The following is a 72,089-nucleotide window of genomic DNA, read 5'->3' on the forward strand; positions in this document are numbered from 1 at the left end:
TGGCTTCATGACTTCATGACTTCATGGCTTCATGACTTCATGACTTCATGGCTTCATGACTTCATGGCTTCATGACTTCATGACTTCATGGCTTCATGGCTTCATGACTTCATGGCTTCATGACTTCATGGCTTCATGACTTCATGACTTCATGGCTTCATGGCTTCATGGCTTCATGGCTTCATGGCTTCATGACTTCATGGCTTCATGGCTTCATGACTTCATGGCTTCATGGCAAACCGCCCAGATGAACTTCTAGTCAGACCAAGGTCAGTAGAGTTGGTGGTGTGTTTCAGAGTTGTTTCTCCCTGGGTGAAATCGTCTCTCTCGTTGCCAGGGTGACTGATTGTAGGCCACGGTTCTGTGATGAGTTTATTAACTCTATTTGCGTTTCAGCTGAATACAATCACTGTAGGACAGGCTGACTGTACAGGACTGAACACTGTAGGACAGGCTGACTGTACAGGACTGAACACTGTAGGACAGGCTGACTGTATAGGACTGAACACTGTAGGACAGGCTGACTGTACAGGACTGAACACTGTAGGACAGGCTGACTGTATAGGACTGAACACTGTAGGACAGGCTGATTGTATAGGACTGAACACTGTAGGACTGAACACTGTAGGACAGGCTGACTGTATAGGACTGAACACTGTAGGACAGGCTGATTGTATAGGACTGAACACTGTAGGACTGAACACTGTAGGACAGGCTGATTGTATAGGACTGAACACTGTAGGACTGAACACTGTAGGACAGGCTGACTGTATAGGACTGAACACTGTAGGACAGGCTGATTGTATAGGACTGAACACTGTAGGACTGAACACTGTAGGACAGGCTGACTGTATAGGACAGGCTGACTGTAGGACAGGCTGACTGTATAGGACTGAACACTGTAGGACATGCCGACTGTACAGGACTGAACACTGTAGGACAGGCTGACTGTACAGGACTGAACACTGTAGGACAGGCTGACTGTATAGGACTGAACACTGTAGGACAGGCTGACTGTATAGGACTGAACACTGTAGGACTGAACACTGTAGGACAGGCTGACTGTATAGGACAGGCTGACTGTAGGACAGGCTGACTGTATAGGACTGAACACTGTAGGACATGCCGACTGTACAGGACTGAACACTGTAGGACAGGCTGACTGTATAGGACTGAACACTGTAGGACAGGCTGACTGTATAGGACTGAACACTAGGACAGGCTGACTGTATAGGACTGAACACTGTAGGACAGGCTGACTGTATAGGACTGAACACTGTAGGACAGGCTGACTGTATAGGTCTGAACACTGTAGGACAGGCTGACTGTATAGGACTGAACACTGTAGGACAGGCTGACTGTACAGGACTGAACACTGTAGGACAGGCTGACTGTATAGGACTGAACACTGTAGGACAGGCTGACTATATAGGACTGAACACTGTAGGACAGGCTGACTGTATAGGACTGAACACTGTAGGACAGGCTGACTATATAGGACTGAACACTGTAGGACAGGCTGACTGTATATGACTGAACACTGTAGGACAGGCTGACTGTATAGGACTGAAGATTGTAGGACAGGCTGACTGTATAGGACTGAACACTGTAGGACAGGCTGACTGTATAGGACTGAACACTGTAGGACAGGCTGACTGTATAGGACTGAACACTGTAGGACAGGCTGACTGTACAGGACTGAACACTGGACTTCAGCACCAGAGACGCTCCCTGTCTGTCCTGTGGACTTCAGTACCAGAGAGTATATACAAGGCAAGCGACATGACGTAACAGGACCTACAGTAGAGGAATAATGTATCTGGCCTCTCAGAAATAGGTTAACTAGCTCAGGCTTTTCATACACTCTGCACTCTCCCTCTGTCCTGTTCTGCCTCGGTAGATCTGAATACACGTCGGCTGTATAGATGTTGCAGTATCTCCACAGGGGCCGTGCCAAAGATGATGTCATGGAACTATATTCAACTGTCACTCTTAGCGTTAGCGCTGTGCAGCTTAAGGTCAGGGGTTAAATGATCATAACAACCAGGTAGTCAGTCAGTGTAAATCTGATTAAACATTGAGGGGGGGTTCCCCAGTCACAGATGAAGCATTTTTAATGGAGAATGTAAATTGGAGTAGGTTTAATCTGTGTCCTGAAAACAGGTCTCTCAGTACACGGGGATGGGTAGTAGGGTTTCCAGAGGGATTTCTCTCTGTCCTGGTTCCATGTAGAACAGTGGGCCAGACACACTGTGGATGTCACTGTCTCGTAGGGTCGTGCTGTAGGGAGAGTGGCTAGACTGTTACGACTGGTACTGTGTGTTGTCTCGTTGTGGTCAGATGTGAGCCAGTCCTATGAATCATGACTCTCTGGTAGCGGTCCGTACATTTGTACCTGTATCTGTCTGTTGTTGCATCATCACTGAGCGCCTGTGGTCTCTCTACACTCGCCCGGTCATTCCTAGAAGGTTTTTATATACACCTGATAGGTGCAGAGAAATGTGTTGTTTTACAGGGTCAACCGTAGTAGTACGGTACTCCTGGAGGAAATTTGGGGTGAAGTGCCTTGCTCAAGGGCACGTCGGCAGATTTTTCACCTCGTCTGGCTGCTGGGGTATTGGAACCAGTGATCTTTCAGTTACTGGCCAAACGCTCTAACAGCTAGGATATCTGCCATGTTAGAGAGGTAAGGGGGTGGAGGGAGAGAGGTAAGGGGGTGAGAGAGGTAAGGGGGTGAGAGGTAAGGGGGTGAGAGGTAGGGGGGTGAGAGGTAGGGGGGTAGGGGGAGAGAGGTAGGGGAGAGGGGTAGGGGGAGAGAGGTAGGGGGAGAGGGGTAGGGGGAGAGAGGTAGGGAGGGAGAGAGGTAGGGGGGAAGAGGGAGAGAGGTAGGGGGGGCTACCTGCTGCCCCTAGAAGCAACACCCAGGTTACGTCCTCGTGTTATAACGACACCCAGGTTACGTCCTCGTGTTATAACGACACCCAGGCTACGTCCTCGTGTTATAACGACACCCAGGTTACGTCCTCGTGTTATAACGACACCCAGGTTACGTCCTCGTGTTATAACGACACCCAGGCTATGTCCTCTTGTTATAACGACACCCAGGCTATGTCCTCGTGTTATAACGACACCCAGGTTACGTCCTCGTGTTATAACGACACCCAGGTTACGTCGTCGTGTTATAACGACACCCAGGTTACGTCCTCGTGTTATAACGACACCCAGGCTATGTCGTCGTGTTATAACGACACCCAGGTTACGTCCTCGTGTTATAACGACACCCAGGCTACGTCGTCGTGTTATAACGACACCCAGGTTACGTCCTCGTGTTATAACGACACCCAGGTTACGTCCTCGTGTTATAACGACACCCAGGCTATGTCGTCGTGTTATAACGACACCCAGGCTATGTCGTCGTGTTATAACGACACCCAGGTTACGTGCTCGTGTTATACAGATAGAGGACACCGGTGTACAAGACAGATTCATTCATGAATGTCTTTCTGCTTTTGTGTGTCATTCATTCTCCATTCTCGCTAAACACTGGACTCTCTGACTGAGTGAGAACCGAGCCAACGTGTGTGTGTGTGTGTGTGTGTGTGTGTGTGTGTGTGTGTGTGTGTGTGTGTGTGTCAGCCCTCTGCTCAGTGACAGAATGAAGTGGAGACCCCTGATGAATAATGATCAGTTCAGTTTTATAACGGAGAGAGTAAAGACCTGGAGACTGGCTTCTCTGTTAACATGGAGAGAGTAAAGACCTGGAGACTGGCTTCTCTGTTAACATGGAGAGAGTAAAGACCTGGAGACTGGCTTCTCTGTTAACATGGAGAGAGTAAAGACCTGGAGACTGGCTTCTCTGTTAACATGGAGAGAGTAAAGACCTGGAGACTGACTTCTCTGTTAACATAGAGGTGAGAGAGTAAAGACCTGGAGACTGGCTTCTCTGTTAACATGGAGAGAGGAACGATCTGGAGACTGGCTTCTCTGTTAACATGGAGAGAGTAAAGACCTGGAGACTGGCTTCTCTGTTAACATGGAGAGAGGAACGATCTGGAGACTGGCCTCTCTGTTAACATGGAGAGAGGAACGATCTGGAGACTGGCTTCTCTGTTAACATGGAGAGAGGAACGATCTGGAGACTGGCTTCTCTGTTAACATGGAGAGAGTAAAGACCTGGAGACTGGCTTCTCTGTTAACATGGAGAGAGTAAAGACCTGGAGACTGGCTTCTCTGTTAACATGGAGAGAGAGGAACGATCTGGAGACTGGCTTCTCTGTTAACATGGAGAGAGTAAAGACCCGGAGACTGGCTTCTCTGTTAACATGGAGAGAGGAACGATCTGGAGACTGGCTTCTCTGTTAACATGGAGAGAGTAAAGACCTGGAGACTGGCTTCTCTGTTAACATGGAGAGAGTAAAGACCTGGAGACTGGCTTCTCTGTTAACATGGAGAGAGGAAAGACCTGGAGACTGGCTTCTCTGTTAACATGGAGAGAGTAAAGACCTGGAGACTGGCTTCTCTGTTAACATAGAGGTGAGAGAGTAAAGATCTGGAGACTGGCTTCTCTGTTAACATGGAGAGAGTAAAGACCTGGAGACTGGCTTCTCTGTTAACATGGAGAGGTGAGAGAGTAAAGACCTGGAGACTGGCTTCTCTGTTAACATGGAGAGAGTAAAGACCTGGAGACTGGCTTCTCTGTTAACATGGAGAGGTGAGAGAGTAAAGATCTGGAGACTGGCTTCTCTGTTAGTCTCTCTCTGCCTCTCTCCATCCCTCATTATAGACGTAGATTTATACAGTTTATACCACCTGATAGGATTTATACAGTTTATATAACCTGGGGATTTATACAGTTTATACAACCTGGGGATTTATACAGTTAATACCACCTGGGGATTTATACAGTTTATACCACCTGGGGATTTATATAGTTAATACCACCTGGGGATTTATACCACCTGGGGATTTATACCACCTGGGGATTTATACAGTTTATACCACCTGGGGATTTATACAGTTTATACCACCTGGGGATTTATACAGTTTATACCACCTGGGGATTTATACAGTTAATACCACCTGGGGATTTATACCACCTGGGGATTTATACCACCTGGGGATTTATACCACCTGGGGATTTATACAGTTTATACCACCTGGGGATTTATACAGTTTATACCACCTGGGGATTTATACAGTTTATACCACCTGGGGATTTATATAGTTAATACCACCTGGGGATTTATACAGTTAATACCACCTGGGGATTTATACCACCTGGGGATTTATACAGTTTATACCACCTGGGGATTTATACAGTTAATACCACATGGGGATTTATACAGTTAATACCACCTGGGGATTTATACAGTTAATACCACCTGGGGATTTATACAGTTTATACCACCTGGGGATTTATACAGTTTATATAACCTGGGGATTTATACAGTTGATACAACCTGGGGATTTATACAGTTGATACAACCTGGGGATTTATACAGTTAATACCACCTGGGGATTTATACAGTTAATACCACCTGGGGATTTATACCACCTGGGGATTTATACAGTTTATACCACCTGGGGATTTATACAGTTAATACCACATGGGGATTTATACAGTTAATACCACCTGGGATTTATACAGTTAATACCACCTGGGGATTTATACAGTTTATACCACCTGGGGATTTATACAGTTATATAACCTGGGGATTTATACAGTTGATACAACCTGGGGATTTATACAGTTGATACAACCTGGGGATTTATACAGTTGATACAACCTGGGGATTTATACAGTTGATACAACCTGGGGATTTATACAGTTGATACAACCTGGGGATTTATACAGTTGATACAACCTGGGGATTTATACAGTTGATACAACCTGGGGATTTATACAGTTGATACAACCTGGGGATTTATACAGTTGATACAACCTGGGGATTTATACAGTTGATACAACCTGGGGATTTATACAGTTGATATAACCTGGGGATTTATACAGTTGATACAACCTGGGGATTTATACAGTTGATACAACCTGGGGATTTATACAGTTTATACCACCTGGGGATTTATACCACCTGGGGATTTATACAGTTTATACCACCTGGGGATTTATACCACCTGGGGATTTATACAGTTGATACAACCTGGGGATTTATACCACCTGGGGATTTATACAGTTTATACCACCTGGGGATTTATACCACCTGGGGATTTATACAGTTGATATAACCTGGGGATTTATACCATCTGGGGATTTATACAGTTGATATAACCTGGGGATTTATACAGTTGATATAACCTGGGGATTTATACCACCTGGGGATTTATACAGTTGATATAACCTGGGGATTTATACAGTTGATATAACCTGGGGATTTATACAGTTGATATAACCTGGGGATTTATACAACCTGGGGATTTATACAGTTGATCAAAACCTGATAGGATTTTGGGAATGTTTCCAGAATGTTAAAACTATGGTATTAATGAAGCCAGTCAGTTTTCCTCAGATGCCTTTTAGTTATCATAACCCCACCCATAATGCCTCCCCACACACACACACACACACACACACACACACACACACACACACACACACACACACACACACACACACACACACACACACACACACACACACACACACACACACACACACACACACACCTCACTGTCTGTCTCTGTGCTGCTAACCTCTACACTGTCTGACAGACTTGTTGTGGTGCTGTTGGATGGATTCTCAGTTAAAACCACTGTTCTGAGAACTGTACCTATGCCTTAGTCCTCTCTCTCTGTGTGTGTGTGTCCTCTCTCTCTCTCTCTCTCTCTCTGTGTGTGTGTCCTCTCTCTCTCTGTGTGTGTGTGTCCTCTCTCTCTCTCTCTCTGTGTGTCCTCTCTCTCTCTCTCTGTCTCTCTCTCTGTGTGTGTGTGTGTGTGTGTCCTCTCTCTCTCTCTCTCTCTGTGTGTCCTCTCTCTCTCTCTCTCTCTCTCTCTCTCTCTGTGTCTCCTCTCTCTCTCTCTCTGTGTGTGTGTGTGTCCTCTGATTGTATATGGCATTTCTTCCTCCTTCTTCAGGTGGCGTGAAGGCAGGTGTTGAGGACTGTCTTTCTCTCTCTGCCTCATTCTGTTGTTCTGAGTCATGGCGACCTCTCTGCTCAGCAGGCAGCTGGTCCTCTCCCTCCAGCAGAACCTCAGGCTCACTGCACCAGGTACACACACCGCTCACACACTCCGCTCACACACTCCCCTCACACACACCGCTCACACACACCGCTCACACACTCCGCTCACACACTCCGCTCACACACTCCGCTCACACACTCCCCTCACACACTCCGCTCACACACTCCGCTCACACACACCGCTCACACACACCGCTCACACACACCGCTCACACACACCGCTCACACACACCCCTCACACACACCGCTCACCACACTCCGCTCACACACACCGCTCACACACACCGCTCACACACTCCGCTCACACACTCCCCTCACACACACACTCCGCTCACACACACCGCTCACACACACCGCTCACACACTCCGCTCACACACACCGGTCACACACACCGCTCACACACTCCGCTCACACACTCCGCTCACACACACACTCCGCTCACACACACACTCCGCTCACACACACTCCGCTCACACACTCCCCTCACACACACCGCTCACACACTCCCCTCACACACTCCGCTCACAAACACCGCTCACACACACATAAGAGGTAGTAGGAACAGTAGTGTGTACAGGTTATGGTTATGTCTGTTAGAGGTAATGTTTATATGCAATCAGCTAATGCTCTATTCCAGTTATGTCACTGTTTGGTATACACACACACACACACATATACACTGGTAGAAACGTCACACTACTGACCTTGCTGCTGTTCCCTGTAGCCAACAGTCTCTTAATGAGTCAGCTTCCTCAATCATAAAACAGAGGTCAGCTACATGGTTAAGACAGACTAATGGTATCACCCTGTGGCCAGACAGACTAATGATATCACCCTACATATCCTGTGGCCAGACAGACTAATGATATCACCCTGTGGCCAGACAGACTAATGATATCACCCTGCATACCCTGTGGCCAGACAGACTAATGATATCACCCTACATACCCTGTGGCCAGACAGACTAATGATATCACCCTACCTACCCTGTGGCCAGACAGATAATGATATAACCCTACATACCCTATGGCCAGACAGACTAATGATATAACCCTGTGGCCAGACAGACTAATGATATCACCCTACGTACCCTGTGGCCAGACAGATAATGATATAACCCTACATACCCTATGGCCAGACAGACTAATGATATAACCCTGTGGCCAGACAGACTAATGATATCACCCTACATACCCTGTGGCCAGACAGACTAATGATATCACCCTACATACCCTGTGGCCAGACAGACTAATGATATCACCCTACATACCCCGTGGCCAGACAGACTAATGATATAACCCTGTGGCCAGATAGACTAATGATATCACCCTACATACCCTGTGGCCAGCCAGACTAATGATATCACCCTGTGGCCAGACAGACTAATGATATCACCCTACATACCCTGTGGCCAGACAGACTAATGATATAACCCTGTGGCCAGACAGACTAATGATATCACCCTACATACCCTGTGGCCAGACAGACTAATGATATAACCCTGTGGCCAGACAGACTAATGATATCACCCTACATACCCCGTGGCCAGACAGACTAATGATATAACCCTGTGGCCAGACAGACTAATGATATCACCCTACATACCCTGTGGCCAGACAGACTAATGATATCACCCTGTGGCCAGACAGACTAATGACATCACCCTGTGGCCAGACAGACTAATGATATCACCCTGCATACCCTGTGGCCAGACAGACTAATGATATAACCCTGTGGCCAGACAGACTAATGATATCACCCTACATACCCTGTGGCCAGACAGGCTAATGATATCACCCTACATACCCTGTGGCCAGACAGACTAATGATATCACCCTGTGGCCAGACAGACTAATGATATCACCCTACATACCCTGTGGCCAGACAGATTAATGATATCACCCTGTGGCCAGACAGACTAATGATATCACCCTGTGGCCAGACAGACTAATGATATAACCCTGTGGCCAGACAGACTAATGATATCACCCTACATACCCTGTGGCCAGACAGACTAATGATATCACCCTGTGGCCAGACAGACTAATGATATCACCCTACATACCCTGTGGCCAGACAGACTAATGATATCACCCTACATACCCTGTGGCCAGACAGACTAATGATATAACCCTGTGGCCAGACAGACTAATGATATCACCCTACATACCCTGTGGCCAGACAGACTAATGATATCACCCTGTGGCCAGACAGACTAATGATATCACCCTACATACCCTGTGGCCAGACAGACTAATGATATCACCCTGTGGCCAGACAGACTAATGATATCACCCTGTGGCCAGATAGACTAATGATATCACCCTACATACCCTGTGGCCAGCCAGACTAATGATATCACCCTGTGGCCAGACAGACTAATGATATCACCCTACATACCCTGTGGCCAGACAGACTAATGATATAACCCTGTGGCCAGACAGACTAATGATATCACCCTACATACCCTGTGGCCAGACAGAGAGGAACTAAGGCTGATACGGCATAACATAATGAATGGAGGGTTTGTCCTTGTCTAAGGTTAAGATGAAGGATCTTCTGCAGGACAAGTCAGCAACACAGCATTGCCTTAACACTCTCTGTGTGTGTGTGTGTGTGTGTGTGTGTGTGTGTGTGTGTGTGTGTGTGTGTGTGTGTGTGTGTGTGTGTGTGTGTGTGTGTGTGTGTGTGTGTGTGTGTGTGTGTGTGTGTGTGTGTGTGTGTGTGTGTGTGTGTGTGTGTGTGTGTGTGTGTGTGTGGGGACAGGCTGCAGGTATGTGAGTAAGGCAGCAGCTAAGACTCAGATGGAGTTTGAATACGATGGGCCGTCCATGAAGACCGAGGTCCCAGGACCCCGTTCCAAGGTACTGAACCACACAGAGTCCCTGTACGTCACTAACAGCACCATGGACCAGTAGGAACTATAGCTGTCTGGCTCCTTCTGGTTGACATGGGTCATGTTCAATGGTGACCTCTGTGTGACCCTGCGATGGGAACAGTGGACTGTACACACCCATCCTGAACACTGTGTTGCACACAGGCTTCGTCCCAAACAGAACCCTAAGGAGGGAATAGACTGTATTAGACCAGGGCACTATGGAGGGAATAGACTGCACTATGGAGGGAATAGACTGCATTAGACCAGGGCACTATGGAGGGAATAGACTGTATTAGACCAGGGCACTATGGAGGGAATAGACTGCATTAGACCAGGGCACTATGGAGGGAATAGACTGTATTAGACCAGGGCACTATGGAGGGAATAGACTGTATTAGACCAGGGCACTATGGAGGGAATAGACTGTATTAGACCAGGGTACTATGGAGGGAGTAGACTGCATTAGACCAGGGCACTATGGAGGGAATAGACTGTATTAGACCAGGGCACTATGGAGGGAATAGACTGCACTATGGAGGGAATAGACTGTATTAGACCAGGGCACTATGGAGGGAATAGACTGTATTAGACCAGGGTACTATGGAGGGAATAGACTGCATTAGACCAGGGCACTATGGAGGGAATAGACTGCACTATGGAGGGAATAGACTGCATTAGACCAGGGCACTATGGAGGGAATAGACTGTATTAGACCAGGGCACTATGGAGGGAATAGACTGTATTAGACCAGGGCACTATGGAGGGAATAGACTGTATTAGACCAGGGTACTATGGAGGGAATAGACTGCATTAGACCAGGGCACTATGGAGGGAATAGACTGCACTATGGAGGGAATAGACTGCATTAGACCAGGGCACTATGGAGGGAATAGACTGCACTATGGAGGGAATAGACTGCATTAGACCAGGGCACTATGGAGGGAATAGACTGCACTATGGAGGGAATAGACTGCATTAGACCAGGGCACTATGGAGGGAATAGACTGTATTAGACCAGGGTACTATGAAGGGAATAGACTGTATTAGACCAGGGTACTATGGAGGGAATAGACTGCACTATGGAGGGAATAGACTGTATTAGACCAGGGTACTATGGAGGGAATAGACTGCACTATGGAGGGAATAGACTGTATTAGACCAGGGCACTATGGAGGGAATAGACTGCATTAGACCAGGGTACTATGGAGGGAATAGACTGCACTATGGAGGGAATAGACTGTATTAGACCAGGGCACTATGGAGGGAATAGACTGCATTAGACCAGGGTACTATGGAGGGAATAGACTGCACTATGGAGGGAATAGACTGTATTAGACCAGGGCACTATGGAGGGAATAGACTGCATTAGACCAGGGTACTATGGAGGGAATAGACTGCACTATGGAGGGAATAGACTGCATTAGACCAGGGTACTATGGAGGGAATAGACTGCATTAGACCAGGGCACTATGGAGGGAATAGACTGCATTAGACCAGGGCACTATGGAGGGAATAGACTGTATTAGACCAGGGTACTATGGAGGGAATAGACTGCATTAGACCAGGGCACTATGGAGGGAATAGACTGCACTATAGAGGGAATAGACTGCATTAGACCAGGGCCCTATGGAGGGAATAGACTGTATTAGACCAGGGCACTATGTAGGGAATAGACCAGGGCACTATGGAGGGAATAGACTGTATTAGACCAGGGTACTATGGAGGGAATAGACTGTATTAGACCAGGGCACTATGGAGGGAATAGACTGCATTAGACCAGGGTACTATGGAGGGAATAGACTGCCATTTTGAGATACATTAACCTACTGTTGAGGAACCACCCTGACCTGACATCTCTCTCTTCCTCTCCTCCCCTCCCTCTTCCCTCCTTTCTCCTCCCTCCTCTCTCCTCCCCTCCCTCTTCCCTCCTCCTCTCTCCTCCCTCCTCTCTCCTCCCCTCCCTCTTCCCTCCTCTCTCCTCCTCTCCCCTCCCTCCTCCTCTCTCCTCCCTCCTCCTCTCTCCTCCCTCCTCCTCTCTCCTCCCCTCCCTCCTCCCTCTCTCCTTCTCCTCCCCGACCAGGAGCTGACCAAACAGTTGGGAGAGATTCAGGTACGCCAAGAGAGAGTGTGTGTGTGTATGAGGCTGTTTTGATGATAGAATAAAACAATGCATTATTGCGTCACACACTTGCATGCGTGCACACACAACGCAGACACACACAACGCAGACACACAGTCTCTCTCTGTGTCTAGTTAACTGGATGAATACCTTATCTCTCTCTCGCTCTCTCGCTCTCTCTCTCTCTCTCTCTCCCCCCCAGAATGTGGGAGCAATCAATTTCTTCTGTAACTATGAGGAGAGCAGAGGAAACTACCTGGTGGACGTGGACGGAAACCGCATGCTGGACGTCTACACACAGATCTCCTCTATTCCTATTGGTTAGTGTACACAGATCTCCTCTATTCCTATTGGTTAGTACACACAGATCTCCTCTATTCCTATTGGTTAGTACACACAGATCTCCTCTATTCCTATTGGTTAGTACACACAGATCTCCTCTATTCCTATTGGTTAGTACACACAGATCTCCTCTATTCCTATTGGTTAGTACACACAGATCTCCTCTATTCCTATTGGTTAGTACACACAGATCTCCTCTATTCCTATTGGTTAGTACACACAGATCTCATCTATTCCTATTGGTTAGTACACACAGATCTCATCTATTCCTATTGGTTAGTACACACATCTCCTCCATTCCTATTGGTTAGTACACACACATCTCCTCCATTCCTATTGGTTAGTACACACAGATCTCCTCTATTCCTATTGGTTAGTACACACAGATCTCCTCTATTCCTATTGGTTAGTACACACATCTGCTCCATCCTTATTGGTCAGTAAAAGCATTTTGCTGCACTCGCAATAACATCTGCTAACCATGTGTATGTTACCAACAAAATGTTATTTGATTTACACAGATCTCTATCCTTATTGGTTAGTACCCAGATCTCCTCTATTCCTATTGATGAGTACACTGATCTCCTCTCTTCCTATTGGTTAGCCCACATATCTCCTCTATTCCTATTGGTTAGCACACACATCTCCTCTATTCCTATTGGTTAGCACACACATCTCATCTATTCCTATTGGTTAGCACACACATCTCATCTATTCCTATTGGTTAGCACACACATCTCCTCTATTCCTATTGGTTAGCCCACACATCTCCTCTATTCCTATTGGTTAGCACACACATCTCATCTATTCCTATTGGTTAGCACACACATCTCCTCTATTCCTATTGGTTAGCCCACACATCTCCTCTATTCCTATTGGTTAGCCCACACATCTCCTCTATTCCTATTGGTTAGCCCACACATCTCCTCTATTCCTATTGGTTAGCCCACACATCTCCTCTATTCCTATTGGTTAGCCCACACATCTCCTCTATTCCTATTGGTTAGCCCACACATCTCCTCTATTCCTATTGGTTAGCACACAAGCCTCCTCCATCCTTATCGGTTGGTGTCTAGAAGATCTTGATATTATTATGTTACTATGTTATATTACTATATTATAGAACGCTGCAAACCAAAAGCTACGTACCTGAGAGGACCTTGTGTTTTTTAGCCTGACATTGCAACACAGAGAGCAGCTGGGGACGAGAGACGTAGTTTACATTACAGTGGTTTAGGGCCACATACAGCAGTTGGCACGCCCTGACCTGAGATGGCTCTGTTTTCTATATATGTTGGTTAGCTCAGGGTGCGACGAGGGTGGATACGCTAGGTTAGTATTGTCTAGGGTGGATACGCTAGTTTAGTATGTCTAGGGTGGATACGCTAGTTTAGTATGTCTAGGGTGGATACGCTAGTTTAGTATGGTCTAGGGTGGATACGCTAGTTTAGTATGTCTAGGGTGGATACGCTAGTTTAGTATGTCTAGGGTGGATACGCTAGTTTAGTATGGTCTAGGGTGGATACGCTAGTTTAGTATTGTCTAGGGTGGATACGCTAGTTTAGTATGTCTAGGGTGGATACGCTAGTTTAGTATGTCTAGGGGGTTGTATTGTCTAGGGTGGATACGCTAGGTTTAGTATTGTCTAGGGGGTTGTATTGACTAGGGTGGATACGCTAGGTTTAGTATTGTCTAGGGGTTGTATTGTCTAGGGGGTTGTATTGTCTAGGGTGGATACGCTAGGTTTAGTATTGTCTAGGGGGTTGTATTGTCTAGGGTGGATACGCTAGTTTTAGTATTGTCTGGGGGTTGTATTGACTAGGGTGGATACGCTAGGTTTAGTATTGTCTAGGGGTTGTATTGACTAGGGTGGATACGCTAGTTTAGTATTGTCTAGGGGGTTGTATTGACTAGGGTGGATACGCTAGTTTAGTATTGTCTAGGGGGTTGTATTGACTAGGGTGGATACGCTAGTTTAGTATTGTCTAGGGGGTTGTATTGTCTAGGGTGGATACGCTAGGTTTAGTATTGTCTAGGGGGTTGTATTGTCTAGGGTGGATACGCTAGTTTAGTATTGTCTAGGGGGTTGTATTGTCTAGGGGGTTGTATTGTCTAGGGGTTTTGTAGGTCTAGGGGGTTGTATTGTCTAGGGGGTTGTATTGTCTAGGGGTTTTTGAATTGTCTAGGGGTTTTGTATTGTCTAGGGGGTTGTATGGTCTAGGGGGTTGTATGGTCTAGGGGGTTGTATGGTCTAGGGGGTTGTATGGTCTAGGGGGTTGTATTGTCTAGGGGGTTGTATTGTCTAGGGGGTTGTATTGTCTAGGGGTTTTGAATTGTCTAGGGGCTTGATGGTCTAGGGGTTTATGTCTAGGGGGGTTGTATTGTCTAGGGGTTGTATTGTCTAGGGGGTTGTATGGTCTAGGGGGTTGTATTGTCTAGGGGGTTGTATTGTCTAGGGGGTTGTATGGTCTAGGGGGTTGTATTGTCTAGGGGGTTGTATTGTCTAGGGGGTTGTATTGTCTAGGGGGTTGTAGGTCTAGGGGGTTGTATTGTCTAGGGGGTTGTATGGTCTAGGGGGTTGTATTGTCTAGGGGGTTGTATGGTCTAGGGGGTTGTATTGTCTAGGGGGTTGTATTGTCTAGGGGGTTGTATGGTCTAGGGGGTGTATTGTCTAGGGGGTTGTATGGTCTAGGGGGTTGTATTGTCTAGGGGGTTGTATTGTCTAGGGGGTTGTATTGTCTAGGGGGTTGTATTGTCTAGGGGGTTGTATTGTCTAGGGGGTTGTATTGTCTAGGGGGTTGTATTGTCTAGGGGGTTGTATTGTCTAGGGGGTTGTATTGTCTAGGGGGTTGTATTGTCTAGGGGGTTGTATGGTCTAGGGTTTTTGTAGGTCTAGGGGTTTTGTATTGTCTAGGGGTTTTGTATTGTCTAGGGGGTTGTATTGTCTAGGGGGTTGTATTGTCTAGGGGGTTGTATTGTCTAGGGGGTTGTATTGTCTAGGGGGTTGTATTGTCTAGGGGGTTGTATTGTCTAGGGGGTTGTATTGTCTAGGGGGTTGTATGGTCTAGGGTTTTTGTAGGTCTAGGGGTTTTGTATTGTCTAGGGGTTTTGTATTGTCTAGGGGTTTTGTATTGTCTAGGGGTTTTGAATGGTCTAGGGGTTTTGTATGGTCTAGGGGTTTTGTAGGTCTAGGGGTTTTGTAGGTCTAGGGGTTTTGTATGGTCTAGGGGTTTTGTATTGTCTAGGGGTTTTGTATGGTCTAGGGGTTTTGTATTGTCTAGGGGTTTTGTATGGTCTAGGGGTTTTGTAGGTCTAGGGGTTTTGTAGGTCTAGGGGTTTTGTATGGTCTAGGGGTTTTGTATGGTCTAGGGGTTTTGTATTGACTAGGGGTTTTGTATTGTCTAGGGGTTTGAATTGTCTAGGGGTTTTGTATGGTCTAGGGGTTTTGTAGGTCTAGGGGTTTTGTAGGTCTAGGGGTTTTGTAGGTCTAGGGGTTTTGTAGGTCTAGGGGTTTTGTAGGTGTAGGTATTTGTATGTTTATGGTGGCCTGATATGGCTCCCAATCAGAGGCAGCTGTTTATCGTTGTCTCTGATTGGGGACCATATTTAGGCAGCCATATTCCTTTGGTGTTTGTGGGATCTTGTTCTATGTTTAGTCTAGGTTTAGTCTAGGTTTAGTCTAGGTTTAGTCTAGGTTTAGTCTAGGTTTAGTCTAGGTTTAGTCTAGGTTTAGTCTAGGTTTAGTCTAGGTTTAGTCTAGGTTTAGTCTAGGTTTAGTCTATGTTTAGTATTTTGTTAGTTTGTTCAGTGTTTCATTCTTTAAATAGAGCAGAATGTACACATAGCATGCTATACCTTGGTCTCATTCGTATGATGAATGTGACAGGAGTTAATGATGACCTTGTCCTCGTGTGTTTAGTCATGATGAGGTCTAGGATAGATAAGGCAGTTATTGATGACCTTGTCCTCATGTGTTTAGTTATGATGAGGTCTAGGACACAGAGAGCAGTTATTGATGACCTTGTCCTCATGTGTTTAGTTATGATGAGGTCTAGGATAGATAAGGCAGTTATTGATGACCTTGTCCTCATGTGTTTAGTTATGATGAGGTCCTCATGTGTTTAGTCATGATGAGGTCTAGGACACAGAGAGCAGTTATTGATGACCTTGTCCTCATGTGTTTAGTCATGATGAGGTCCTCATGTGTTTAGTCATGATGAGGTCCTCATGTGTTTAGTTATGATGAGGTCCTCATGTGTTTAGTCATGATGAGGTCCTCATGTGTTTAGTCATGATGAGGTCCTCATGTGTTTAGTCATGATGAGGTCCTCATGTGTTTAGTCATGATGAGGTCCTCATGTGTTTAGTTATGATGAGGTCCTCATGTGTTTAGTTATGATGAGGTCCTCATGTGTTTAGTTATGATGAGGTCTAGGACACAGAGAGCAGTTAATGATGACCTTGTCCTCATGTGTTTAGTCATGATGAGGTCTAGGACAGATAAGGCAGTTATTGATGACCTTGTCCTCATGTGTTTAGTTATGATGAGGTCCTCATGTGTTTAGTCATGATGAGGTCCTCATGTGTTTAGTTATGATGAGGTCTAGGACACAGAGAGCAGTTAATGATGACCTTGTCCTCATGTGTTTAGTCATGATGAGGTCTAGGACAGATAAGGCAGTTATTGATGACCTTGTCCTCATGTGTTTAGTCATGATGAGGTCCTCATGTGTTTAGTTATGATGAGGTCCTCATGTGTTTAGTCATGATGAGGTCCTCATGTGTTTAGTCATGATGAGGTCCTCATGTGTTTAGTCATGATGAGGTCTAGCTATGAGGAGTTAAAGTCTGTGTGTGTAAGAGTTTTTCTGGTCTGATTTGTGATGTTTTATTTGTGCTTCCCATGACTGGGTTTTAGTATTTAAAGGTTCTATATGTTTGGGTCTAATGTGTAGAGTGACTGTATTGTATATTCAGGGCACATTTGGAGAAAAAGACAAAAGAACTAGGTCTCAATATGTTTCCCCTGTTAATAAAATAACGTTTTGTTTTTTTTAAGTGTGTGTACATACAGTGCATTCGGAAAGTATTCAGACCCCTTGACTTTTTCCACATTTTGTTACGTTACAGCCTTATTCTATGTATTAAATAAATGAAAAATCCTCAGCAATCAACACACAATACCCCATAATGACATCACAATACCCCATAATGACATCACAATACCCCATAATGACATCACAATACCCCATAATGACATCACAATACCCCATAATGACATCACAATACCCCATAATGACAAAGTGATTCGTTGACAAATTTACAAAAGTTTTAGAACAGATATACCTTATTTACAGAAGTATTCAGACCCTTTGCTATAAGACTAGAAATTGAGCTCAGGTGCATCCTGTTTCCATTGATCATCCTTGAGATGTTTCTTCAACTTGATTGGAGTCCACCTGTGGTAAATTCAATTGATTGGTCATGATTTGGAAAGGCACACACCTGTCTATATAAGGTCCCACAGCTGACAGTGCATGTCAGAGGAAAAACCAAGCCATGAGGTCGAAGGAATTGTCCTTTGACCTCAGAGAAATGATTGTGTGGAGGCCCAGATCTGGGGAAGGGTCTTTATGGTAATAAAGGCCTTTATGGTAATGGCCAGACAGAAGCCACTCCTCAGGAAAAGGCACATGACAGTCCGCTTGGAGTTTGCCAAAAGCCACCTAAAGACTCTCAGACCATGAGAAACAAGATTCTCTGGTCTAATGAAGCCAAGATTGAACTTAGCCTGAATGCCAAGCATCACGTCTGGAGGACACCTGGCATCATCCCTACGGTGAAGCATGGTGGTGGCAGCATCATGCTGTGGGGATGTTTTTCAGCGGCAGGGACTGGGAGACTCGTCAGGATCCAGGGAAAGCTGAACAGAGCAAAATACAGAGAGATCCTTGATGAAAACCTGCTCCAGAGCGCTCAGACTGGGGCAAAGGTTCACCTTCCAACAGGACAACGACCCTAAGCACACAGCCAAGACAATGCAGGACTGGCTTTGGAACAAGTCTCTGAATGTCTTTGTGGCCCAGCCAGAACCCCGACTTGAACCCGATCGAACATCTCTGGAGAGACCTGAAAATAGCTGTGCAGCGACACTCCCCATCCAACCTGACAGAGCTTGAGAGGATGTGCAGAGAAGAATGGGAGAAACTCCCCAAATACAGGTGTGCCAAGCTTGTAGCGTCATACCCAAGAAGACACAAGGTTGTAATCGCTGCCAAAGGTGCTTCAACAAAGTACTGAGTAAAGGGTCTGTAAATATGACATTACATTTTTTAATTTGTAATAAATTAGCAAAAAAAGTTGACCTGTTTTTGCTTTGTCATTATAGGGTATTGTACGTAGATAAAGGATCGGGAAAAAAACAATTTAACCAATTTTAGCATAAGGCTGTAACGTAACAAAATGTGGAAAGGTCAAAAGGTCTGAATACTTCCGAAGTTACTGTATAAACTGCTGCTAGTCATTAGCCAGGAAGCATCGTATTTCAGGCTGGGTCGTGACCTGACAGAGTAGCCATCGCTCTCTGTTCTCTCGATGATAAAGCTTCTAAATACTGGACGCTGCGCTGCACTTCAATGGATTGATAGTGTTTGTGTCCCAAATGGCCCCCTTTTCCATTTATAGTGCACTACTTTTGACCAGAGCTCTATGTGGGGGGAATAGTGAGGCATTTATAGTGCACTACTTTTGACCAGAGCTCTATGTAGGGAATAGGGAGCCATTTATAGTGCACTACTTTAGACCAGAGCTCTATGTAGGGAATAGGGAGGCATTTATAGTGCACTACTTTTGACCAGAGCTCTATGTAGGGAATAGGGAGGCATTTATAGTGCACTACTTTTGACCAGAGCTCTATGTAGGGAATAGGGAGCCATTTATAGTGCACTACTTTAGACCAGAGCTCTATGTAGGGAATAGGGAGGCATTTATAGTGCACTACTTTTGACCAGAGCTCTATGTAGGGAATAGGGAGGCATTTATAGTGCACTACTTTTGACCAGAGTGCTATGTAGAGAATAGGGAGGCATTTATAGAGCACTACTTTAGACCAGAGCTCTATGTAGGGAATAGGGAGGCATTTATAGTGCACTACTTTTGACCAGAGCTCTATGTAGGGAATAGGGAGGCATTTATAGTGCACTACTTTTGACCAGAGTGCTATGTAGAGAATAGGGAGGCATTTATAGAGCACTACTTTAGACCAGAGCTCTATGTAGGGAATAGGGAGGCATTTATAGTGCACTACTTTTGACCAGAGCTCTATGTAGGGAATAGGGAGCCATTTATAGTGCACTACTTTAGACCAGAGCTCTATGTAGGGAATAGGGAGCCATTTATAGTGCACTACATTTTGACCAGAGCTCTATGTAGGGAATAGGGAGCCATTTATAGTGCAATACTTTTAACCAGAGCTCTATGTGGGGAATAGGGAGGCATGTATAGTGCACTACTTTTGACCAGAGCTCTGTGTAGGGAATAGTGCACTACTTTAGACTAGAGCTCTATGTAGGGAATAGGGGGCATGTAGGGCATAGGGGGCATGTAGGGCATAGGGGGCATCTAGGGAATAGGGGGCATGTAGGGAATAGGCGGGCATGTAGGGAATAGGGGGGCATGTAGGGAATAGGGGGGCATGTAGGGAATAGGGGGGCATGTAGGGAATAGGGGGGCATGTAGGGAATAGGGGGGCATGTAGGGAATAGGGGGGCATGTAGGGAATAGGGGGCATGTAGGGCATAGGGGCATGTAGGGCATAGGGGGCATGTAGGGCATAGGGGGCATGTAGGGCGTGTGGAGTGTTTCTAGGACTCTGTCTTATCTGAGACTGAGAGAGAAGCCATCTGTTCAGGGGCTGACTTATTCATGTCCTATCTGGTTTATGAGGATAAGGGTGTCTGTGTGTGTGTGTGTGTGTGTGCGTGTGTGGTTGTGTGTGTGTGGTGTGCGTGCGTGTGTGGTTGTGTGGTGTGCGTGCGTGTGTGTGTGTGCGTGCGAGTGTGTGTGTGTGGTGTGCGTGCGTGCGTGCGTGCGTGTGTGTGTGTGCCAGTGCGTGCGTGCATGTGTGTATGTGTGTGTGTGTGTGCGTACGTGTGTGCGTACGTGTGTGTGTGTGTGCGTACGTGCGTACGTGTGTGCGAGTGCGTGTGTGCGAGTGCGTGCGTACGTGTGTGCGAGTGCGTGTGTGCGTGTGTGTGTGTGTGTGTGTGTGTGCACGGCATATTTGACTGTCCTGATGGATTTCCATGCAGTCATTAATGATGTAAATGTGTGTCTACAGTATGTCTCCTATTAACTTAGAACATTCTACAGTGATGTTATGAAACCTAATGGAACTGTCAGGAAGTGGAGAAAGGACACAATGTAGCTATTCTAGTTGAGAATCTCTCTGAATAGGACTATAATAGAATATAATAGACTAATATGTAAAGGTTCTACCCAGAGAGAAGGTGGACTAATATGTAAAGGTTCTACCCAGAGAGAACGTGGACTAATATTTAAAGGTTCTACCCAGAGAGAAGGTGGACTAATATGTAAAGGTTCTACCCAGAGAGAAGGTGGACTAATATTTAAAGGTTCTACCCAGAGAGAAGTTGGACTAAGATTTAAAGGTTCTACCCAGAGAGAAGGTGGACTAATATGTAAAGGTTCTACCCAGAGAGAAGGTGGACTAAGATTTAAAGGTTCTACCCAGAGAGAAGGTGGACTAAGATTTAAATGTTCTACCCAGAGAGAAGGTAGACTAAGATTTAAAGGTTCTACCCAGAGAGAAAGTGGACTAAGATTGAAAGGTTCTACCCAGAGAGAAAGTGGACTAAGATTGAAAGGTTCTACCCAGAGAGAAAGTGGACTAAGATTGAAAGGTTCTACCCAGAGAGAAGGTGGACTAAGATTTAAAGGTTCTACCCAGAGAGAAGGTGGACTAAGATTTAAAGGTTCTACCCAGAGAGAAGGTGGACTAAGATTTAAAGGTTCTACCCAGAGAGAAGGTGGAATAAGATTTAAATGTTCTACCCAGAGCGAAGGTGGACTAAGATTTAAAGGTTCTACCCAGAGAGAAGGTGGACTATGATTTAAAGGAGATAGATAGTTAACATATAACTAATGGCAACATTGGCTCAATACAGATATCAATAGATGCTGTAGGAGTTAGCAGGTTAAGGACCAGATTACATGCAGTAGGAGTTAGCAGGTTAAAGACCAGATTACATGCAGTAGGAGTTAGCAGGTTAAGGACCAGATTACATGCAGTAGGAGTTAGCAGGTTAAGGACCAGATTACATGCAGTAGGAGTTAGCAGGTTAAGGACCAGATTACATGCAGTAGGAGTTAGCAGGTTAAAGACCAGATTACATGCTGTAGGAGTTAGCAGGTTAAGGACCAGATTACATGCAGTAGGAGTTAGCAGGTTAAAGACCAGATTACATGCAGTAGGAGTTAGCAGGTTAAAGACCAGATTACATGCAGTAGGAGTTAGCAGGTTAAAGACCAGATTACATGCAGTAGGAGTTAGCAGGTTAAAGACCAGATTACATGCAGTAGGAGTTAGCAGGTTAAGGACCAGATTACATGCAGTAGGAGTTAGCAGGTTAAGGACCAGATTACATGCTGTAGGAGTTAGCAGGTTAAGGACCAGATTACATGCAGTAGGAGTTAGCAGGTTAAGGACCAGATTACATGCAGTAGGAGTTAGCAGGTTAAGGACCAGATTACATGCAGTAGGAGTTAGCAGGTTAAAGACCAGATTACATGCTGTAGGAGTTAGCAGGTTAAGGACCAGATTACATGCAGTAGGAGTTAGCAGGTTAAAGACCAGATTACATGCAGTAGGAGTTAGCAGGTTAAAGACCAGATTACATGCAGTAGGAGTTAGCAGGTTAAAGACCAGATTACATGCAGTAGGAGTTAGCAGGTTAAAGACCAGATTACATGCTGTAGGAGTTAGCAGGTTAAGGACCAGATTACATGCAGTAGGAGTTAGCAGGTTAAAGACCAGATTACATGCTGTAGGAGTTAGCAGGTTAAGGACCAGATTACATGCAGTAGGAGTTAGCAGGTTAAAGACCAGATTACATGCAGTAGGAGTTAGCAGGTTAAAGACCAGATTACATGCTGTAGGAGTTAGCAGGTTAAGGACCAGATTACATGCAGTAGGAGTTAGCAGGTTAAAGACCAGATTACATGCTGTAGGAGTTAGCAGGTTAAGGACCAGATTACATGCAGTAGGAGTTAGCAGGTTAAGGACCAGATTCCATGCATATCTCTCTCTCTCTCTCTCTCTCTGTATCTCAATTCAATTCAATTCAATTCAAGGGCTTTATTGGCATGGGAAACATGTGTTAACATTGCCAAAGCAAGTGAGGTAGACAACATACAAAGTGAATATATAAAGTGAAAAACAACAAAAATTTACAGTAAACATTACACATACAGAAGTTTCAAAACAGTAAAGACATTACAAATGTCATATTATATATATATACAGTGTTCTAACAATGTACAAATGGCTAAAGGACACAAGATAAAATAAATAAGCATAAATATGGGTTGTATTTACAATGGTGTTTGTTCTTCACTGGTTGCCCTTTTCTCGTGGCAACAGGTCACAAATCTTGCTGCTGTGATGGCACACTGTGGAATTTCACCCAGTAGATATGGGAGTTTTTCAAAATTGGATTTGTTTTCGAATTCTTTGTGGATCTGTGTAATCTGAGGGAAATATGTCTCTCTAATATGGTCATACATTGGGCAGGAGGTTAGGAAGTGCAGCTCAGTTTCCACCTCATTTTGTGGGCAGTGAGCACATAGCCTGTCTTCTCTTGAGAGCCATGTCTGCCTACGGTGGCCTTTCTCAATAGCAAGGCTATGCTCACTGAGTCTGTACATAGTCAAGGCTTTCCTTAATTTTGGGTCAGTCACAGTGGTCAGGTATTCTGCCGCTGTGTACTCTCTGTGTAGGGCCAAATAGCATTCTAGTTTGCTCTGTTTTTTTGTTAATTCTTTCCAATGTGTTAAGTAGTTATCTTTTTGTTTTCTCATGATTTGGTTGGGTCTAATTGTGCTGCTGTCCTGGGGCTCTGTAGTGTGTGTTTGTGTTTGTGAACAGAGCCCCAGGACCAGCTTGCTTAGGGGACTCTTCTCCAGGTTCATCTCTCTGTAGGTGATGGCTTTGTTATGGAAGGTTTGTGAATCGCTTCCTTTTAGGTGGTTGTAGAATTTAACAGCTCTTTTCTGGATTTTGATAATTAGTGGGTATCGGCCTAATTCTGCTCTGCATGCATTATTTGGTGTTCTACGTTGTACACGGAGGATATTTTTGCAGAATTCTGCGTGCAGAGTCTCAATTTGGTGTTTGTCCCATTTTGTGAAGTCTTGGTTGGTGAGCGGACCCCAGACCTCACAACCATAAAGGGCAATGGGCTCTATGACTGATTCAAGTATTTTTAGCCAAATCCTAATTGGTATGTTGAAATTTATGTTTCTTTTGATGGCATAGAATGCCCTTCTTGCCTTGTCTCTCAGATCGTTCACAGCTTTGTGGAAGTTACCTGTGGTGCTGATGTTTAGGCCAAGGTATGTATAGTTTTTTGTGTGCTCTAGGGCAACAGTGTCTAGATGGAATTTGTATTTGTGGTCCTGGTGACTGGACCTTTTTTGGAACACCATTATTTTGGTCTTACTGAGATTTACTGTCAGGGCCCAGGTCTGACAGAATCTGTGCATAAGATCTAGGTGCTGCTGTAGGCCCTCCTTGGTTGGTGACAGAAGCACCAGATCATCAGCAAACAGCAGACATTTGACTTCGGATTCTAGCAGGGGGAGGCCGGGTGCTGCAGACTTTTCTAGTGCCCTCGCCAATTCGTTGATATATATGTTGAAGAGGGTGGGGCTTAAGCTGCATCCCTGTCTAACCCCACGACCCTGTGTGAAGAAATGTGTGTGTTTTTTGCCAATTTTAACCGCACACTTGTTGTTTGTGTACATGGATTTTATAATGTCGTATGTTTTACCCCCAACACCACTTTCCATCAGTTTGTATAGCAGACCCTCATGCCAGATTGAGTCGAAGGCTTTTTTGAAATCAACAAAGCATGAGAAGACTTTGCCTTTGTTTTGGTTTGTTTGATTGTCAATTAGGGTGTGCAGGGTGAATACATGGTCTGTTGTACGGTAATTTGGTAAAAAGCCAATTTGACATTTGCTCAGTACATTGTTTTCATTGAGGAAATGTACGAGTCTGCTGTTAATAATAATGCAGAGGATTTTCCCAAGGTTACTGTTGACACATATTCCACGGTAGTTATTGGGGTCAAATTTGTCTCCACTTTTGTGGATTGGGGTGATCAGTCCTTGGTTCCAAATATTGGGGAAGATGCCAGAGCTAAGTATGATGTTAAAGAGTTTTAGTATAGCCAATTGGAATTTGTTGTCTGTATATTTGATCATTTCATTGAGGACACCATCAACACCACAGGCCTTTTTGGGTTGGAGGGTTTTTATTTTGTCCTGTAACTCTTTCAATGTAATTGGAGAATCCAGTGGGTTCTGGTAGTCTTTAATAGTTGATTCTAAGATCTGTGTTTGATCATGTATATGTTTTTGCTCTTTATTCTTTGTTATAGAGCCAAAAAGATTGGAGAAGTGGTTTACCCATACATCTCCATTTTGGATAGATAATTCTTCGTGTTGTTGTTTGTTTAGTGTTTTCCAATTTTCCCAGAAGTGGTTAGAGTCTATGGATTCTTCAATTGCATTGAGCTGATTTCTGACATGCTGTTCCTTCTTTTTCCGTAGTGTATTTCTGTATTGTTTTAGTGATTCACCATAGTGAAGGCGTAGACTCAGGTTTTCCGGGTCTCTATGTTTTTGGTTGGACAGGTTTCTCAATTTCTTTCTTAGATTTTTGCATTCTTCATCAAACCATTTGTCATTATTGTTAATTTTCTTCGGTTTTCTATTTGAGATTTTTAGATTTGATAGGGAAGCTGAGAGGTCAAATATACTGTTAAGATTTTCTACTGCCAAGTTTACACCTTCACTATTACAGTGGAACGTTTTACCCAGGAAATTGTCTAAGAGGGATTGAATTTGTTGTTGCCTAATTGTTTTTTGGTAGGATTCCAAACTGCATTCCTTCCATCTATAGCATTTCTTAATGTTACTCAGTTCCTTTGGCTTTGATGCCTCATGATTGAGTATTGCTCTGTTTAAGTAGACTGTGATTTTTCTGTGGTCTGATAGGGGTGTCAGTGGGCTGACTGTGAACACTCTGAGAGACTCTGGGTTGAGGTCAGTGATAAAGTAGTCTACAGTACTACTGCAGTACTATCTCTCTCTCTCTCTCTCTCTGTATCTCTCTCTGTATCTCTCTCTCTCTCTCTCTCTGTATCTCTCTCTCTCTCTCTCTCTCTCTCTCTCTGTATCTCTCTCTGTATCTCTCTCTCTCTGTATCTCTCTCTGTATCTCTCTCTCTCTCTGTATCTCTCTCTGTATCTCTCTCTCTCTCTGTATCTCTCTCTCTCTCTGTATCTCTCTCTGTGTCTCTCTCTCTCTCTCTCTCTCTCTCTCTCTCTCTCAGGGGACTAATGCTGCCATAGTAACACATAGCCCTGGTTGCTAGGGTTACCAGAAGCATGTCCTGATGTAAACTCGCTGTGACAACTCAGCGACAGTTTAATAAGAGGGGAGATGGTGCGTTTAGCACTGAGACACACATAGAGACCCACACACACATACACACACACACACACACACACAGGCACGCACACACACACGCATACACACACAGGCACGCACACACACACACACATACATACACAGACACCCACGCACACACACATACATACACAGACACCCACGCACACACACATACATACACAGACAGCCACAGAGGCCAGGGGTTTGACAGTATTTATTGTTAATATTATCCAATCAGCTTCTCTCTAACAGACTGCATGGAGACAGGTCAATGACTCACCCTGTCACAGGCCACTCACACACAGGACCCTGCCCTTGACCAATGCAATTACATAACCATTTGAAATAAATCATCCCCTTCACTGTCTGAGTTTCCTCTCAAATAATCACAAGACCTGCAATAACCCCCTTCTGTCTCTGTCTCTCAATTTCTCTCTCAATTTCTCTGTCTCTCTCTCTCTCTCTGTCTCTCTCTCTCTCTGTCTCTCAATTTCTCTCTCAATTTCTCTGTCTCTCTCTCTCTCTCTGTCTCTCTCTCTCTCTGTCTCTCAATTTCTCTCTGTCTCTCTCTCAATTTCTCTGTCTCTCAATTTCTCTCTCTCTCTAAATGTCTCTCTGTCTCTCCCTCTCTCTCTTTCTCTCTCTCTCTCTCTCTCTCTGAGGTGTAACAGTAGTCTGGAATACTGAGATAAAGCCATGAGGCAGAGATCACACACACACTGTATTGGACCAGACACACACACAGCCCCGTGGCCATACACCCGGTGCACTTTCCGTCAAAGTACACACACAATCACAACCTTCAAAGAGCAACCATGGTATTACCTGCTTTGCTTCCTCACTCTACACTAAGCTTGAAGTCCTCATGCTAGTATCTGGGTATGAAGCCAGACTGCATGTCATGTTGTATAGTTTTGCTGGCTAAAACAGCTGTCATAGAGAACCACATTCTTTGTGTTAACTGACCTGGGTTCAAACACTATTTTAAATACAATTTATTCGCTTGGTTGCGGTGGCCTGGCTTTAACGGACCAATAGAATGGCTCTAAAATACAAAAACCCCGCCCATCTGGCGCTCCAGGCAGGCTAAAGCGAATTCTAAAAGTATTCTGAAAATATCGAATAGTATTTGAAGCCAGGTGTGTTGGAAAAGTGGTAGGTTGGGATGATGAGGCTCTATAACTTCAGGGCCTGTATCCACACAGTGTCTCAGAGTCAGACTGCTGATCCAGGATCATTAAGAATAACAATATATCGACCAGGGCTCTGTTTCAGGAGGGTATCTGTTCCTGTAGAGGTTACAGGAGGGTATCTGTTCCTGTAGAGGTTTCAGGAGGGTATCTGTTCCTGTAGAGGTTTCAGGAGGGTATCTGTTCCTGTAGAGGTTACAGGAGGGTATCTGTTCCTGTAGGTTTCAGGAGGGTATCTGTTCCTGTAGAGGTTTCAGGAGGGTATCTGTTCCTGTAGAGGTTACAGGAGGGTATCTGTTCCTGTAGAGGTTACAGGAGGGTATCTGTTCCTGTAGAGGTTACAGGAGGGTATCTGTTCCTGTAGAGGTTTCAGGAGGGTATCTGTTCCTGTAGAGGTTTCAGGAGGGTATCTGTTCCTGTAGAGGTTTCAGGAGGGTATCTGTTCCTGTAGAGGTTACAGGAGGGTATCTGTTCCTGTAGGTTTCAGGAGGGTATCTGTTCCTGTAGAGGTTACAGGAGGGTATCTGTTCCTGTAGAGGTTACAGGAGGGTATCTGTTCCTGTAGAGGTTACAGGAGGGTATCTGTTCCTGTAGAGGTTACAGGAGGGTATCTGTTCCTGTAGAGGTTACAGGAGGGTATCTGTTCCTGTAGAGGTTACAGGAGGGTATCTGTTCCTGTAGTGGTTACAGGAGGGTATCTGTTCCTGTAGAGGTTACAGGAGGGTATCTGTTCCTGTAGAGGTTACAGGAGGGTATCTGTTCCTGTAGAGGTTACAGGAGGGTATCTGTTCCTGTAGAGGTTACAGGAGGGTATCTGTTCCTGTAGAGGTTACAGGAGGGTATCTGTTCCTGTAGAGGTTTCAGGAGGGTATCTGTTCCTGTAGAGGTTACAGGAGGGTATCTGTTCCTGTAGAGGTTACAGGAGGGTACAGGAGGGTATCTGTTCCTGTAGAGGTTACAGGAGGGTATCTGTTCCTGTAGAGGTTTCAGGAGGGTATCTGTTCCTGTAGAGGTTACAGGAGGGTATCTGTTCCTGTAGAGGTTACAGGAGGGTATCTGTTCCTGTAGAGGTTACAGGAGGGTATCTGTTCCTGTAGAGGTTACAGGAGGGTATCTGTTCCTGTAGAGGTTACAGGAGGGTATCTGTTCCTGTAGAGGTTACAGGAGGGTATCTGTTCCTGTAGAGGTTACAGGAGGGTATCTGTTCCTGTAGAGGTTACAGGAGGGTATCTGTTCCTGTAGAGGTTTCAGGAGGGTATCTGTTCCTGTAGAGGTTACAGGAGGGTATCTGTTCCTGTAGAGGTTTCAGGAGGGTATCTGTTCCTGTAGAGGTTACAGGAGGGTATCTGTTCCTGTAGAGGTTACAGGAGGGTATCTGTTCCTGTAGAGGTTACAGGAGGGTATCTGTTCCTGTAGAGGTTACAGGAGGGTATCTGTTCCTGTAGAGGTTTCAGGAGGGTATCTGTTCCTGTAGAGGTTTCAGGAGGGTATCTGTTCCTGTAGAGGTTTCAGGAGGGTATCTGTTCCTGTAGAGGTTACAGGAGGGTATCTGTTCCTGTAGAGGTTACAGGAGGTATCTGTTCCTGTAGAGGATTACAGGAGGGTATCTGTTCCTGTAGAGGTTTCAGGAGGGTATCTGTTCCTGTAGAGGTTTCAGGAGGGTATCTGTTCCTGTAGAGGTTACAGGAGGGTATCTGTTCCTGTAGAGGTTACAGGAGGGTATCTGTTCCTGTAGAGGTTACAGGAGGGTATCTGTTCCTGTAGAGGTTACAGGAGGGTATCTGTTCCTGTAGAGGTTACAGGAGGGTATCTGTTCCTGTAGAGGTTACAGGAGGGTATCTGTTCCTGTAGAGGTTACAGGAGGGTATCTGTTCCTGTAGAGGTTACAGGAGGGTATCTGTTCCTGTAGAGGTTACAGGAGGGTATCTGTTCCTGTAGAGGTTACAGGAGGGTATCTGTTCCTGTAGAGGTTACAGGAGGGTATCTGTTCCTGTAGAGGTTACAGGAGGGTATCTGTTCCTGTAGAGGTTACAGGAGGGTATCAGTTCCTGTAGAGGTTTCAGGAGGGTATCTCTCCAGGAACAGAGTTGGAGAGCCCTGAGATCCTAGATCAGCACTTCTACTTTGAGCCTCTTTGTGGATTCTTGCCCTGCTGTCTGAGGGGTTCTCTCTTCTCGTACTGGCCCCTAGTGGTGGGATCTGGAACTGCTATGCAGGTCTTTATATAAGGCTGATTCAAACACTGTAGTGTTTCATGTGCTACATCAGTGGGAATCAGTCTTCTACACTACAATAGTTGGTTAGGTTGTAGCTTGTGTTTGACTCCATTGGGTTCAAATGGTTTAGTTATAATGAAGTGGTGACACGAATTGTAATATTTCTCTTTATTTTCTCTTTCAGGATACAACCATCCCTCACTCATTAAAGTGATGTCCAACCCCAACAATATGGTAGGGAGGGGGGGGGGGGGGGGGGGGGGGGGGGGAGAGGAGAGAGGGGGGGGGAGAGAGGGGGGGGGGGGGGGGAGAGGGGGGGGGGGGGGGGAGAGAGAGGAGAGGGGGGAGGGGGAGGGAGGGGGAGAGAGTGAGAGTCAGACCATGTACTTTCAGGTAGAGATACCTTGCTGCTCTCTATGAGCTCACAGAGAAAGACCCAAACTAAATGGAATCTCTCAGCACTAACTGGTATTGAAAACCAATCAGAAGACATTGGAGTTGAACATCTCTCCTCAGGTTTATCTGACAGTCCTGCTGAGTTCCCCATGTTTACCTCTTTCTCCTCTCAGAGTGCGTTTGTGAACAGGCCAGCTCTTGGGATCATGCCACCAGAGAACTTTCCAGAAAAGCTGGCAGAAAGCCTTCTCTCAGTGAGTGACACACACAACACAACAACACAATACACACAACACTAAACACACACACAACACACACACACAACACTAAACACACAACACACAAACCCCATTTAAATAGACCAGACACTAACTAGTGATGGATTCCAGCTGGACCACATTTAAATAGACCAGACACTAACTAGTGATGTGATACTAGCTGGACCCCACTACTGTAGACTGACTTCCTCCATTTAAATAGACCAGAAACTAACTAGTGATGGATACTAGCTGGACCCCATTTAAATAGACCAGACACTAACTAGTGATGTGATTCCAGCTGGACCCCATTTAAATAGACCAGACACTAACTAGTGATGTGATTCCAGCTGGACCCCATTTAAATAGACCAGACACTAACTAGTGATGTGATACTAGCTGGACCCCACTACTGTAGACTGACTTCCTCCATTTAAATAGACCAGAAACTAACTAGTGATGGATACTAGCTGGACCCCATTTAAATAGACCAGACACTAACTAGTGATGTGATTCCAGCTGGACCCCATTTAAATAGACCAGACACTAACTAGTGATGGATACTAGCTGGACCCCATTTAAATAGACCAGAAACTAACTAGTGATGGATTCCAGCTGGACCCCATTTAAATAGACCAGAAACTAACTAGTGATGTGATACTAGCTGGACCCCATTTAAATAGACCAGACACTAACTAGTGATGGATTCCAGCTGGACCCCATTTAAATAGACCAGACACTAACTAGTGATGTGATACTAGCTGGACCCCACTACTGTAGACAGACTTCCTCCCATTTAAATAGACCAGACACTAACTAGTGATGTGATTCTAGCTGGACCCCATTTAAATAGACCAGAAACTAACTAGTGATGGATACTAGCTGGACCCCATTTAAATAGACCAGACACTAACTAGTGATGGATTCCAGCTGGACCCCATTTAAGTAGACCAGACACTAACTAGTGATGGATACTAGCTGGACCCCATTTAAATAGACCAGACACTAACTAGTGATGTGATACTAGCTGGACCCCATTTAAATAGACCAGACACTAACTAGTGATGTGATACTAGCTGGACCCCATTTAAATAGACCAGACACTAACTAGTGATGTGATACTAGCTGGACCCCATTTAAATAGACCAGAAACTAACTAGTGATGGATACTAGCTGGACCCCATTTAAATAGACCAGAAACTAACTAGTGATGGATTCCAGCTGGACCCCATTTAAATAGACCAGAAACTAACTAGTGATGGATACTAGCTGGACCCCATTTAAATAGACCAGAAACTAACTGGTGATGGATACTAGCTGGACCCCATTTAAATAGACCAGAAACTAACTGGTGATGGATACTAGCTGGACCCCATTTAAATAGACCAGACACTAACTAGTGATGGATACTAGCTGGACCCCATTTAAATAGACCAGACACTAACTAGTGATGTGATACTAGCTGGACCCCATTTAAATAGACCAGACACTAACTAGTGATGTGATACTAGCTGGACCCCATTTAAATAGACCAGACACTAACTAGTGATGTGATACTAGCTGGACCCCATTTAAATAGACCAGACACTAACTAGTGATGTGATACTAGCTGGACCCCATTTAAATAGACCAGAAACTAACTAGTGATGGATACTAGCTGGACCCCATTTAAATAGACCAGAAACTAACTAGTGATGGATTCCAGCTGGACCCCATTTAAATAGACCAGAAACTAACTAGTGATGGATACTAGCTGGACCCCATTTAAATAGACCAGAAACTAACTGGTGATGGATACTAGCTGGACCCCATTTAAATAGACCAGACACTAACTAGTGATGGATACTAGCTGGACCCCATTTAAATAAATCAGACACTAACTAGTGATGTGATACTAGCTGGACCCCATTTAAATAAACCAGACACTAACTAGTGATGTGATACTAGCTGGACCCCATTTAAATAGACCAGAAACTAACTAGTGATGTGATTCCAGCTGGACCCCATTTAAATAGACCAGACACTAACTAGTGATGGATTCCAGCTGGACCCCATTTAAATAGACCAGAAACTAACTAGTGATGGATACTAGCTGGACCCCATTTAAATAGACCAGAAACTAACTAGTGATGGATACTAGCTGGACTCCATTTAAATAGACCAGACACTAACTAGTGATGGATTCCAGCTGGACCCCATTTAAATAGACCAGAAACTAACTAGTGATGGATACTAGCTGGACCCCATTTAAATAGACCAGAAACTAACTAGTGATGGATACTAGCTGGACTCCATTTAAATAGACCAGACACTAACTAGTGATGGATACTAGCTGGACCCCATTTAAATAGACCAGAAACTAACTAGTGATGTGATTCCAGCTGGACCCCATTTAAATAGACCAGACACTAACTAGTGATGGATACTAGCTGGACCCCATTTAAATAGACCAGACACTAACTAGTGATGGATACTAGCTGGACCCCATTTAAATAGACCAGACACTAACTAGTGATGTGATTCCAGCTGGACCCCATTTAAATAGACCAGACACTAACTAGTGATGGATACTAGCTGGACCCCATTTAAATAGACCAGACACTAACTAGTGATGTGATTCCAGCTGGACCCCATTTAAATAGACCAGACACTAACTAGTGATGGATACTAGCTGGACCCCATTTAAATAAACCAGACACTAACTAGTGATGTGATACTAGCTGGACCCCATTTAAATAGACCAGAAACTAACTAGTGATGTGATTCCAGCTGGACCCCATTTAAATAGACCAGACACTAACTAGTGATGGATTCCAGCTGGACCCCATTTAAATAGACCAGAAACGAACTAGTGATGGATACTAGCTGGACCCCATTTAAATAGACCAGAAACTAACTAGTGATGGATACTAGCTGGACCCCATTTAAATAGACCAGACACTAACTAGTGATGTGATTCCAGCTGGACCCCATTTAAATAGACCAGACACTAACTAGTGATGTGATTCCAGCTGGACCCCATTTAAATAGACCAGACACTAACTAGTGATGGATACTAGCTGGACCCCATTTAAATAGACCAGACACTAACTAGTGATGGATTCCAGCTGGACCCCATTTAAATAGACCAGAAACGAACTAGTGATGGATACTAGCTGGACCCCATTTAAATAGACCAGAAACTAACTAGTGATGGATACTAGCTGGACCCCATTTAAATAGACCAGACACTAACTAGTGATGTGATTCCAGCTGGACCCCATTTAAATAGACCAGACACTAACTAGTGATGGATACTAGCTGGACCCCATTTAAATAGACCAGACACTAACTAGTGATGGATACTAGCTGGACCCCATTTAAATAGACCAGACACTAACTAGTGATGGATACTAGCTGGACCCCATTTAAATAGACCAGAAACTAACTAGTGATGTGATTCCAGCTGGACCCCACTAATGTAGACTGGATACCATCCACAATGCTCCTTCTCTCTCCTCCCCACTTCCCCTCTCCTCTGTCCAGGTTGCTCCTAGTGGTATGAGCCGTGTTCAGACCATGGCCTGTGGATCCTGCTCCAATGAGAATGCATATAAAGCCATGTTCATCTGGTACAGAGTGAGTACACACACTGAGTCTACAAAACATTAAGAACACCTGCTCTTTCAATCAAATATATTTCTAAAGCTCTTTTTTTTTTACATCAGCCGATGTCACAAAGTGTTATACATGACATAGACTGACCAGGTGGTATACATGACATAGACTGACCAGGTGTTATACATGACATAGACTGACCAGGTGTTATACATGACATAGACTGACCAGGTGTTATACATGACATAGACTGACCAGGTGTTATACATGACATAGACTGACCAGGTGTTATACATGACATAGACTGACCAGGTGTTATACATGACATAGACTGACCAGGTGTTATACATGACATGGACTGACCAGGTGTTATACATGACATGGACTGACCAGGTGTTATACATGACATAGACTGACCAGGTGTTATACATGACATAGACTGACCAGGTGTTAAACATGACATAGACTGACCAGGTGTTAAACATGACATAGACTGACCAGGTGTTATACATGACATAGACTGACCAGGTGTTAAACATGACATAGACTGACCAGGTGTTATACATGACATAGACTGACCAGGTGTTATACATGACATAGACTGACCAGGTGTTATACATGACATAGACTGACCAGGTGTTATACATGACATAGACTGACCAGGTGTTAAACATGACATAGACTGACCAGGGGTTATACATGACATAGACTGACCAGGTGTTATACATGACGTAGACTGACCAGGTGGTATACATGACATAGACTGACCAGGTGGTATACATGACATAGACTGACCAGGTGGTATACATGACATAGACTGACCAGGTGTTATACATGACATAGACTGACCAGGTGTTATACATGACATAGACTGACAAGGTGTTAAACATGACATAGACTGACCAGGTGTTATACATGACATAGACTGACCAGGTGTTATACATGACATAGACTGACCAGGTGTTAAACATGACATACATGACATAGACTGACCAGGTGTTATACATGACATAGACTGACCAGGTGTTATACATGACATAGACTGACCAGGTGTTATACATGACATAGACTGACCAGGTGTTATACATGACATAGACTGACCAGGTGTTAAACATGACAGACTGACCAGGTGTTATACATGACATAGACTGACCAGGTGTTATACATGACATAGACTGACCAGGTGGTATACATGACATAGACTGACCAGGTGGTATACATGACATAGACTGACCAGGTGTTATACATGACATAGACTGACCAGGTGTTATACATGACATAGACTGACCAGGAGTTAAAGATGACATACATGACATAGACTGACCAGGTGTTATACATGACATAGACTGACCAGGTGTTAAACATGACATAGACTGACCAGGTGTTATACATGACATAGACTGACCAGGTGGTATACATGACATAGACTGACCAGGAGTTATACATGACATAGACTGACCAGGTGTTAAACATGACATAGACTGACCAGGTGTTATACATGACATAGACTGACCAGGTGTTATACATGACATAGACTGACCAGGTGTTATACATGACATAGACTGACCAGGTGTTAAACATGACATAGACTGACCAGGTGTTATACATGACATAGACTGACCAGGTGTTATACATTACATAGACTGACCAGGTGTAATACATGACATAGACTGACCAGGTGTTATACATGACATAGACTGACCAGGTGTTATACATGACATAGACTGACCAGGTGTTATACATGACATAGACTGACCAGGTGTTAAACATGACATAGACTGACCAGGTGTTATACATGACATACATGACATAGACTGACCAGGTGTTATACATGACATAGACTGACCAGGTGTTATACATGACATAGACTGACCAGGTGTTAAACATGACATAGACTGACCAGGTGTTATACATGACATAGACTGACCAGGTGTTATACATGACATAGACTGACCAGGTGTTAAACATGACATAGACTGACCAGGTTTTATACATGACATAGACTGACCAGGTGTTATACATGACATAGACTGACCAGGTGTTATACATGACATAGACTGACCAGGTGTTATACATGACATAGACTGACCAGGTGTTATACATGACATAGACTGACCAGGTGTTATACATGACATGGACTGACCAGGTGTTAAACATGACATAGACTGACCAGGTGTTATACATGACATAGACTGACCAGGTGTTAAACATGACATAGACTGACCAGGTGTTATACATGACATACATGACATAGACTGACCAGGTGTTAAACATTTTATTTTATTTATTTTATTTTACCTTTATTTAACCAGGTAGGCAAGTTGAGAACAAGTTCTCATTTACAATTGCGACCTGGCCAAGATAAAGCAAAGCAGTTCGACAGATAAAACGACAGAGTTACACATGGAGTAAAAACAAACATACAGTCAATAATGCAGTATAAACAAGTCTATATACAATGTGAGCAAATGAGGTGAGAAGGGAGGTAAAGGCAAAAAAGGCCATGATGGCAAAGTAAATACAATATAGCAAGTAAAATACTGGAATGGTAGTTTTGCAATGGAAGAATGTGCAAAGTAGAAATAAAAAATAATGGGGTGCAAAGGAGCAAAATAAATAAATTAATTAAAATTAAATACAGTTGGGAAAGAGGTAGTTGTTTGGGCTAAATTATAGGTGGGCTATGTACAGGTGCAGTAATCTGTGAGCTGCTCTGACAGTTGGTGCTTAAAGCTAGTGAGGGAGATAAGTGTTTCCAGTTTCAGAGATTTTTGTAGTTCGTTCCAGTCATTGGCAGCAGAGAACTGGAAGGAGAGGCGGCCAAAGAAAGAATTGGTTTTGGGGGTGACTAGAGAGATATACCTGCTGGAGCGTGTGCTACAGGTGGGAGATGCTATGGTGACCAGCGAGCTGAGATAAGGGGGGACTTTACCTAGCAGGGTCTTGTAGATGACATGGAGCCAGTGGGTTTGGCGACGAGTATGAAGCGAGGGCCAGCCAACGAGAGCGTACAGGTCGCAATGGTGGGTAGTATATGGGGCTTTGGTGATAAAACGGATTGCACTGTGATAGACTGCATCCAATTTGTTGAGTAGGGTATTGGAGGCTATTTTGTAAATGACATCGCCAAAGTCGAGGATTGGTAGGATGGTCAGTTTTACAAGGGTATGTTTGGCAGCATGAGTGAAGGATGCTTTGTTGCGAAATAGGAAGCCAATTCTAGATTTAACTTTGGATTGGAGATGTTTGATATGGGTCTGGAAGGAGAGTTTACAGTCTAACCAGACACCTAAGTATTTGTAGTTGTCCACGTATTCTAAGTCAGAGCCGTCCAGAGTAGTGATGTTGGACAGGCGGGTAGGTGCAGGTAGCGATCGGTTGAAGAGCATGCATTTAGTTTTACTTGTATTTAAGAGCAATTGGAGGCCACGGAAGGAGAGTTGTATGGCATTGAAGCTTGCCTGGAGGGTTTTTAACACAGTGTCCAAAGAAGGGCATACATGACATAGACTGACCAGGTGTTATACATGACAGACTGACCAGGTGTTATACATGACATAGACTGACCAGGTGTTAAACATGACATAGACTGACCAGGTGTTAAACATGACATAGACTGACCAGGTGTTAAACATGACATAGACTGACCAGGTGTTAAACATGACAGACTGACCAGGTGTTAAACATGACATAGACTGACCAGGTGTTATACATGACATAGACTGACCAGGTGTTATACATGACATAGACTGACCAGGTGTTATACATGACATAGACTGACGAGGTGTTAAACATGACATAGACTGACCAGGTGTTAAACATGACATAGACTGACCAGGTGTTATACATGACATACATGACATAGACTGACCAGGTGTTATACATGACATAGACTGACCAGGTGTTATACATGACATAGACTGACCAGGTGTTATACATGACATAGACTGACCAGGGTTATACATGACATAGACTGACCAGGTGTTATACATGACATAGACTGACCAGGTGTTATACATGACATAGACTGACCAGGTGTTATACATGACATAGACTGACCAGGTGTTATACATGACATAGACTGACCAGGTGTAATACATGACATAGACTGACCAGGTGTTATACATGACATAGACTGACCAGGTGTTATACATGACATAGACTGACCAGGTGTTATACATGACATAGACTGACCAGGTGTTAAACATGACATAGACTGACCAGGTGTTATACATGACATAGACTGACCAGGTGGTATGCATGACATAGACTGACCAGGTGTTATACATGACATAGACTGACCAGGTGTTATACATGACATAGACTGACCAGGTGTTATACATGACATAGACTGACCAGGTGTTAACATGACATAGACTGACCAGGTGTTATACATGACATAGACTGACCAGGTGTTATACATGACATAGACTGACCAGGTGTAATACATGACATAGACTGACCAGGTGTTATACATGACATAGACTGACCAGGTGTTATACATGACATAGACTGACCAGGTGTTATACATGACATAGACTGACCAGGTGTTAAACATGACATAGACTGACCAGGTGTTATACATGACATAGACTGACCAGGTGTTAAACATGACATAGACTGACCAGGTGGTATACATGACATAGACTGACCAGGTGTTATACATGACATACATGATATACACTGACCAGGTGAATCCAGGTGAAAGCTATGATCCCTTATTGATGTCACTTTGTTAAATCCACTTCAATCAGTGTAGATGAAGGGGAGGAGACCTGGTTAAAGAAGGATTTTTAAGCCTTGAGACAACTGAGACATGGATTGTCTATGTGTTGCCATTCAGAGGGCAAGACAAAATATTCAAGTGCCTTTGAACAGGGTAGGGTAGTAGGTGTCAGGCGCACCAGTTTGAGTGTCAAGAACTGGAACGCTGCTGGGTTTTTCACACTCAACAGTTTCCCTGTGTGTACCAAGAATGGTCCACCACCCAATGGACATCCAGCCAACTGGATACAACTGTGGGAAGCTTTGGAGTCAACATGGGCCAGAATCCATCCCTGTGGAACACTTTCGACACCTTGTAGAGTCCAATGCCCCGACAAATTGACACTTTTCTGAGGGCAAAAGGAGGTGCAACTCAATATTAGGAAGGTGTTCTTAATGTTTTGTACACTCAGTGTATATATTTATATACACAATATCTACTCAATATAAGCAGAATATATATAAAATATAGATGAAACTCTACCATGTTCAGCTGAGACAATCCACGTTATATAGTCAATATATTTACAAAATGTACTGTATACAACTGGACACAATTGAAACATAGTATATCGTCTGTCTCTGTCTGTCTGTCTGTCTGTGTCTGTCTGCCTGTCTGTCTGTCTGTCTGCCTGTCTGTCCTGTCTCAGAATAAGGAGAGAGGTCACAACATCCCCTCTGATGAAGACGTGAGCTCCTGTATGATCAACCAGGTGGGTGAAATCTGTTTTCTTCCTGGTATGTACAGGAAACACATGGTACACGTCGTCCAATCAAATGCTGACTGGCAGGTTCCTTCTGGACAATGCAACAACAATAAGAACTTGTAAAAGATACGAATAGGAACATAAAGTCTCAGTAGAATAAACATGTTAATATCAGTATCATACAGGAAGGTATTTACACATGAATTGGGGAAGGAGGGGATGAGGGGCAGTGTATAAACTGAGCAGTATAATCTGGTGTGTGTGTCTGTGTGTGTCTGTGTGTGTGTGTGTGTTAAGATGTGGAGAATCAGAGCAGGCTATGACCGGTGTTCATCATCACGTTCCTCTTGACTATTCTTTAGTAGCCACACTAAAAACACTCTCCCCCCTCTCCTCTCTCTCTTGTTCTCTCCCCCCTCTCCTCTCTCTCTTGTTCTCTCCCCCCTCTCCTCTCTCTCTTGTTCTCTCCCCCCTCTCCTCTCTCTCTTGTTCTCTCCCCCCTCTCCTCTCTCTCTTGTTCTCTCCCACCTCTCCTCTCCCCCCTCTCCTCCCACCTCTCCTCTCTCTCCTCTCTCCCCCCTCTCCTCTCTCCCTTGTTCTCTCTCTCTCAGAGTCCTGGCTGTCCAGACTTCAGCATCCTGTCATTTATGGGTGGATTTCATGGCAGAACAATGGGTCAGTAAGGTTAAATATCTTACACATCTTATTGTTGAATGAAAGTAACATAACAGACCTGCCTCATCAGGAGGTGGCTTTGCAGTGTATTGGTTGGAAGAAATCGCTCATCCACCGTGAGACACACAAAGACCTAAAAGACATGGCTTCTAGTCACCCTACACTCCCAGAAGCTGCTCATAGGACCTAGACACTGAAATCCAAAATGAGTTTGGTGCACATTCTGTCATGCTGGTGGGCGACTTCAATGAAGACTGGCTGGGTAACCGAACAACTCTCATGTTGGTGGGCGACTTCAATGAAGACTGGCTGGGTAGCCGAACAACTGTCATGTTGGTGGGCGACTTCAATGAAGACTGGCTGGGTAACCGAACAACTGTCATGCTGGTGAGCGACTTCAATGAAGACTGGCTGGGTAGCCGAACAACTGTCATGCTGGTGGGCGACTTCAATGAAGACTGGCTGGGTAGCCAAACAACTGTCATGTTGGTTGCTGGTCCTGACAGCTTGCAAGCTGCTTAGGCCTACAACAGATTGTGGTTACTCCAACCAGAGGAGATCAAATCCTCGACCACATCATGACTGACCATCCGGCTGTTTCTACAACACTCGCCAACCGGAGCACCTCGGACCACAACCCTGTCCTAGTAAACATCATGACTGAATCCCACTGTTCCCCTAATGTCCTGTCTGTTCCACTACTGTCCTGTCTGTTCCACTACTGTCTTGTCTGTTCCCCTACTGTCCTGTCTGTTACCCTACTGTCCTGTCTGTTACCCTACTGTCCTGTCTGTTACCCTACTGTTCTGTCTGTTCCCTTACTGTCCTGTCTGTTCCCCTACTGTCCTGTCTGTTCCCCTACTGTCCTGTCTGTTCCCCTACTGTCCTGTCTGTTACCCTACTGTCCTGTCTGTTACCCTACTGTCCTGTCTGTTCCCCTACTGTCCTGTCTGTTCCCCTACTGTCCTGTCTGTTCCCCTACTGTCCTGTCTGTTCTCCTATTGTCCTGTCTGTTCCCCTATTGTCCTGTCTGTTCCCCGATTGTCCTGTCTGTTCCCCTATTGTCCTGTCTGTTCCCCTATTGTCCTGTCTGTTCCCCTTCTGTCCTGGCTGTTCCCCTTCTGTCCTGGCTGTTCCCCTACTGTCCTGGCTGTTCCCCTACTGTCCTGTCTGTTCCCCTACTGTCCTGTCTGTTCCCCTACTGTCCTGTCTGTTCCCCTACTGTCCTGTCTGTTCCCCTACTGTCCTGGCTGTTCCCCTACTGTCCTGTCTGTTCCCTTACTGTCCTGGCTGTTCCCCTACTGTCCTGACTATTCAATAAAAATACAATAGAATACAAAAGGAGTGGGACTGCCCTATCCTGATCCACCATCCTGAGGACTGCCCTATCCTGATCCACCATCCTGAGGACTGCCCTATCCTGATCCACCATCCTGAGGACTGCTCTATCCTGATCCACCATCCTGAGGACTGCCCTATCCTGATCCACCATCCTGAGGACTGCCCTATCCTGATCCACCATCCTGAGGACTGCCCTATCCTGATCCACCATCCTGAGGACTGCCCTATCCTGATCCACCATTCTGAGGACTGCTCTATCCTGATCCACCATCCTGAGGACTGCCCTATCCTGATCCACCATCCTGAGGACTGCCCAATCCTGATCCACCATCCTGAGGACTGCCCAATCCTGATCCACCATCCTGAGGACTGCCCTATCCTGATCCACCATCCTGAGGACTGCCCTATCCTGATCCACCATCCTGAGGACTGCCCTATCCTGATCCACCATCCTGAGGACTGCCCTATCCTGATCCACCATCCTGAGGACTGCCCTATCCTGATCCACCATCCTGAGGACTGCCCTATCCTGATCCACCACCCTGGGGACTGCCCTATCCTGATCCACCATCCTGAGGACTGCCCTATCCTGATCCACCATCCTGAGGACTGCCCTATCCTGATCCACCATCCTGGGGACTGCCCTATCCTGATCCACCATCCTGAGGACTGCCCTATCCTGATCCACCATCCTGAGGACTGCCCTATCCTGATCCACCATCCTGAGGACTGCCCTATCCTGATCCACCATCCTGAGGACTGCCCAATCCTGATCCACCATCCTGAGGACTGCCCTATCCTGATCCACCATCCTGAGGACTGCCCTATCCTGATCCACCATCCTGAGGACTGCTCTATCCTGATCCACCATCCTGAGGACTGCCCTATCCTGATCCACCATCCTGAGGACTGCTCTATCCTGATCCACCATCCTGAGGACTGCCCTATCCTGATCCACCATCCTGAGGACTGCCCAATCCTGATCCACCATCCTGAGGACTGCCCTATCCTGATCCACCATCCTGAGGACTGCTCTATCCTGATCCACCATCCTGAGGACTGCCCTATCCTGATCCACCATCCTGAGGACTGCCCTATCCTGATCCACCATCCTGAGGACTGCTCTATCCTGATCCACCATCCTGAGGACTGCCCTATCCTGATCCACCATCCTGAGGACTGCCCTATCCTGATCCACCATTCTGAGGACTGCCCTATCCTGATCCACCATCCTGAGGACTGCCCTATCCTGATCCACCATCCTGAGGACTGCCCTATCCTGATCCACCATCCTGAGGACTGCCCTATCCTGATCCACCATCCTGAGGACTGCCCTATCCTGATCCACCATCCTGAGGACTGCCCTATCCTGATCCACCATCCTGAGGACTGCCCAATCCTGATCCACCATCCTGAGGACTGCCCTATCCTGATCCACCATCCTGAGGACTGCCCTATCCTGATCCACCATCCTGAGGACTGCCCTATCCTGATCCACCATCCTGAGGACTGCCCTATCCTGATCCACCATCCTGAGGACTGCCTATCCTGATCCACCATCCTGAGGACTGCCCTATCCTGATCCACCATCCTGAGGACTGCCCTATCCTGACCCACCATCCTGAGGACTGCCCTATCCTGATCCACCATCCTGAGGACTGCCCTATCCTGATCCACCATCCTGAGGACTTCCTGATCCACCATTCTGAGGACTGCCCTATCCTGATCCACCATCCTGAGGACTGCCCTATTCTGATCCACCATCCTGAGGACTGCCCTATCCTGATCCACCATCCTGAGGACTTCCTGATCCACCATTCTGAGGACTTCCCTATCCTGATCCACCATTCTGAGGACTTCCCTATCCTGATCCACCATTCTGAGGACTGCCCTATCTTGATCCACCATCCTGAGGACTTCCCTATCCTGATCCACCATTCTGAGGACTTCCCTATCTTGATCCACCATTCTGAGGACTGCCCTATCCTGATCCACCATCCTGAGGACTGCCCTATCCTGATCCACCATCCTGCGCTCTCATTTAGTTTTGCGGTAGCATAACAGAATGTAAGCTCGCCAGATCAGGATGCTCGAACGAGGGTAGGACTGCCCTATCCTGATCCACCATCCTGCGCTCTCATTTAGTTTTGCGGTAGCATAACAGAATGTCAGCTCACCAGATCAGGATGCTCGAACGAGGGTAGGACTGCCCTATCCTGATCCACCATCCTGCGCTCTCATTTAGTTTTGCGGTAGCGTAACAGAATGTCAGCTTGCCAGATCAGGATGCTCGAACGAGGGTAGGACTACCCCACTCCTTTAGAACAACAACTCACGGTGTCTGATCTGTTTTCAGGTTGCTTGGCAACGACGCACTCCAAGGCCATCCACAAGTTGGATGTGCCGTCATTTGATTGGCCGATCGCTCCCTTCCCTAAACTGAAGTACCCTCTGGAGGAGTTCACACGGGAGAACGCACAGGAAGAGGCCCGCTGCCTGGAGGAGGTGTGTGTGTGTGTGTGTGTGTGTGTGTGTGTGTGTGTGTGTGTTAGGATTGAATATTTTCCTGAGAATCTACCAATCTTCCCGGTATTCCCATTCAAACTGGAAGTGCTCTTTTAAAAGCATGTAATACCAGCCCATAAACAAATCTGAAATGATTATACTACTGTAAATGGAGAAATAGACACATGATGTGTGTGTGTGTCCTGTGTGTCCTATGTGTGCGCGTGTGTGTGTGTGTCTGTGTCCTATGTGTGCGTGTGTGTCCTGTGTGTGTGTGTGTGTGTGTGTCTGTGCGTGTGTGTGTCTGTGCATGTGTGTGTGTATGCGTGTGTGTGTGTCCTGTGTGTGTGTCTGTGTGTGTGCGTGCGTGTGTGTGTGTACCAGGTAGAGGACCTGATAGTTCAGTGGCGTCAGAAGGGCCGGCCGGTGGCTGGGATAGTGATAGAACCCATCCAGGCTGAGGGAGGAGACAACCACGCAACACCAGACTTCTTCAAGAAGCTACGGAACATCGCACACAAGGTTGGCTGGGGAGGGGAGGGAGGAGAGGTGGAGGGGTCATACACAAGGTAGTCTGGGGAGGGGTGGGAGGGGAGGTGGAGGGGGGGGGGGGGGGTGGAGGGGAAGTCATACACAAGGTAGTCTGGGGAGGGGAGGGAGGAGAGGTGGAGGGAGGAGAGGTGGAGGGAGGAGAGGTGGAGAGAGTCGTACACAAGGTAGTCTGGGGAGGGAGGAGAGTTGGAGGGGGGGAGTCATACACAAGGTAGTCTGGGGAGGGAGGAGAGGTGGAGGGGAGGGGGAGTCATACACAAGGTAGTCTGGGGAGGGAGGAGAGGTGGAGGGGGGGGAGTCATACACAAGGTAGTCTGGGGAGGGAGGAGAGGTGGAGGGGGGGGGAGTCATACACAAGGTAGTCTGGGGAGGGAGGAGAGGTGGAGGGGGGGGGGGGAGTCATACACAAGGTAGTCTGGGGAGGGAGGAGAGGTGGAGGGGGGGGGGGAGTCATACACAAGGTAGTCTGGGGAGGGAGGAGAGGTGGAGGGGGGGGGGTCATACACAAGGTTGGCTGGAGAGGGAGGGAGGAGAGGTGGAGGGGGGGGGGTCATACACAAGGTGGTCTGGGGAGGGAGGAGAGGTGGAGGGGGGGGGAGAGTCATACACAAGGTAGTCTGGGGAGGGAGGAGAGGTGGAGGGGGGGGGGGTCATACACAAGGTAGTCTGGGGAGGGAGGAGAGGTGGAGGGGGGGGAGGGAGAGTCATACACAAGGTAGTCTGGGGGGGGGGGGTCATACACAAGGTAGTCTGGGGAGGGAGGGGGGAGAGTGTGGAGGGGGGGGTCATTAGGTTGGCTGGAGAGAGAGTGTGGAGGGGGGGGGGGGGTCATAAGGTTGGCTGGAGAGAGAGTGTGGAGGGGGGGGTCATAAGGTTGGCTGGAGAGAGAGTGTGGAGGGGGGGGGTCATAAGGTTGGCTGGAGAGAGAGTGTGGGGGGGGGGGGGGGGGGGTCATAAGGTTGGCTGGAGAGAGAGTGTGGACGGGGGTGGGGGGGAGGAGAGTGTGGAGACATACACAAGGTAGGGCTGGGCAATATGGCCAAAATCTCATATCCCGATAACGATACATATCACGATATGGGTCATTTCATATCCCGATAACGATACATATCACGATATAGCACATTTTCTGTCAATTCAATGAATAAACAGTCGTTTCCCGACCGTGTAAATTGGGGCCGTGTCTTTGCAGATGTTATCTCCTTCCATCTTCGTCATTCTCTGGGGAGGGAGGAGAGGTGGAGGGGGGGGGAGTCATACACAAGGTAGTCTGGGGAGGGAGGAGAGGTGGAGGGGGGGGGGAGTCATACACAAGGTAGTCTGGGGAGGGAGGAGAGGTGGAGGGGGGGGGGAGTCATACACAAGGTAGTCTGGGGAGGGAGGAGAGGTGGAGGGGGGGGGGAGTCATACACAAGGTAGTCTGGGGAGGGAGGAGAGGTGGAGGGGGGGGGAGTCATACACAAGGTAGTCTGGGGAGGGAGGAGAGGTGGAGGGGGGGGGGGTCATACACAAGGTTGGCTGGAGAGGGAGGGAGGAGAGGTGGAGGGGGGGGGTCATACACAAGGTAGTCTGGGGAGGGAGGAGAGGTGGAGGGGGGGGGGGAGTCATACACAAGGTAGTCTGGGGAGGGAGGAGAGGTGGAGGGGGGGGGTCATACACAAGGTAGTCTGGGGAGGGAGGAGAGGTGGAGGGGGGGGAGGGAGAGTCATACACAAGGTAGTCTGGGGGGGGGGGGGGTCATACACAAGGTAGTCTGGGGAGGGAGGGGGGAGAGTGTGGAGGGGGGGGTCATTAGGTTGGCTGGAGAGAGAGTGTGGAGGGGGGGGGGGGGGGGGGGGGGGGGGGTCATAAGGTTGGCTGGAGAGAGAGTGTGGACGGGGGTGGGGGGGAGGAGAGTGTGGAGACATACACAAGGTAGGGCTGGGCAATATGGCCAAAATCTCATATCCCGATAACGATACATATCACGATATGGGTCATTTCATATCCCGATAACGATACATATCACGATATAGCACATTTTCTGTCAATTCAATGAATAAACAGTCGTTTCCCGACCGTGTAAATTGGGGCCGTGTCTTTGCAGATGTTATCTCCTTCCATCTTCGTCATTCTCTGGGGAGGGAGGAGAGGTGGAGGGGGGGGGGGAGTCATACACAAGGTAGTCTGGGGAGGGAGGAGAGGTGGAGGGGGGGGGGAGTCATACACAAGGTAGTCTGGGGAGGGAGGAGAGGTGGAGGGGGGGGGAGTCATACACAAGGTAGTCTGGGGAGGGAGGAGAGGTGGAGGGGGGGGGGAGTCATACACAAGGTAGTCTGGGGAGGGAGGAGAGGTGGAGGGGGGGGGAGTCATACACAAGGTAGTCTGGGGAGGGAGGAGAGGTGGAGGGGGGGGGGGTCATACACAAGGTTGGCTGGAGAGGGAGGGAGGAGAGGTGGAGGGGGGGGGTCATACACAAGGTAGTCTGGGGAGGGAGGAGAGGTGGAGGGGGGGGAGAGTCATACACAAGGTAGTCTGGGGAGGGAGGAGAGGTGGAGGGGGGGGGGGTCATACACAAGGTAGTCTGGGGAGGGAGGAGAGGTGGAGGGGGGGGGAGGGAGAGTCATACACAAGGTAGTCTGGGGGGGGGGGGTCATACACAAGGTAGTCTGGGGAGGGAGGGGGGAGAGTGTGGAGGGGGGGGGTCATTAGGTTGGCTGGAGAGAGAGTGTGGAGGGGGGGGGTCATTAGGTTGGCTGGAGAGAGAGTGTGGAGGGGGGGGGTCATAAGGTTGGCTGGAGAGAGAGTGTGGAGGGGGGGGGGGTCATAAGGTTGGCTGGAGAGAGAGTGTGTGGGGGGGGGGGGGGGGGGGTCATAAGGTTGGCTGGAGAGAGAGTGTGGAGGGGGGTGGGGGGGAGGAGAGTGTGGAGACATACACAAGGTAGGGCTGGGCAATATGGCCAAAATCTCATATCCCGATAACGATACATATCACGATATGGGTCATTTCATATCCCGATAACGATACATATCACGATATAGCACATTTTCTGTCAATTCAATGAATAAACAGTCGTTTCCCGACCGTGTAAATTGGGGCCGTGTCTTTGCAGATGTTATCTCCTTCCATCTTCGTCATTCTTTGACATATGGTGTGACGAGGACAAAAGCCTCTTCCAACGTCTGAGTCGGGGTTTGTTTTGAGCACTAGACTGTACTTTCTGGGGTCTCATCCGTAGACTCTCTCCGTACTGTTTCACATGATTCTTGTGTAGGTGGTAAAGGAGGTTAGTGGTGTTTGAGCCTGTTGTCAGGACCGGCCTGTTCCACATGATCCTGTTGTCAGGACCGGCCTGTTCCACATGATCCTGTTGTCAGGACCGGCCTGTTCCACATGATGCTTGTGTAGGTGGTAAAGGAGGTTAGTGGTGTTTGGGCCTGTTGTCTGGACCGGCCTGTTCCACATGATGCTTGTGTAGGTGGTAAAGGAGGTTAGTGGTGTTTGGGCCTGTTGTCAGGACCAGCCTGTTCCACATGACTCCTGCGTAGGTGGTAAAGGAGGTTAGTGGTGTTTGGGCCTGTTGTCAGGACCGGCCTGTTCCACATGACTCCTGCGTAGGTGGTAAAGGAGGTTAGTGGTGTTTGGGCCGGTTGTCTGGACCGGCCTGTTCCACATGATGCTTGTGTAGGTGGTAAAGGAGGTTAGTGGTGTTTGGGCCTGTTTGTCAGGACCAGCCTGTTCCACATGACTCCTGCGTAGGTGGTAAAGGAGGTTAGTGGTGTTTGAGCCTGTTGTCAGGACCGGCCTGCGGTATATTTTGCAGAGGACAGTTTTCTGGTCTGTGTCAGACTTTTCATACCCCAACCACGTCCTTGCGACCGAAGTAGCCCCCTCTTTTAGGTACGAGCTCCGTGTCTCTATGTCACGTTCACTCTCTTCCATGTTTGTTTTGTGTTGCAAACTTCCTTCCACAACGCAAAGCGGCGTCCAATTGACCAAAAAATATTGCCGTAAAGAGTGTGATTTGCGACACAACGAAATAAACGATAGAGCATAGAAAAGCATCTATCGTTTCATATTATCGTCACACGTTATATATCATCATATCGCCCCCAGCCCTAACACGTGGTAGTCTGGGGGTGACACTGAAATAAAGTCCATCCATCCATTAATCATGGTTATATATCATCATATCGCCCCCAGCCCTAACACGTGGTAGTCTGGGGTGACACTGAAATAAAGTCCATCCATCCATCATGGAAGGAACAAAACATCTTCCCCTCCTCTCCTCCTCTCTCAGCATGGCAGTGCGTTCCATGTGGATGAGGTGCAGACAGGGGGAGGAGCTACGGGGAAGTTCTGGGCTCATGAACACTGGGGGATGGACGACCCTGCTGACATCGTCTCCTTCAGCAAGAAGATGCTCACTGGAGGTTTTTACCATAAAGACGAGCTGCAGGCAGACAAGGTAACACACACACAGGACACATACACAGGCGTATAAGGTACACACAGGACACAGACATGCACACACATGTCTTCTTTCCCAGGCCTACCGTATCTTTAACACGTGGATGGGTGACCCGTCTAAGAACCTGTTCCTGGCTGAGGTTCTGAACGTGATCCGCAGAGAGAACCTTCTGGAGGAGGTGACCCGCTCTGGAAAGACTCTGCTACAGGGACTCTACCAACTACAGGTACTAGAGACTCTACCAACTACAGGTACTAGAGACTCTACCAACTACAGGTACTAGAGACTCTACCAACTACAGGTACTAGAGACACTACCAACTACAGGTACTAGAGACTCTACCAACTACAGGTACCAGAGACTCTACCAACTACAGGTACTAGAGACTGAGACTCTACCAACTACAGGTACTAGAGACTCTACCAACTACAGGTACTAGAGACTCTACCAACTACAGGTACTAGAGACAGAGACTCTACCAACTACAGGTACTAGAGACTCTACCAACTACAGGTACTAGAGACTCTACCAACTACAGGTACTAGAGACTCTACCAACTACAGGTACTAGAGACTCTACCAACTACAGGTACTAGAGACTCTACCAACTACAGGTACTAGAGACACTACCAACTACAGGTACTAGAGACTCTACCAACTACAGGTACCAGAGACTCTACCAACTACAGGTACCAGAGACTCTACCAACTACAGGTACCAGAGACTCTACCAACTACAGGTACTAGAGACTCTACCAACTACAGGTACTAGAGACTCTACCAACTACAGGTACTAGAGACACTACCAACTACAGGTACTAGAGACTCTACCAACTACAGGTACCAGAGACTCTACCAACTACAGGTACTAGAGACTGAGACTCTACCAACTACAGGTACTAGAGACTCTACCAACTACAGGTACTAGAGACTCTACCAACTACAGGTACTAGAGACAGAGACTCTACCAACTACAGGTACTAGAGACTCTACCAACTACAGGTACTAGAGACTCTACCAACTACAGGTACTAGAGACTCTACCAACTACAGGTACTAGAGACTCTACCAACTACAGGTACTAGAGACTCTACCAACTACAGGTACTAGAGACAGAGACTCTACCAACTACAGGTACCAGAGACTCTACCAACTACAGGTACTAGAGACAGAGACTCTACCAACTACAGGTACTAGAGACTCTACCAACTACAGGTACTAGAGACTCTACCAACTACAGGTACTAGAGACAGAGACTCTACCAACTACAGGTACTAGAGACAGATACTCTACCAACTACAGGTACTAGAGACAGATACTCTACCAACTACAGGTACTAGAGACAGATACTCTACCAACTACAGGTACTAGAGACAGATACTCTACCAACTACAGGTACAAGAGACAGAGACTCTACCCGTTACAGGTGCTAGAGACAGAGACTCTACCAACTACAGGTACTAGAGACAGAGACTCTACCAACTACAGGTACTAGAGACAGAGACTCTACCAACTACAGGTACAAGAGTCTCTACCAACTACAGGTACTAGAGACAGAGACTCTACCAACTACAGGTACCAGAGACTCGACCAACTACAGGTACTAGAGACAGAGACCCTACCAACTACAGGTACAAGAGACTCTACCAACTACAGGTACCAGAGACTCGACCAACTACAGGTACTAGAGACTCGACCAACTACAGGTACCAAGGACTCTACCAACTACAGGTACTAGAGACTCTACCAACTACAGGTACCAGAGACTCTGCCAACTACAGGTACCAGAGACTACCAACTACAGGTACCAGAGACTCTACCAACTACAGGTACCAGGGACTCTACCAACTACAGGTACTAGAGACAGAGACTCTACCAACTACAGGTACTAGAGACTCTACCAACTACAGGTACCAGAGACTCTACCAACTACAGGTACCAGAGACTCTACCAACTACAGGTACCAGAGACTCTACCAACTACAGGTACTAGAGACTCTACCAACTACAGGTACCAGAGACTCTACCAACTACAGGTACCAGAGACTCTACCAACTACAGGTACCAGAGACTCTACCAACTACAGGTACCAGAGACATTAGGTGTGCATCCTAACGTCTGTACCTCTCCTTCAGGACCAGTACCCTAACCTGTTGAGCAGTGCTCGGGGACAGGGGACATTCTGTGCCATCGACATCCGTGATGACGCCACACGCAACAGCATCCTCCTCAAAGCCCGGGACAAGGGTAAGACACACTACTCACACACAGATGGATTGATAGGGATATGCCCGTGTACAAACACACAGCCAACACACACAGATATGGATGGATAGATAGACAGAAACACCTGCGTACACACTCCTATACACACTCCTATACACACTCACATTCACATACACACTCCTATACACACTCCTATACACACTCACATTCACATACACACTCCTATACACACTCCTATACACACTCACATTCACATACACACTCCTATACACAATCACATTCACATACACACTCCTATACACACTCCACGCTGGTGATCTTCTGTGTAACCTCTCATCTTCTCTGTGTGTCTCCCAGGTGTTCTGCTGGGTGGCTGTGGAGATCGGTCCATCCGGTTCCGTCCTGCTCTGGTGTTTAAAGAGTACCATGTTCACATGTTCCTGAACGTGTTCAGCGACGTCCTGGCAGAACACAACTAGAACGCTGTCCCGGACCCGTCCATACTGGACTGGGCCAAAACACCAACATAGGGCCGAGACCAACTGGGGACGCGGTGTAGGAGAGAGGAAGCACGAGAGTCTTAACCTATAACAGAGGTTCACACAGTAACACATACACTTAAAAGGGATGCTACGGGATTTTGGCAATGAAGCCCTTCTTTTTTTTTTCTCCTTCCCCAGAGTCAGATGATACTCGTGGATACCATTTTTAAATGTTATCTGTGTGCTGTTTGAAAGAAGTTGCTAACTAGCGCAATTGCTAACTATCGCTAGCGCAAATGCTAACTATCGCTTGCGCAATTGCTAACTAGCATTAGCGCAATTGCTAACTAGCATTAGCGCAATTGCTAACTAGCATTAGTGCAATGACTGGAAACGTTGGCTCGTGAAACTACCTCTAACTTCCTTCAACCTGGACACAGAGACATAAAACTGGTATCCAGGAGTTTATCTGACTCTGTGGAAGTAGATAAAGGGCCTCACTGCCACAACCCCGAAGTATCCCTTTAACACATACTCAAACACACACACTTGAATTTGTCCCATTGCTCATGTGGCAGTCCTAGCATTCCTCATGTCTCAGTAATGTCCTAATGATACGCCTGCAAAAAGGCACAAGCACAAAACATAGTCTTATTTTAGGTCATATCACACAAACCCTCCAACTGTGGTTATCAGCAAGCTAACCTAAACCAGGTTGTAATGATACAAAATGGCCGCCGCACACCGATTTTTAAACCCCTGACCCTTGAGATGTCCTAGCTCTTTTTAAACAGAACAATTATGTTTCCTTTTTTGGGGTTGAGATAAATCCAAGTCAGACATTTGGGATTTTGTGAAGGAAGAATATTATATTAGATGATGTAGTGTGTCTGCATGTGGTTGTTCCTGAACTTCCTTTGGGGTTGAAGGAATGGAGAACTGGGTTCCAGACTCACTGTACGTCAGGGCTAACCGTCTATTTTAAACCCCTACTTATTAACACATAACCATACTTACCTACAGATATACCCATGTTTAAATTGAAGGCAGGTTTTTTCTTGCAGTCAGGACCGCTAATATAAAAAGATGTATTATATTCGTTGACTTGTTTGGGACGTAGTCGTATTAGAGTGCATCTTGCCATATTCATCCGTTTTCCTCCTGAAACGACTGGACTCATTATTGATGTACAGCACAAGGTGTCGACGTTGTTCTGAATGCCTGTTGTTTGTTTTTAAATGTTATGAACAGGTTGAGATAGCAGCAGTATCACCAAGGAGACGGCTTCAGCATCAGCGCTGTAGAAGCTTTATAATATGGCCATGATGATGATGATGACAGTGATGACAGTGATGATGACAGTGATGATGATACCTGTCTTGTTAACCAGCCCAATCAGTATTGTATAGAGAGCTGATTTCCTGTTAACCCTTAACAACAGTAGAAGCATTGCTATGTTTGTTTACATTGTTCCGTGAGGTTAAAGGTTATTGCAGATCTCTTACTTATTGTTGTCTATGAAGCATTCTCTTTATGTATCCTAAAATAAAAACCAGAATCACATTTTAATGAATTCCCCTGGAGTTTTGTGTGTTCCTTATCATATGGTTCTGTTTTGGCCTCGTCTACAACAATGGAGAGGGGTGTAAGTGTGTGTTGTGTCTACAACAATGGAGAGGGGTGTAAGTGTGTGTGTGTGTTGTGTCTACAACAATGGAGAGGGGTGTAAGTGTGTGTGTTGTGTCTACAACAATGGAGAGGGGTGTACGTGTGTGTTGTGTCTACAACAATGGAGAGGGGTGTAAGTGTGTGTGTGTTGTGTCTACAACAATGGAGAGGGGTGTAAGTGTGTGTGTTGTGTCTACAACAATGGAGAGGGGTGTAAGTGTGTGTGTTGTGTCTACAACAATGGAGAGGGGTGTAAGTGTGTGTGTGTTGTGTCTACAACAATGGAGAGGGGTGTAAGTGTGTGTGTGTTGTGTCTACAACAATGGAGAGGGGTGTAAGTGTGTGTGTGTTGTGTCTACAACAATGGAGAGGGGTGTAAGTGTGTGTTGTGTCTACAACAATGGAGAGGGGTGTAAGTGTGTGTGTTGTGTCTACAACAATGGAGAGGGGTGTAAGTGTGTGTGTTGTGTCTACAACAATGGAGAGGGGTGTAAGTGTGTGTGTTGTGTCTACAACAATGGAGAGGGGTGTAAGTGTGTGTGTTGTGTCTACAACAATGGAGAGGGGTGTAAGTGTGTGTGTTGTGTCTACAACAATGGAGAGGGGTGTAAGTGTGTGTGTTGTGTCTACAACAATGGAGAGGGGTGTAAGTGTGTGTGTTGTGTCTACAACAATGGAGAGGGGTGTGTGTGTTGTGTCTCCAACAATGGAGAGGGGTGTGTGTGTTGTGTCTCCAACAATGGAGAGGGGTGTAAGTGTGTGTGTTGTGTCTCCAACAATGGAGAGGGGTGTAAGTGTGTGTGTTGTGTCTCCAACAATGGAGAGGGGTGTAAGTGTGTGTGTTGTGTCTCCAACAATGGAGAGGGGTGTAAGTGTGTGTTGTGTCTACAACAATGGAGAGGGGTGTAAGTGTGTGTTGTCTACAACAATGGAGAGGGGTGTAAGTGTGTGTTGTGTCTACAACAATGGAGAGGGGTGTAAGTGTGTGTTGTGTCTACAACAATGGAGAGGGGTGTAAGTGTGTGTGTTGTGTCTACATCAATGGAGAGGGGTGTAGTGTGTGTTGTGTCTACAACAATGGAGAGGGGTGTAAGTGTGTGTTGTGTCTACAACAATGGAGTGGGGTGTAAGTGTGTGTGTTGTGTCTACAACAATGGAGAGGGGTGTACGTGTGTGTTGTGTCTACAACAATGGAGAGGGGTGTAAGTGTGTGTGTGTTGTGTCTACAACAATGGAGAGGGGTGTAAGTGTGTGTGTTGTGTCTACAACAATGGAGAGGGGTGTAAGTGTGTGTGTTGTGTCTACAACAATGGAGAGGGGTGTAAGTGTGTGTGTTGTGTCTACAACAATGGAGAGGGGTGTAAGTGTGTGTGTGTTGTGTCTACAACAATGGAGAGGGGTGTAAGTGTGTGTGTGTTGTGTCTACAACAATGGAGAGGGGTGTAAGTGTGTGTGTGTTGTGTCTACAACAATGGAGAGGGGTGTAAGTGTGTGTTGTGTCTACAACAATGGAGAGGGGTGTAAGTGTGTGTGTTGTGTCTACAACAATGGAGAGGGGTGTAAGTGTGTGTGTTGTGTCTACAACAATGGAGAGGGGTGTAAGTGTGTGTGTTGTGTCTACAACAATGGAGAGGGGTGTAAGTGTGTGTGGTGTCTACAACAATGGAGAGGGGTGTAAGTGTGTGTGTTGTGTCTACAACAATGGAGAGGGGTGTAAGTGTGTGTGTTGTGTCTCCAACAATGGAGAGGGGTGTAAGTGTGTGTTGTGTCTACAACAATGGAGAGGGGTGTAAGTGTGTGTTGTCTACAACAATGGAGAGGGGTGTAAGTGTGTGTTGTGTCTACAACAATGGAGAGGGGTGTAAGTGTGTGTTGTGTCTACAACAATGGAGAGGGTTGTAAGTGTGTGTGTTGTGTCTACAACAATGGAGAGGGGTGTAAGTGTGTGTGTTGTGTCTACAACAATGGAGAGGGGTGTAAGTGTGTGTTGCGTCTACAACAATGGAGAGGGGTGTAAGTGTGTGTGTTGTGTCTACAGCAATGGAGAGGGGTGTAAGTGTGTGTGTTGTCTACAACAATGGAGAGGGGTGTGTGTGTTGTGTCTCCAACAATGGAGAGGGGTGTAAGTGTGTGTGTTGTGTCTCCAACAATGGAGAGGGGTGTAAGTGTGTGTGTTGTGTCTCCAACAATGGAGAGGGGTGTAAGTGTGTGTTGTGTCTACAACAATGGAGAGGGGTGTAAGTGTGTGTTGTGTCTACAACAATGGAGAGGGGTGTGTGTGTTGTGTCTACATCAATGGAGAGGGGTGTAGTGTGTGTTGTGTCTACAACAATGGAGAGGGGTGTAAGTGTGTGTTGTGTCTACAACAATGGAGAGGGGTGTAAGTGTGTGTGTTGTGTCTACAACAATGGAGAGGGGTGTAAGTGTGTGTTGTGTCTACAACAATGGAGAGGGGTGTAAGTGTGTGTGTGTTGTGTCTACAACAATGGAGAGGGGTGTAAGTGTGTGTGTTGTGTCTACAACAATGGAGAGGGGTGTAAGTGTGTGTGTTGTGTCTACAACAATGGAGAGGGGTGTAAGTGTGTGTGTGTTGTGTCTACAACAATGGAGAGGGGTGTAAGTGTGTGTGTGTTGTGTCTACAACAATGGAGAGGGGTGTAAGTGTGTGTGTGTGTTGTGTCTACAACAATGGAGAGGGGTGTAAGTGTGTGTTGTGTCTACAACAATGGAGAGGGGTGTAAGTGTGTGTTGTGTCTACAACAATGGAGAGGGGTGTAAGTGTGTGTTGTGTCTACAACAATGGAGAGGGGTGTAAGTGTGTGTGTTGTGTGTTGTGTCTACAACAATGGAGAGGGGTGTAAGTGTGTGTTGTGTCTACAACAATGGAGAGGGGTGTAAGTGTGTGTTGTGTCTACAACAATGGAGAGGGGTGTAAGTGTGTGTGTGTTGTGTCTACAACAATGGAGAGGGGTGTAAGTGTGTGTGTGTTGTGTCTACAACAATGGAGAGGGGTGTAAGTGTGTGTGTTGTGTCTACAACAATGGAGAGGGGTGTAGTGTGTGTGGTGTCTACAACAATGGAGAGGGGTGTAAGTGTGTGTGTTGTGTCTACAACAATGGAGAGGGGTGTAAGTGTGTGTGGTGTCTACAACAATGGAGGGGGTGTAAGTGTGTGTGTTGTGTCTACAACAATGGAGAGGGGTGTAAGTGTGTGTTGTGTCTACAACAATGGAGAGGGGTGTAAGTGTGTGTGTGTTGTGTCTACAACAATGGAGAGGGGTGTAAGTGTGTGTTGTGTCTACAACAATGGAGAGGGGTGTAAGTGTGTGTTGTCTACAACAATGGAGAGGGGTGTAAGTGTGTGTTGTGTCTACAACAATGGAGAGGGGTGTAAGTGTGTGTGTTGTGTCTACAACAATAGAGAGTGGTGTAAGTGTGTGTGTTGTGTCTACAACAATGGAGAGGGGTGTAAGTGTGTGTTGTCTACAACAATGGAGAGGGGTGTAAGTGTGTGTTGTGTCTACAACAATGGAGAGGGGTGTAAGTGTGTGTGTTGTGTCTACAACAATGGAGAGGGGTGTAAGTGTGTGTGTGGTGTCTACAACAATGGAGAGGGGTGTAAGTGTGTGTGGTGTCTACAACAATGGAGAGGGGTGTAAGTGTGTGTGGTGTCTACAACAATGGAGAGGGTGTAAGTGTGTGTGGTGTCTACAACAATGGAGAGGGGTGTAAGTGTGTGTGGTGTCTACAACAATGGAGAGGGGTGTAAGTGTGTGTTGTGTCTACAACAATGGAGAGGGGTGTAAGTGTGTGTGTTGTGTCTACAACAATGGAGAGGGGTGTAAGTGTGTGTTGTGTCTACAACAATGGAGAGGGGTGTAAGTGTGTGTGGTGTCTACAACAATGGAGAGGGGTGTAAGTGTGTGTGGTGTCTACAACAATGGAGAGGGGTGTAAGTGTGTGTGGTGTCTACAACAATGGAGAGGGGTGTAAGTGTGTGTGGTGTCTACAACAATGGAGAGGGGTGTAAGTGTGTGTTGTGTCTACAACAATGGAGAGGGGTGTAAGTGTGTGTGTTGTGTCTACAACAATGGAGAGGGGTGTAAGTGTGTGTGTTGTGTCTACAACAATGGAGAGGGGTGTAAGTGTGTGTGGTGTCTACAACAATGGAGAGGGGTGTAAGTGTGTGTGGTGTCTACAACAATGGAGAGGGGTGTAAGTGTGTGTGGTGTCTACAACAATGGAGAGGGGTGTAAGTGTGTGTTGTGTCTACAACAATGGAGAGGGTGTAAGTGTGTGTTGTGTCTACAACAATGGAGAGGGGTGTAAGTGTGTGTGGTGTCTACAACAATGGAGAGGGGTGTAAGTGTGTGTGGTGTCTACAACAATGGAGAGGGGTGTAAGTGTGTGTGGTGTCTACAACAATGGAGAGGGGTGTAAGTGTGTGTTGTGTCTACAACAATGGAGAGGGGTGTAAGTGTGTGTTGTGTCTACAACAATGGAGAGGGGTGTAAATGTGTGTGTTGTGTCTACAACAATGGAGAGGGGTGTAAGTGTGTGTGGTGTCTACAACAATGGAGAGGGGTGTAAGTGTGTGTGGTGTCTACAACAATGGAGAGGGGTGTAAGTGTGTGTTGTGTCTACAACAATGGAGAGGGGTGTAAGTGTGTGTTGTGTCTACAACAATGGAGAGGGGTGTAAGTGTGTGTGTTGTGTCTACAACAATGGAGAGGGGTGTAAGTGTGTGTGTTGTGTCTACAACAATGGAGAGGGGTGTAAGTGTGTGTGGTGTCTACAACAATGGAGAGGGGTGTAAGTGTGTGTGGTGTCTACAACAATGGAGAGGGGTGTAAGTGTGTGTGGTGTCTACAACAATGGAGAGGGGTGTAAGTGTGTGTGGTGTCTACAACAATGGAGAGGGGTGTAAGTGTGTGTGGTGTCTACAACAATGGAGAGTGGTGTAAGTGTGTGTTGTGTCTACAACAATGGAGAGGGGTGTAAATGTGTGTGTTGTGTCTACAACAATGGAGAGGGGTGTAAGTGTGTGTGTTGTGTCTACAACAATGGAGAGGGGTGTAAGTGTGTGTGGTGTCTACAACAATAGAGAGTGGTGTAAGTGTGTGTGTTGTGTCTACAACAATGGAGAGGGGTGTAAGTGTGTGTGTTGTGTCTACAACAATGGAGAGGGGTGTAAGTGTGTGTGTTGTGTCTACAACAATGGAGAGGGGTGTAAGTGTGTGTTGTGTCTCCAACAATAGAGAGTGGTGTAAGTGTGTGTGTTGTGTCTACAACAATGGAGAGGGGTGTAAGTGTGTGTTGTGTCTCCAACAATAGAGAGTGGTGTAAGTGTGTGTGTTGTGTCTACAACAATGGAGAGGGGTGTAAGTGTGTGTGGTGTCTACAACAATGGAGAGGGGTGTAAGTGTGTGTGGTGTCTACAACAATGGAGAGTGGTGTAAGTGTGTGTTGTGTCTACAACAATGGAGAGGGGTGTAAGTGTGTGTGGTGTCTACAACAATGGAGAGTGGTGTAAGTGTGTGTTGTGTCTACAACAATGGAGAGGGGTGTAAGTGTGTGTGGTGTCTACAACAATGGAGAGGGGTGTAAGTGTGTGTGGTGTCTACAACAATGGAGAGTGGTGTAAGTGTGTGTTGTGTCTACAACAATGGAGAGGGGTGTAAGTGTGTGTGTTGTGTCTACAACAATGGAGAGGGGTGTAAGTGTGTGTTGTATTTACAACAATGGAGAGGGGTGTAAGTGTGTGTGTTGTGTCTACAACAATGGAGAGGGGTGTAAGTGTGTGTTGTGTCTACAACAATGGAGAGGGGTGTAAGTGTGTGTGTTGTGTCTACAACAATGGAGAGGGGTGTAAGTGTGTGTGTTGTGTCTACAACAATGGAGAGGGGTGTAAGTGTGTGTGTGTTGTGTCTACAACAATGGAGAGGGGTGTAAGTGTGTGTGTGTTGTGTCTACAACAATGGAGAGGGGTGTAAGTGTGTGTTGTCTACAACAATGGAGAGGGGTGTAAGTGTGTGTTGTGTCTACAACAATGGAGAGGGGTGTAAGTGTGTGTGTTGTGTCTACAACAATAGAGAGTGGTGTAAGTGTGTGTGTTGTGTCTACAACAATAGAGAGTGGTGTAAGTGTGTGTGTTGTGTCTACAACAATGGAGAGGGGTGTAAGTGTGTGTTGTCTACAACAATGGAGAGGGGTGTAAGTGTGTGTTGTGTCTACAACAATGGAGAGGGGTGTAAGTGTGTGTGTTGTGTCTACAACAATAGAGAGTGGTGTAAGTGTGTGTGTTGTGTCTACAACAATGGAGAGGGGTGTAAGTGTGTTTGTTGTGTCTACAACAATGGAGAGGGGTGTAAGTGTGTGTTGTGTCTACAACAATGGAGAGGGGTGTAAGTGTGTGTTGTGTCTACAACAATGGAGAGGGGTGTAAGTGTGTGTGTTGTGTCTACAACAATGGAGAGGGGTGTAAGTGTGTGTTGTGTCTACAACAATGGAGAGGGGTGTAAGTGTGTGTGTTGTGTCTACAACAATGGAGAGGGGTGTAAGTGTGTGTGTTGTGTCTACAACAATGGAGAGGGGTGTAAGTGTGTGTGTTGTGTCTACAACAATGGAGAGGGGTGTAAGTGTGTGTGGTGTCTACAACAATGGAGAGGGGTGTAAGTGTGTGTGGTGTCTACAACAATGGAGAGGGGTGTAAGTGTGTGTTGTGTCTACAACAATGGAGAGGGGTGTAAGTGTGTGTGGTGTCTACAACAAAGGAGAGGGGTGTAAGTGTGTGTGGTGTCTACAACAATGGAGAGGGGTGTAAGTGTGTGTTGTGTCTACAACAATGGAGAGGGGTGTAAATGTGTGTGTTGTGTTGGTTTCAACCAAACACTGCATTTATTTAACAGCTCCATTCTTCTTACATAACAACAACAAACAACAACAAACAACAACAAAAGTCAACATATCTAATGTGTTTTAAAAACAGCTTTATTTTTCTTTATCCGAACCAGGAACTGAGTTCAAACAGCAGCTTGTTGATTGGTTGTTGAGTCAACAATTTGACAAAAATAAACATTTTACGTCAGTCAATAACAATAAGATCTGAGCTTTCCTAATGAAACGTTTTCACCCAAACCCCTGGAGAGAGGGGCTCAGTGTGTTAGACACAGGGACACTGAGGATTCATACCAAACCCCTGGATAGAGGGGCTCAGTGTGTTAGACACAGGGACACTGAGGATTCATACCAAACCCCTGGATAGAGGGGCTCAGTGTGTTAGACACAGGGACACTGAGGATTCATACCAAACCCCTGGATAGAGGGGCTCAGTGTGTTAGACACAGGGACACTGAGGATTCATACCAAACCCCTGGATAGAGGGGCTCAGTGTGTTAGACACAGGGACACTGAGGATTCATACCAAACCCCTGGATAGAGGGGCTCAGTGTGTTAGACACAGGGACACTGAGGATTCATACCAAACCCCTGGATAGAGGGGCTCAGTGTGTTAGACACAGGGACACTGAGGATTCATACCAAACCCCTGGATAGAGGGGCTCAGTGTGTTAGACACAGGGACACTGAGGATTCATACCAAACCCCTGGATAGAGGGGCTCAGTGTGTTAGACACAGGGACACTGAGGATTCATACCAAACCCCTGGATAGAGGGGCTCAGTGTGTTAGACACAGGGACACTGAGGATTCATACCAAACCCCTGGATAGAGGGGCTCAGTGTGTTAGACACAGGGACACTGAGGATTCATACCAAACCCCTGGATAGAGGGGCTCAGTGTGTTAGACACAGGGACACTGAGGATTCATACCAAACCCCTGGATAGAGGGGCTCAGTGTGTTAGACACAGGGACACTGAGGATTCATACCAAACCCCTGGATAGAGGGGCTCAGTGTGTTAGACACAGGGACACTGAGGATTAATACCAAACCCCTGGATAGAGGGGCTCAGTGTGTTAGACACAGGGACACTGAGGATTCATACCAAACCCCTGGATAGAGGGGCTCAGTGTGTTAGACACAGGGACACTGAGGATTCATACCAAACCCCTGGATAGAGGGGCTCAGTGTGTTGGACACTGAGGATTCATACCAAACCCCTGGATAGAGGGGCTCAGTGTGTTAGACACAGGGACACTGAGGATTCATACCAAACCCCTGGATAGAGGGGCTCAGTGTGTTAGACACAGGGACACTGAGGATTCATACCAAACCCCTGGATAGAGGGGCTCAGTGTGTTAGACACAGGGACACTGAGGATTCATACCAAACCCCTGGATAGAGGGGCTCAGTGTGTTAGACACAGGGACACTGAGGATTCATACCAAACCCCTGGATAGAGGGGCTCAGTGTGTTAGACACAGGGACACTGAGGATTCATACCAACCCCCTGGATAGAGGGGCTCAGTGTGTTAGACACAGGGACACTGAGGATTCATACCAAACCCCTGGATAGAGGGGCTCAGTGTGTTAGACACAGGGACACTGAGGATTCATACCAAACCCCTGGATAGAGGGGCTCAGTGTGTTAGACACAGGGACACTGAGGATTCATACCAAACCCCTGGATAGAGGGGCTCAGTGTGTTAGACACATGGACACTGAGGATTCATACCAAACCCCTGGAGAGAGGGGCTCAGTGTGTTGGACACAGGGACACTGAGGATTCATACCAAACCCTGGATAGAGGGGCTCAGTGTGTTAGACACAGGGACACTGAGGATTAATACCAAACCCCTGGATAGAGGGGCTCAGTGTGTTAGACACAGGGACACTGAGGATTCATACCAAACCCAAAACCCTGGATAGAGGGGCTCAGTGTGTTAGACATAGGGACACTGAGGATTCATACCAAACCCTGGATAGAGGGGCTCAGTGTGTTAGACACAGGGACACTGAGGATTCATACCAAACCCTGGATAGAGGGGCTCAGTGTGTTAGACACAGGGACACTGAGGATTCATACCAAACCCCTGGATAGAGGGGCTCAGTGTGTTAGACACAGGGACACTGAGGATTCATACCAAACCCTGGATAGAGGGGCTCAGTGTGTTAGACACAGGGACACTGAGGATTCATACCAAACCCTGGATAGAGGGGCTCAGTGTGTTAGACACAGGGACACTGAGGATTCATACCAAACCCCTGGATAGAGGGGCTCAGTGTGTTAGACACAGGGACACTGAGGATTCATACCAAACCCCTGGAGAGAGGGGCTCAGTGTGTTAGACACAGGGACACTGAGGATTCATACCAAACCCAAAACCCTGGATAGAGGGGCTCAGTGTGTTAGACACAGGGACACTGAGGATTCATACCAAAACCCTGGATAGAGGGGCTCAGTGTGTTAGACACAGGGACACTGAGGATTCATACCAAACCCAAAACCCTGGATAGAGGGGCTCAGTGTGTTAGACACAGGGACACTGAGGATTCATACCAAACCCTGGATAGAGGGGCTCAGTGTGTTAGACACAGGGACACTGAGGATTCATACCAAACCCTGGATAGAGGGGCTCAGTGTGTTAGACACAGGGACACTGAGGATTCATACCAAACCCCTGGATAGAGGGGCTCAGTGTGTTAGACACAGGGACACTGAGGATTCATACCAAACCCTGGATAGAGGGGCTCAGTGTGTTAGACACAGGGACACTGAGGATTCATACCAAACCCCTGGATAGAGGGGCTCAGTGTGTTAGACACAGGGACACTGAGGATTCATACCAAACCCCTGGAGAGAGGGGCTCAGTGTGTTAGACACAGGGACACTGAGGATTCATACCAAACCCAAAACCCTGGATAGAGGGGCTCAGTGTGTTAGACACAGGGACACTGAGGATTCATACCAAAACCCTGGATAGAGGGGCTCAGTGTGTTAGACACAGGGACACTGAGGATTCATACCAAACCCTGGATAGAGGGGCTCAGTGTGTTAGACACAGGGACACTGAGGATTCATACCAAACCCCTGGATAGAGGGGCTCAGTGTGTTAGACACAGGGACACTGAGGATTCATACCAAACCCTGGATAGAGGGGCTCAGTGTGTTAGACACAGGGACACTGAGGATTCATACCAAACCCCTGGATAGAGGGGCTCAGTGTGTTAGACACAGGGACACTGAGGATTCATACCAAACCCCTGGAGAGAGGGGCTCAGTGTGTTAGACACAGGGACACTGAGGATTCATACCAAACCCAAAACCCTGGATAGAGGGGCTCAGTGTGTTAGACACAGGGACACTGAGGATTCATACCAAAACCCTGGATAGAGGGGCTCAGTGTGTTAGACACAGGGACACTGAGGATTCATACCAAACCCAAAACCCTGGATAGAGGGGCTCAGTGTGTTAGAAACAGGGACACTGAGGATTCATACCAAACCCCTGGATAGAGGGGCTCAGTGTGTTAGACACAGGGACACTGAGGATTCATACCAAACCCAAAACCCTGGATAGAGGGGCTCAGTGTGTTAGACACAGGGACACTGAGGATTCATACCAAACCCTGGATAGAGGGGCTCAGTGTGTTAGACACAGGGACACTGAGGATTCATACCAAACCCAAACCCCTGGATAGAGGGACTCAGTGTGTTAGAAACAGGGACACTGATGATCCATATCAAACCCCAAACCCTGGATAGAGGGACTTAGAAACAGGGATTCATACCAAACCCAAAACCCTCTCTACACAGCACCTGTCCACAGTATATATAACATAAATACTTATTTTCCACCATAATTTGCAAATAAATTCATTAAAGAATCCTACAATGTGATTTTCAGGATTTTTCCCCCCTCATTTTGTCTGTCATAGTTGAAGTGTACCTATGATGAAAATTACAGGCCTCTCTCAGGCTAATATTCCTATTGACCCAGTAAGACCAGCAGGCTAATGTTCCTATTGACCCAGTAAGACCAGCAGGCTAATATTCCTATTGACCCAATAAGACCAGCAGGCTAGTGTTCCTATTGACCCAGTAAGACCAGCAGGCTAGTGTTCCTATTGACCCAGTAAGACCAGCAGGCTAATGTTCCTATTGACCCAATAAGACCAGCAGGCTAGTGTTCCTATTGACCCAGTAAGACCAGCAGGCTAGTGTTCCTATTGACCCAGTAAGACCAGCAGGCTAGTGTTCCTATTGACCCAGTAAGACTAGCAGGTTAGTGTTCCTATTGACCCAGTAAGACCAGCAGGCTAATGTTCCTATTGACCCAGTAAGACCAGCAGGCTAGTGTTCCTATTGACCCAGTAAGACCAGCAGGCTAATGTTCCTATTGACCCAGTAAGACCAGCAGGCTAATGTTCCTATTGACCCAGTAAGACCAGCAGGCTAATGTTCCTATTGACCCAGTAAGACCAGCAGGCTAGTGTTCCCATTGACCCAGTAAGACCAGCAGGCTAGTGTTCCTATTGACCCAGTAAGACCAGCAGGCTAGTGTTCCCATTGACCCAGTAAGACCAGCAGGCTAATGTTCCTATTGACCCAGTAAGACCAGCAGGCTAGTGTTCCTATTGACCCAGTAAGACCAGCAGGCTAATGTTCCTATTGACCCAGTAAGACCAGCAGGCTAATGTTCCTATTGACCCAGTAAGACCAGCAGGCTAGTGTTCCCATTGACCCAGTAAGACCAGCAGGCTAGTGTTCCTATTGACCCAGTAAGACCAGCAGGCTAGTGTTCCCATTGACCCAGTAAGACCAGCAGGCTAATGTTCCTATTGATCCAGTAAGACCAGCAGGCTAATGTTCATATTGACCCAGTAAGACCAGCAGGCTAGTGTTCATATTGACCCAGTAAGACCAGCACCCTGCATCCTGATCCTTACAGGAAGCCACTGTGAGCTGACCACCGGCTCTACAGGCTGCTATAGTCACTCTGCATCCTGATCCTTACAGGAAGCCACTGTGAGCTGACCACTGGCCCTACAGGCTGCTATAGTCACTCTGCATCCTGATCCTTACAGGAAGCCACTGTGAGCTGACCACTGGCTCTACAGGCTGCTATAGTCACTCTGCATCCTGATCCTTACAGGAAACCACTGTGAGCTGACCACTGGCCCTACAGGCTGCTATAGTCACTCTGCATCCTGATCCTTACAGGAAACCACTGTGAGCTGACCACTGGCCCTACAGGCTGCTACAGTCACTCTGCATCCTGATCCTTACAGGAAACCACTGTGAGCTGACCACTGGCCCTACAGGCTGCTATAGTCACTCTGCATCCTGATCCTTCCAGGAAGCCACTGTGAGCAGACCACTGGCTCTACAGGCTGCTATAGTCACTCTGCATACTGATCCTTACAGGAAACCACTGTGAGCTGACCACTGGCTCTACAGGCTGCTATAGTCACTCTGCATCCTGATCCTTACAGGAAGCCACTGTGAGCTGACCACTGGCCCTACAGGCTGCTATAGTCACTCTGCATCCTGATCCTTACAGGAAGCCACTGTGAGCTGACCACCGGCTCTACAGGCAGCTATAGTCACTCTGCATCCTGATCCTTACAGGAAGCCACTGTGAGCTGACCACTGGCTCTACAGGCTGCTATAGTCACTCTGCATCCTGATCCTTACAGGAAACCACTGTGAGCTGACCACTGGCCCTACAGGCTGCTATAGTCACTCTGCATCCTGATCCTTACAGGAAACCACTGTGAGCTGACCACTGGCCCTACAGGCTGCTACAGTCACTCTGCATCCTGATCCTTACAGGAAACCACTGTGAGCTGACCACTGGCCCTACAGGCTGCTATAGTCACTCTGCATCCTGATCCTTCCAGGAAGCCACTGTGAGCTGACCACTGGCTCTACAGGCTGCTATAGTCACTCTGCATCCTGATCCTTACAGGAAACCACTGGCTCTACAGGCTGCTATAGTCACTCTGCATCCTGATCCTTACAGGAAGCCACTGTGAGCTGACCACCGGCCCTACAGGCTGCTATAGTCACTCTGCATCCTGATCCTTACAGGAAACCACTGTGAGCTGACCACTGGCCCTACAGGCTGCTACAGACTTCTACAAGACTGGCTGCTACAAGACTTCACTCTACTGATAACAGACTAGATCAAACCCATTAACAGCCAAGATTTCACTCTACTGATAACAGACTAGATCAAACCCATTAACAGCCAAGACTTCACTCTACTGATAACAGACTAGATCAAACCCATCAACAACCAAGACTTCACTCTACTGATAACAGACTAGATCAAACCCATTAACAACCAAGACTTCACTCTACTGATAACAGACTAGATCAAACCCATCAACAACCAAGACTTCACTCTACTGATAACAGACTAGATCAAACCCATTAACAGCCAAGACTTCACTCTACTGATAACAGACTAGATCAAACCCATTAACAGACAAGACTTCACTCTACTGATTCTGTCTCTCAGGTGATAAAACACAAGAACAACATAAAATCCAGGCGTAATGAATGAATTGGTAAAGCTGACAGAGCAGTAGGCAGGGTCACGTCTCCATTCTAAATAGAGATTTATGCTGTTAAGAATTCATTCAAATGTTTTACATACCTGGTACATGAAGATATTTTCCATTTCCAATACCTCCCATTTGAAAAGGCACCTCCCATCTGAAAACACACCTCCCATCTGAAAACACACCTGAAAACACCTCTCATCTGAAAACACCTCTCATCTGAAAACACACCTCTCATCTGAAAACACACCTCTCATCTGAAAACACACCTCTCATCTGAAAACACACCTCTCGTTTGAAAACACACCTCCCATCTGAAAAGGCACCTCCCATCTGAAAACACACCTCCCATCTGAAAACACACCTCCCATCTGAAAACACACCTCTCATCTGAAAACACCCCTCTTATCTGAAAAGGCACCTCCCATTTGAAAAGGCACCTCCCATTTGAAAAGGCACCTCACCTCTGAAAACACCACTCCCATTTGACAAGGCAACTCCCATTTGAAAACACACCTCCCATCTGAAAACACCCCTCCCATCTGAAAACACACCTCCCATTCACAAACACACCTCACATCTGAAAACACACCTCCCATCTGAAAACACACCTCCCATCTGAAAACACACCTCCCATCTGAAAACACACCTCTCATCTGAAAACACCCCTCTCATAACACCCCTCCCATCTGAAAACACACCTCCCATTTGAAAACACACCTCCCATCTGAAAACACACCTCCCATCTGAAAACACCCCTCCCATCTGAAAAAACACCTCCCATCTGAAAAGGCACCTCCCATTTGAAAAGGCACCTCCCATCTGAAAACACACCTCCCATCTGAAAACACACCTCCCATCTGAAAACACACCTCCCATCTGAAAACACACCTCCCATCTGAAAACACACCTCCCATCTGAAAACACACCTCCCATCTGAAAACACACCTCCCATCTGAAAACACACCTCTCATCTGAAAACACACCTCTCATAACACCCCTCCCATTTGAAAACACACCTCCCATTTGAAAACACCCCTCTCATAACACCCCTCCCATCTGAAAACACACCTCCCATTTGAAAACACACCTCCCATCTGAAAACACCCCTCCCATCTGAAAACACCCCTCCCATTTGAAAACACCTCCCATCTGAAAAGGCACCTCCTATTTGAAAACACACATCCCATCTGAAAACACACCTCCCATCTGAAAACACACCTCTCATTCACAACAGAACCCTCTGTTTTATTCAACAGTTACACTCCCAAACAGGCCCGAGATTCAATCTGATCAGGCGTTGTGGACGATGCGGCTTTTAAAAGGCTGTGTTACCATGTTGGTAGAGGTTGCATAAACTCTACAACGCTGCAGAATGCTTGAAATGTGGCATCGGTCGACAGTCACTATGGAATTGAATCCATTTGAACAGCGGATCTCAGGGATATTAGTTCAAACCATGAATAAAAACTAGAGAACCATGTCTTGTTGAAGTGATGCAGCTTTATTTAATTAACCTTCCCGTCTAATGATACACGTCTTCTCTATTCAAATACCAACCATTCCATTCCCTCCCACAACAAGCATTAACCCAAAACCTAAAAAAAGAAGGGGACTCTTTCCCGGTTGCCATTTCTCCCCTCCGGGACTCAGGAGGAGCTGAGCAGCGCCCCGCCCCAGGTCTCGTGCTTCGATCCTGGGTTGAGGTGGGTGATGGTGACATCCACCGCCTGGATCTTCTGGCACTTGGGGGGGATGGAGCACACCTTATAGCTCACCTCATCTCCTTCCATTGGCACGTATTCCCCCTCGATACTGTAGAGGGAGGAGGGAGGGATGAGAATACATGCTCCTCTTTATCAGTTTGTTCTTTTACATCTGTCTTCTCTCCTAGAACCGCGTGTACACAACTCTCCTAGAACCAGGTGTACACAACTCTCCTAGAACCGCGTGTACACAACTCTCCTAGAACCACGTGTACACAACTCTCCTAGAACCAGGTGTACACAACTCTCCTAGAACCACGTGTACGCAACTCTCCTAGAACCACGTGTACACAACTCTCCTAGAACCAGGCGTACACAACTCTCCTAGAACCACGTGTACACAACTCTCCTAGAACCACGTGTACACAACTCTCCTAGAACCGCGTGTACACAACTCTCCTAGAACCACGTGTACACAACTCTCCTAGAACCACGTGTACACAACTCTCCTAGAACCAGGCGTACACAACTCTCCTAGAACCACGTGTACACAACTCTCCTAGAACCACGTGTACACAACTCTCCTAGAACCGCGTGTACACAACTCTCCTAGAACCACGTGTACACAACTCTCCTAGAACCACGTGTACACAACTCTCCTAGAACCACGTGTACACAACTCTCCTAGAACCAGGCGTACACAACTCTCCTAGAACCAGGCGTACACAACTCTCCTAGAACCAGGCGTACACAACTCTCCTAGAACCACGTGTACACAACTCTCCTAGAACCAGGCGTACACAACTCTCCTAGAACCAGGCGTACACAACTCTCCTAGAACCAGGCGTACACAACTCTCCTAGAACCAGGCGTACACAACTCTCCTAGAACCAGGCGTACACAACTCTCCTAGAACCAGGCGTACACAACTCTCCTAGAACCAGGCGTACACAACTCTCCTAGAACCGCGTGTACACAACTCTCCTAGAACCGCGTGTACACAACTCTCCTAGAACCGCGTGTACACAACTCTCCTAGAACCACGGGTAAACAACTCTCCTAGAACCACATGTAAACAACTCTCCTAGAACCACGTGTAAACAACTCTCCTAGAACCATGTGTAGACAACTCTCCTAGAACCACGTTTACACAACTCTCCTAGAACCACGTGTACACAACTCTCCTAGAACCACGTGTAAACAACTCTCCTAGAACCACGTGTAAACAACTCTCCTAGAACCACATGTACACAACTCTCCTAGAACCACGTGTACACAACTCTCCTAGAACCACGTGTAGACAACTCTCCTAGAACCACGTTTACACAACTCTCCTAGAACCACGTTTACACAACTCTTCTAGAACCACGCATACACAACTCTCCTAGAACCACGTGTACACAACTCTCCTAGAACCACGTGTACACAACTCTCCTAGAACCACATGTACACAACTCTCCTAGAACCACGTGTACACAACTCTCCTAGAACCACATGTACACAACTCTCCTAGAAGCACGTGTACACAACTCTCCTAGAACCACATGTACACAACTTGCCAGACCACAAACATACAGTAAGTGTATGACTACAAGTACCAGCTATACCAATCACTGTGTACTTCTGATACGGGGACCACACGAATAGCCTGCTTTTGAAGGAGAGAGAGAGAATCTCCTCTCTAAAAGACGGGCACTAGGACCTCAGGGACCAATGACGCCATGAAAAAGGTGGAAAAAGAGCGAACTGCAGACCGTTGCCCCTCGTCACCGTCCTCATCACTGCGTGAGTGGGAGCTGGTAGTATCTTTTTAAATGTGTGTTGAGGCTGTGACCCACAAACTTACTCTGAGATGTGGACAAAGATGTCGCTGCCTCCGTCGGCTGGTGTGATGAAGCCGTGTCCTTTAGTCCGAGAGAAACACTTACATACACCTCTGAACGACGGCCCCTCCGCTGCCCGCTCCGCCCTGCACACACACACACACCACACACACACGCACACAGGACACACACACACACACACACACACACAGACACACACACACACACACAGACACACACACACACACACAGACACACACACACACACACACACACAGAGAATAAAAGGCAGGCAACATGTAATAAGGAACAATGCCAAGCTTGCGAAACGCATCTAATTGTTCAGTATGAATACGATTTGATTTATTATTCCATTCTTCATTGTAACCATGACGACTCCACAAATAATTGAACACAACCAATATGAGCAGATTAGTCTTCAATATAGAAATGTTTTGACCAAGTTAATCAGACAGAATGTTGGTACTTATTGTGATCCAAAGCCAGAAATGAGTGAGTCAACTTTATGATGACAAATATAGATGTTGCTGTAAATAGCCTACTAAATAGGCCGAACGAAGATGAATATTAAAATTGCCTAAATAAACTAGTACATTTCATTAATTAAATAAATAAATGAACTGGCTCAGGTCTTGAAAATATGGGCAATCTTTTCCCCCTCCCCTATCCTCACTGTGCCTTCTTTCATTCAGTCTCTTGTTCTCCTCAGTGGAGAAGGACTCCGTGTTTCAGAAACTCACTTTCTATAGAGGGGCTATCACTCTCCCACTGTAGTACATAAAGACAGGTAGTTATCTACACAATGATTTATTTCTGTTTTTAGAGGGAGAGAAACCAGAAGGCTGCCGTGCCAATTTTTCTAAAATCGTCAGTCCACATGTCTCTTCTCTTCTCATGTGAGTTTCTGAAACACGGAGTCCTTCTCTTCTCATGTCATGTGAGTTTCTGAAACACGGAGTCCTTCTCTTCTCATGTCATGTGAGTTTCTCAAACACGGAGTCCTTCTCTTCTCATGTCAAGTGAGTTTCTGAAACACGGAGTCCTTCTCTTCTCATGTCATGTGAGTTTCTCAAACACGGAGTCCTTCTCTTCTCATGTCAAGTGAGTTTCTGAAACACGGAGTCCTTCTCTTCTCATGTCATGTGAGTTTCTGAAACACGGAGTCCTTCTCTTCTCATGTCAAGTGAGTTTCTGAAACACGGAGTCCTTCTCTTCTCATGTCAGGTGTAATTGAGCCATTGTATTTCCCCAAGTTCTCTCTCAACTCCGGGACCACCCGCCAGCTAAATGTTGTGGTTGCCTGATGCAGGACTCTAAGCACCAGAGGAGAGAGACTCTCGGACTGAAACATTCCCACCTCCATTCATTTACAAAAGGATAGTGTAAATAGTGGTTCTTGGTGTGAACAATCCCCCAATTTGTGCCACGGTTTAGACTAGCGATATATCAGCGTTCTAACTCCCCCTTGTGGTAGTGTGGTGCAATGACAGAAGTTGAGGCATAAGATCACAACTTTTAAATGAAGTACCACTTTAGTGTTATGATACATTAGTGTTATGATACATTATATAGTGTTATGATACATTATATAGTGTTATGATACATTATATAGTGTTATGATACATTATATAGTGTTATGATACATTATATAGTGTTATGATACATTATATAGTGTTATGATACATTATATAGTGTTATGATACATTATATAGTGTTATGATACATTATATAGTGTTATGATACGGGAGTAGTGTTATGA

General features: G+C 46.5%; 2 protein-coding genes across 3 annotated transcripts in view; one reads left to right on the forward strand and one right to left on the reverse strand.

Annotated features, from left to right (window-relative positions):
* Positions 1-7,088: 7,088 nt before the first annotated feature.
* Positions 7,089-53,219, forward strand: LOC116362115 (4-aminobutyrate aminotransferase, mitochondrial-like). 2 transcript variants are annotated; one of them, XM_031816406.1, is made up of 15 exons: positions 7,089-7,223; positions 9,964-10,061; positions 12,156-12,185; positions 12,397-12,514; positions 29,882-29,931; positions 30,267-30,347; positions 33,876-33,968; positions 39,362-39,424; positions 40,030-40,093; positions 43,791-43,939; positions 44,324-44,461; positions 48,772-48,939; positions 49,022-49,168; positions 51,074-51,185; positions 51,522-53,219. In XM_031816406.1, exons 1-15 carry the CDS (start codon positions 7,154-7,156, stop codon positions 51,641-51,643), a joined length of 1,503 nt encoding a protein of 500 aa, XP_031672266.1. In that variant the 5' UTR covers positions 7,089-7,153; the 3' UTR covers positions 51,644-53,219. The 2 variants fall into 2 exon arrangements, with proteins under 2 accessions (XP_031672266.1, XP_031672267.1); XM_031816407.1 differs by lacking the exons at positions 7,089-7,223; positions 9,964-10,061; positions 12,156-12,185; positions 12,397-12,514 and adding an exon at positions 13,023-13,104 and having other exon boundaries at positions 51,522-53,212.
* A 15,044-nt stretch (positions 53,220-68,263) lies between these two features.
* The window catches only part of LOC116362117 (calcium-regulated heat stable protein 1-like), a 29,167-nt gene continuing 25,341 nt past the window's right edge, over positions 68,264-72,089 (reverse strand). The window contains exons 3-4 of the mRNA XM_031816408.1: positions 70,333-70,455; positions 68,264-68,595 (exon numbers count right to left, since the gene is read on the reverse strand). Of these exons, the coding sequence (XP_031672268.1) occupies positions 68,430-68,595; positions 70,333-70,455 (289 nt within the window). The 3' untranslated portion in view covers positions 68,264-68,429. The remainder of the gene's footprint in view (positions 68,596-70,332; positions 70,456-72,089) is intronic.

The sequence above is a fragment of the Oncorhynchus kisutch genome, unplaced genomic scaffold (assembly GCF_002021735.2).
Source record: "Oncorhynchus kisutch isolate 150728-3 unplaced genomic scaffold, Okis_V2 scaffold788, whole genome shotgun sequence".
Lineage (NCBI taxonomy): Eukaryota > Metazoa > Chordata > Actinopteri > Salmoniformes > Salmonidae > Oncorhynchus > Oncorhynchus kisutch.

Excerpts from the sequence above, each read along its gene's own strand:
- LOC116362115 (XM_031816406.1), top strand. The coding sequence starts at position 7,154 with ATGGCGACCTCTCTGCTCAGCAGGCAGCTGGTCCTCTCCCTCCAGCAG. Across the intron at positions 29,932-30,266 it reads TGTCCAACCCCAACAATATG|AGTGCGTTTGTGAACAGGCC; the intron begins GTAGGGAGGGGG and ends TTCTCCTCTCAG. Across the intron at positions 51,186-51,521 it reads CCTCAAAGCCCGGGACAAGG|GTGTTCTGCTGGGTGGCTGT; the intron begins GTAAGACACACT and ends TGTGTCTCCCAG.